Source organism: Cervus canadensis, chromosome 20 (assembly GCF_019320065.1).
Source record: "Cervus canadensis isolate Bull #8, Minnesota chromosome 20, ASM1932006v1, whole genome shotgun sequence".
NCBI classification, from domain to species: domain Eukaryota; kingdom Metazoa; phylum Chordata; class Mammalia; order Artiodactyla; family Cervidae; genus Cervus; species Cervus canadensis.
In genome coordinates this window covers 33,997,768-34,069,856 of record NC_057405.1, presented here as the reverse complement: position 1 = coordinate 34,069,856, position 72,089 = coordinate 33,997,768, and positions in this window count along the sequence as shown.

Below are 72,089 nucleotides of genomic sequence, written 5' to 3'. Positions count from 1 at the left end.
TTCTTTAAAAGCGTTGAAAAAAGAAATTATAGTCTAGTACTAAAATTATTTGCCATCCTAGTTTGATCAATTTATTTTTATATTTGAATTCTCTAAATCCCCAAATATAGTGTTATTTGGGCAATAAATATTTTATGTGTGTGATGACTTGGAGTACACGAAGCTTTCGGGAGGATAGAATCTAGTATGAAGTGAAGCATCCATTGTTCTGTACATTCAAATGATGGCTGATGATATTGATTCAAAAGAAAAAAAGAATAAGATAATCTTTCCTTTTTTTTTAAACATTGTGATTCAATCAAAGCTTCCTTATTGGGATGTGAAATTTGTATATTTAGCCAAGTCCACTAAGTTGGGTAGAGAAATAGGAACAACACCTCAAATTCCCTTATGTTCTCTGAGAGAGAGGGGGGGGGGAAACAGAGAGACAGAAGGACAAACAGACAGAGGAAGAGACCAGTGTTTTCTGCAGTGAATTTTTGTGCTTACAAAAGAAAACATTAACCAAAAGTATCAATGTCATAAAAAAAGACGTGGGTGGAAGTTACCAAAGGGCATTTGGATTCTCTGTAGAAGGCCTTGAAATTCAAAAGAACCAAGTTTAATAAAGGAAAAATAATCTCATATTGAACTTCATTAAATTGATTTGGCAGGACATTCACAGTGCAGCTCATGCACATGTGTAAGATGGTTTCCCAGCATCACAATGGATTGAAAAGGACATATACGTTGGTATTAAGATTTAAGACACAGCAAAAACTAATTGTGATAGAGGGAGAGGTTCTATTAGAAATGACATTGTTGGGATGGGGTGGAAGGTGGGAGGGAAGTTCAAGAGGGAGGCAGAAATCAACACGTAGGCATACCTATGGCCAAGTCATGTTGATATATGGCAGAAACCAACACAATATTGTAAAGCAATTATCTTCCAATCAAAAATAAACACATTTAAAATTTTTAAAAATGACATTGTTTATGAAATATGAGGGAATACCATGCACCTCTGACTAAAAACAAAGACTATCCTTATGCTGCTGTCTTGAAGAGACCAGGAATATGGGATTGCTGTGTATTATAAACATATTCATAAAATTATTTCCCAGGTTTACTTCTGAGTTGCTCACTTTGAGAAGTTGCTTATATATGATTAATAGGAAGATTATATATGAGTAATAGTAGTAATCATTACTGTACATGGTTAATACTAACCAGACTATTGAGAAGAAACATGAGTAAAAGTGTTGATCAAGTAGTTGGCTTTCTTGATCCTTTATACATTTTTAATTTCCTTACACTCACTCAATTAGTGCTTTTGAAACTCTTTAGACAAATGTTCTCTGATGCAAAATCACTTGCGCAAAAAGTTAGGAGTTCCCAGAGTTCTGAGCCTGATTGGTGGATGTCATGTCCATAGCCATTGTGCCTCCATCTATCACCAGCAAAGTCAGCAAGAGATCTAGCTGGCTTTGATTGAGAAGTTGTTAGGTAGATTGTCTCAGTTTTGAAAATCATCTCTTTTAATAACAGTAGCAAGTATTAAGACTTACATAGTGCTGTGATATGCCAGACATTATTTGAATACATTTAATCCTCACTTTGACCCTATCTGATGTGTGTCAATTAGCTTTCTATGTGTAAGAAACCACCCTAAAATATTGTGGCTTCAGTCATATCATTTAATATTACTAGTCTGTGTGTCATCTAGGTGGTTCTGATCTGGGCCAGACTATAATGTCAACAAAGGTCCATATAGTCAAAGCTATGGTTTTTCCAGTGGTCATGTATGGGTATGAGAGTTGGACCATAAAGAAGGCTGAGTGCTGAAGAACTGATGCTTTTGAACTGTGATGTTGGAGAAGGCTCTTGAGAGTCCCTTGGACTGCAAGGAGATCAAACCAGTCAATCCTAAAGGATGCCAATCCTGAATATTCGTTGGAAGGACTGATGCTGAAGCTGAAGCCCCAGTACTTTGGTCACCTGATATGAAGAACTGATTCATTAAAAAAGACCCTGATGCTGGGAAAGATTGAAGGCAGGAGGAGAAGGTAACTATAGAGGACCAGATGGTTGGATGGTATTACCAGCTCAATGGACATGAGTTTGAGCAAGCTCTGGGGAATGGTGAAGGACAGGGAATCCTGGTGTGCTGTAGTCCATGGGGTCACAAAGAATTGTATATGACTAAGTGACTGAACCCCACTAATAACAAGTATGTCTCTGGCAGCTGGGGGGTCAGGGAGGTTCTCAGCTGAGCTCTGTTCTGGAGTCTCTTTTGGGACCACTGGCCTGACCTACCAGGCCTAGTCCATGTAGCTGCTCATCACGCGGTAGCATCCTGTTCACAGGGTGGGTACAGGAGTCTGGGAGAGAGTGGAGGAGAGCAAGGTTCCCTGAGACCTTGTCTTGGAGCTGACCCAGTGTCACTTTCAGGGAATTCTGTTGGCCAAGAGAGTCAGAAGGCTAACATATAGTCAAAAGGAGAGGAAAGAGACTGCACTTTTTGATGGGAAGAGTCTCCCATGAGAAAGAGTAGATATTGGGATGAGTCAAGGACTCATTTCTCCCATATCCCACAAGTGGACACAGTTATTTCCATTTGACAGGTGAGAGAACTGAGATACACACACTTTCCATGACACAAGGTTATGTGGTATGTAAGTGTCCAAGTCAACATTCCAACATAGGGGGTCTGACTCCAGAATCCATCGTCTTAACGTACATGCTGCATATTTCCTTGTCCTTTCCTAGACGTCATTGCTGCATGTGTCATGGATCATGGGAAGTCATGCTTGTTGCCTTCTTTCATGGAGAGGACCTCTCAGTCCCATGGCACCATCCATTCTGCCTCATCCCCTTAATCCAGTGCTTGCAATAAACGACACTTCTCTCCCTTTTAGTATTTCCTCCTGGTTTTTACTCTTATCTCAAAGAGAAAAGTCACCAGATTTTTATAAATGGATTTTAGCAAAATATTCATGGTAGTGTGTCTTTGTCATTTAGAATACCAATAGACAAGGGTAGGCACTGTTATACACTTTTTTTTTTTTTTTGTTATACACTTTTGTTTAAGATTTTATTTTTAGCAAATTGCAAAATATTTTTAAAAAATTCTAAAATGAGCTCTTTCTTTGATTACTTTGCACATTCTGTAAGGTAGGGACCTTGACTCCATGCACAGTTATTTCATCAGCAGGTAGCAAATGGTGTTTGGTAAGAAGAATTAAATAAAAGAAGGAAGGAAGTCAAAATACAAATCATTATTTGTACTTGATTTTATCAAGTGTAGTATACTCTTTACTTTTCAAAATAATTTTCTGTGTTTTTGTTTGTTCAGGGCCAGTTTCTTTTCCTTATTATACTTTATGTATGTAAATATAAATAAATTTATAAATATAAATATATATTCATGTATATAAATATATATACTTAAATAAATATATACTTTAGGTATATAAATAAATTTATAAATCTATATATAAATATGAACCATAAATATATTATAAAGATATAAATATTTATACATTTTTATATGTTAAATTTATAAATATAAATATAGATTCATGTATATAAGTATATATACTTAAATAAATATATACTTTAGGTATATCAATACATTTATAAATCTACATATAAATATGAACCATAAATATTTATATTATAAAGACATAAATATTTGTACATTTTTATATGTTTATATGTAATATTTATATTTATAAATTCAAAATTAGCAAAGGATTTCTTTGAAATCTGTATATAGTACTATGGTATCACAAATATATATATTTATAAATTTACTTATATATCTAAAATATGTATTTAAATACATATATACTTATACAAGCATATATTTATAAATTTATTTATATTTACATACATAAAGTGTAACAGGGAAAAGAAAATGGCACTGAACAAACAAAATCACAGAAAGCTATTTTGAAAAGTAAAGAGTGTAACATATCTGATAAATTTATGGGGTTTCTCAGTTGGTTCAGTGGTATAGAATCCACCTACGAATGCAGAAGACACAAGAGACGTGTGTTCCAGTCCTGGAACACAGGGGTAAGAGCCCCTGGAGGAGGGACTGGCAGCCCACTCCAGTGTTCTTCCCTGGAAAATGCCATGGACAGAGGAGCCTGGTGGGCTATATAGTTCATGGGGTCGCAAAGAGTCGGACAAAACTGAGCATGCACGCATACATTTATAAATACATACATACATACATATATATATATATATATTTGTGTATGGTTCCATAATATTGTATCCAGATTTTAAAGAAATCCTTTGCTTGATTTTGAATTCTTTTTCTCTGTAATTTTATATTATGGCTTTCTTGATCTGAACGTATAGTTGCAACTCTAGTGCTTGCATTAAAGCTTTCACGACTAAGGAAACTTTCCACCCACATGGGCTTCTGCAAAGATGGATGTCACCACCCACTCCTCCTGCTGCTCTGCTGCTCTTTTGAAATCTAATCCTTAGGCTCGACCCAGGGCTATGCTTTCATTAGAACCCATGCAAATATGAGTGTTGAAAACTCCCTGAAGGTCTTTATTGGAAACTCTTCTCAGTTACTTGCTGAGTTGTTTGTGGTGCTTTTCTTGCTTTACCAATGGGAATTGAGACACAGATGAGGTAGGCAGCTTGTCAAATGTAAAATCAAGGCCAAGGGATTGGGTAGCCAAGATAAGAACCGAAGGAACCTCATTTTATAGGCCTTTGTTCAAGAGACTAAGAAATGTAGTTTGTAAGGAAAGAATAATTGGGAGAAGAAATACAGCCTCTCTTAACCATGAATTGTGTGTACGTGTGAAGATTTTTGATTAGAACACACTGAAAAGTTGGTGTGTTGTTAGTTTGCAGAATAGGAGAAACATTTTATGATTCATTTCATAAGCATGTATAATTGCTCTCCAGAAACAGAGCTTATGCCTACAAGGCAAAGAGCCAGATGAACTTAAATTGATTTCTTCCCCCAGAGATTAGAACGCAGGTCACCAGAATGTATGAGAAGGGTCCCATGTAAGAAAGTCACTAAACAATGAGTTCTTCCTTTGTGATAAACCCTATGTTAACCCCAGAGTCTGTCCATATCCAGCAACTGGTCTCAGAATGTTTGCTATGAATATATTTTATTATGATGACATGTCTTATTATGAGGATTCTGAGGTTTCATCAAACAAGAAGTGGGATTTACTTTTGACTATCACTGGCACAAAAGTTTGTGATCTTTCTGACATAACAAACCACTTTCTTTTTGGACCATTATTTTAATTATAGTTTTAAATAATTAAATCCCCTGGAGAAGGAAATGGCAACCCATCCAGTATTCTTGCCTAGGAAACCCCATGGACAGAGGAGTCTGGGAGGCTATATCCATAGGGTCCCAAGAGTTGGACACGACTTAGTAAACCAGCACCACCACCCACCATGTATTCATACCATTGGTTGTGTATTTTGCCAATTTCTTTATCTGTGTCCACAGTAAGGAAATAAACTGCTTCTGTGTGAGATCACAGACTTTTACTATGCTTTCTCTGGATGCTTCACCATTGTACTCAGGGCTGGGAGGGGAGGGCCTACCCTAGATGCACTCATGAGAGAAGATGCGGTGTGTATGCGGAGAAAGTGGCAAAAGGCACACTGGATGGAAAAGACTTCTGCGAAAGACTTAACTGATTTGCAATTATTTCTTTCTTTTCAATCAGAATTCTGAGAACCACAGTAGAAAAGACCTAATAAGAGGGAGTGAGGCCTGTGCCCAAGGAGCTAGCTGACTGCTGCTAACGTAGAAAATGAATTAAATTTAAACACAGTGGCGACACACACACATCTGTGACGGCCTATTGCACATAGCACTGTATGGGTGGCAGAGGCTTTCATCTTGATTAGCGGGGGAGAGGAATCTATAAATCAGCCATTCTCTTTTGTCATTTTCAATTTGTAATTATCAAACTGCCTGACCGAGAGGCAGAATAATTAGTGTAGTCTTTCCAAGATGTGTAAAAAGAACTGCCTGGAGCCGTTGTTAAAAACAGAGATTCCCACCTCTGCTGAGTGAGAGCCCCCAGGGCAGTGCCCTGAAAATATTTTAATAAGTTTGAAGGTGATGTGCATTAGCTAATAGGTAGAGTATTGGTATTAGTCGCTCAGTAGTATCCGACTCTTTGTGACCCCCAGGGACTGTAGCCACCAGGCTCCTCTGTCCATGGGATTCTCAAGGCAAGATTCCTGCAGTGGCTTGCCATTCCCTTCACCAGGGCATCTTCCCAACCCAGGGATTGAACCCAGCTGATGGGTAGGAGGACTTAAACAGAGTTCAACTCTGTGATTGGTTTATTATGTTGAAATGAAGAGCTGTTTACTTCATTTAAGTATCAGTTTCCTCCTCTGCAAAATCAGGACGATGGTAGTCTCTCCCTTTGGGTTTTATTGTGAACACCGAATGATGTCATGTGTGCAAAATATTGATCACAGCGCTTGGCACAAGTGATCAATGAGCTGCTTCCATTTTTGCTGGCATTATTGTCATTTTATTCAAGGAGTGTGACGTTTGTGACTCAGCCAAGTGGAGGAAATCATGCATAGAAATGATAAATGGAATGATTCTAGGGAAAAGGATGAAGGAAAAGAATCTCCGACAGGTTGGATGAGGACTGTGGCATTCTAGGTTAGAGTCAGTGGAGAAAATGGACTTGAGTAGAGTTCCCAGGGTGACCGAGGGCATGCAGTTTTATTCATATCCATGCTCCAAGTATTTGCCTGTCTTCCCTCTCTGGGAGGGAATCAGGTGCTTGGCTCATTTGCCTTGATAAGAAGCAGTTTTGGAAGACCTAGGACATGATACAAGTTTAATTGTTCCATTATATTATTTTAGGGACTTCCAGGGTGGTGCAGTGGTGAAGAATCTGCCTGCCAATGCAGGAGATTCAGGTTCAATCCCTAGGTCGGGAAGATCCCCTGGAGAAGGAAACAGCAGCCCACTGCAATATTCTTGTTGAGAAAATTCCATGGACAGAGAAGCCTGGAGGACCACATAGGGTCGCAAAGAGTCAGACGTGCTTGAGCACACAATATTATTTTACTTTGTTATATTTCTTTTGGCTCATGCTGATAAGAGGATATTATTACCTTGCATAACCAGGTATATCAGAGATACAAATTCATGGAGTTCTTATAACAACGAATTCATTTATTTATTCATTAATTCAATACCCATTTGTTAAGCACCTGCTGTGTGCCTTTTAAGCACAAGGGACACATCAGTGACTAGTGGAGGGAAAACACTCCTGCCCACGCAGAGTTTATGCTCTTGTGTATGACAGGGAGGGAGACACTAAAGAAAATAAATAAGAAAATTATGTGATGATAAAGAGAAATAAAAACCAGCAAGGAAGATAAGGAGTACAGGCAGGGTGTGTATGTGTGTGTCTATTGTGTGCACACGCTTGCATGCAGAGTGAGGCCACGTCACATGGAGCCTCAATAAAGAACTTTGGCCTTAAGCGCTATGGGAAGTTTCTAAAAGGTTTTGAACAAACAACATTTTAAAAGGATCTCTTTGGCTTCTGGACAGTACATTCCAGAGAGGCAATGGAACTCGGAAGTGTGCTATTAAAATAAACTAAGAGAGAGGTGGTAGCTGCCTGGGCCACGGTGGTGGCAGTGGAGATAGTGACGAGGGGTCAGATGCTGGATATATTAGGACGGTGGAGCCAAGAGCACTTCTCCTGGATTAAATATGAGGAAGGAGGAAAGGCGAGGAGTCAAGGAGGACTCAAATGAAATGTTGGAATTACTATCCCCTGGGATGACATAGTCAGAAAATCACCTAGAGGAGGGCATGGCAACCCATTACAGAATTCTTGCCTGGAGAATCCCATGGACAGAGGAACCTGGAAGGTTACAGTCCATGGGATCGCAAAGAGTCGGACACGACTGAAGTGAATTAGGATGCCCGGATGGGATGAGATACCTTCCCAGGTGGCACTAGTGGTAAAGATCCTGCCTCCCAATGCAGAAGATGTAATGGAGGCAGGTTCAATCCCTGGGTCAGGAAGATCCCCTGGAGGAGGAAATGGCAACCCACTCCAGTGTTCTTGCCTGGGAAACCCCATGGACAGAGGAGCCTGGTGGGCTACAGTACATGGGATCCCAGAGTTGGACATGACCATAGTGACTTAGCATACACCCAGGGGAAGAAATACACTGTAGGGGAGCAAGTTTTTACAGGTATATAGGAGTTAAATTTTAGGCACCTGAAGTCAGAGATACCTAGAAGCAGCCATCTGGATGAAAAAGATCTGGATCTCGAGGAAGGAATTTGGATCAGAAACATGGATTTGGAGTTACAAGCCTATACATGACATGTGAGGCCAAAACTAAATGGCATCACCAATGGAAGGTCCAGGAGACTGGCTCAAAGATGAGATCCAGGGATGTGCCAACTGTGAGCGGTCAGGGAGATGAAGAGAAGCTAGATCAGAAGACGGACAGAGCAGCCAGTGACTGACCGTGGCCGCAGACCAGGAGTATGTGTCCTGTAGGTCAAAGGAGACACAGTTTCAGGGGAGGGAGTGACCAATTATGTCAGATGTGACCAATGCAGAAGACGTAATGGATGCAGGTTCAATCCTTGGGTCAGAAAGATCCCCTGGAGGAGGACATGGCAACCCACTCTAGTATTCTTGCCTGGAAAATCCCATGGACAGAGGAGCTTGGCAGGCTACAATCCATGGGGTCGCAAAGAGTTGGACGTGACTGTAGCGACTTAGCATGCACCCTGGGAATGAGATACACTATATGGGAGACCAAGATGAGCTCATTAAGACCAAGATGAGCATTTGAATTCACCACTGGATTGAGCAGAGTAACAGTTATCTCTGATTCTGTGAGAGCAATTTAAGTGGAGTAGTGGTGTGGTAGCTGGACGAGAGTAGATTCAGGAAAGAATGAAAGGAATTAAATTAAAGAGAGAGAGAGAGAGAAAAGGTAAATTTCAGGGGAAGAGCTTGGCTAAAAACAGAAACTTAGCAATAGGCAGGAGCTGTGTAGGAAGTAAGAGTTGTAGCTTTAAGATGAAGAGAAACAACGGGGTGTTTGTAAGCTGCAGGGAGTGCTCCATGAGGGAGGGAAATTAATGGCGCAGAACACAGAGAGAGGTTCTCAAAAGCATTGTGCCACTTCCCTCCCACCTAATACGCTCAAACCACCGTCATATTCTTCTCCAGTTTCTGTTTCTGTGCCCCAGGTGACAAAGCAAGGCCTGAGGCCTTAGACAAACCAGGGCACTGATGACTTTCTTAAGCCGCTGGGATCCTCAGTACAGCTAGCCATGTACAGAGTTTCATTTTGACTTTTGCTTTTGAAAAAGAAGGAAGGAAGCAAGGAAAGCAGGGAAGGAAGGAGGGAGAGGGGAAGGAGGGAAGGGAGATAAATCATATTATATATATATATATTTGAAAAGTAGCTTTTTTAAAAAAAACCTGCTTCCTCCTTTAATCTCTTAAATTTTGTAACAACCCTTGGAGATGGGTATTATTTCCTTTTTCAGATGGTAAAGTGAGTTAATTGTAATTAAATAACATCTTTAAGATCTCAGAACTCATAATAGGCTCATTCAATTCAAACTCATATCTATTAGACCCTGAAATACCCGTTCCACAGACTTCTCTGGCGTAGGAAACTCATGGTAGGTTTGTGGTTTAACTCTACCTTGGAAACACAGATTGCGGCCCTCGCTCCTTTTGCTTACATGATTTCATCACTCTGTTAGCAGAGTCATCTTCAGCTGCGTGATTATTAAACATCTCATCTTCCCTCTAGTGAAAGCATTTTGCTTCAGAATCAAATTTATTTTGCTATAAAAATGACCATCTCAATTAATGAAAAAGAGGCACTCCTACATAGAACACCATCTACAGATATCCTGCATTTACTAGACATCTAGATATAAGCTTTTTTTCTAAGAAATGAAAGTGAAAGTTACTCAGTCGTGTCTGACTCTTCTGTGACCGCATGGATACAGTCCATGGAATTCTCCAGACCAGAATACTGGAGTGGGTAGCCTTTCCCTTCTCCAGGGGATCTTCCCAACCCAGGGATTGAACCCAGGTCTCCCGCATTGTAGGAGGATTCTTTACCAGCTGAGCCACAAGGGAAGCCCAAGAATACCAGAGACACAGAAGGACTTGTGTACTTTTACCCGTAAGAGGAGGTTAGCAGTAGCGTGTCAATCTGCCCAAACATTGTGGATATGATTGGAATAGAAATGGTAACCGACAGCTGCTGACAGTGGGCTCCTGGAACCAGCAAAACCTGAGTTATGTGTGTGTGTCCTCTTAGCCAGTTCAGCCCCAGGTCTCTTGGCTTCCTTCCTGTTGGGATATGTTGCTTCTCCTTACCAATCTGCAAACTCTCAGAAGAGAGAATTTCTCTATTGCCGTGTTTGGTGCCTTGAAACTCTTAAGTTTCTTAGAGAAGTGCCGATTCGCCTTTCTCAGGGAGTGCTCTGAGAAATACTGATGGGTCCACCAACTTCTTCCTGGAGGAGGAAGTCTTTTAGAGGATTCCTTGCAACAAAGCTGAGATGAGCCAAAATGGTTTGGCTGAGTAAGTTGCTAGGGACAGACAAGTCTTGACAGTCAGACAGGTGAGTCAGCTACCAATTCTTCACAAATGGTGCATGATAGAAAAGAATGGTTGGGAAGAATTAGGCAACTGGTGAGTGCTTTGGAACATACATGATTTTTTTACATTCAAATAGTCAGAGTCATGTTAGGGATGCTGTCTTTGGAAAATTAAAAAAAAAAAAAAAAAGGTACTCAACAAATGTTTCATGAATACCTACCAGCTATAGAATACAAAGTGGCTAGATGAGTTTTCTTTTAGACTGCCCAGACTAGGGACTTCCCTGGTGGTCCAATGGTTAAGACTTGCCTTCCCACAAAGGCTTGTAGTTTCAATCACTGGTTGGGGAGTTAAGATACCATATGCCTCATAGAAGCAATATTGTAAGAAATTCAGTAAAGACTTTAAAAATGGTCCACATTAAAAAAAAAAACACTTCAAAAGAAAAAAGACAAAAGGGATGATAGAATTAAAATATGTCATAAACGTTGTTAATCAACTATATTCTAGGATAAAAGTTAAAAAATAAAGTATTAGTGCAGACAAAAAAAGGGAAAATTTAAAAATGCCATAAATACTCAACCATTTTATTAAAAAATGAAAAGAATGCCCAGCCTAGGGGAGGAGATTGATAATTAGGTGAAAACATAAAAGAACATAAATTCCTACCATGAGAATTTACTAAATGATTATCTCCTCCAGTTCCACCCCCCAAATCAGGGATGTTCCTGCTTAACAGTTTCATAGCCAACATGATGAAATATGTTATCATGGAGAAAAGGGAAAATAAAATCATGTTTCTACTTTCTTTTGCCAAAATGGAAATCAGATTACGAATTCAGCAAAATGAAACACAAAGTTGAAAGTTATCATAGCTAATCCATAGCTCGGTGACCAAGAGAACAGTAGTAGAATAAGGAATAAGGGGAATAAGAATAAGGGGACTTATAAGAGGACTTATAATAATAAGAATAAGGAATATGGGGACTTCCATGGTGGGCCAGTGGTTTAGAGTTTGCCTTCCAGCGTAGGAGGTGTAGGTTCATTCTCTGGTCGGAGAGCTAAAATCCCACATACCTCATGGACAAAAAAAAACCCAAAACATAAAACAGAAGCAATATTGTAACAAATTCAATAAAGACTTTAAAAATTATCCACATCAAAAAAAAATCTTTAATAAACAAGGAATGTGAAAAGAATATGCAAAAGTTGAAATAAATCATCTTATTTATAAGGTATTTGTATAAAATCTGAATAAAAAGTGTTTACTGAAAGACAGAAAAAAGTCTTCACAATTGAAAATCAGCTCCATAACTCAATTTTTTAAAGTTTTTTTCTTTTCCTCAGTTTTTTTTTTCCTTCCATTCTCTCTCTGGGGTTTGGTAAAGAGGTCATCCAAAATATGTGGTTTTCTTCTCTGGTTTCTTTCCTTGTTTGGAGATGTTCATGACAAGGTATTTTGGGTAATAGTCACATATTAACAAACTACTAATCTTTCCTTTGTGATATCCTCTTCAAGGAATTCAATATATTTTTATAAGGGCTAAAAAACAATTGTTCCTAGATGTTTGAGAGATATATAGTAAAAAAAAAAAAACAAAACTGGAGTTATTAAGAAAATAATTAATGACTGTTTCATCTGAGTTTCCCTAGTATTTTAATAAAAAATGTATTCCATGTAGTTTATGGTTACACAACCATGGGCCTGGTTATTCTGTCTTACTTATCAACAAGTTCTTATTGTTTGAAGTGACATTTAATTTCTCTTGATACTTATTTTAAACTATAACTTCCTCTTTCATATTCGTAAGGAAGGATTATATAAATGTCACCTATTTAGCAACACTAATATTACCTTTTTATTTTTTAATGATGCTTTTGGATGCTTAGCTGCTAGTATTTTACAAGCTGAAGGCTGCTCTTGTGCAATTGTTTTTACCTGTTAAGTCACTATTTCCACATTAATAATAGGGTAAGATATCAGGCTTCAGTTTAGATTATGACAGTACCTAATGTCTTTTCCACACTTACTTCAAGCCAGGAGAAGACTTCCTGTCTTATTTTCTTGGGAATTTTATGAATTCGAATATGTATATTTTTCCAGCTGTAGTATTTTAATTGCAATTGGAAATTACCAGTTGAGATATCATTTTTCTTAAGAAAAATTTCCTAATACTAAATCCTAGCAGTTAAAGCTGACTTCAACTACTCAAGTGGCATGATTTCCTTATGCTTGCCTTAGAATTTTTTGATCTTTCCTTCAGTTATTTTCATTGATACTTCTAGGTCAGTGAGACGTTAAATTAAATTTTTCCCCTATAAGCCACCTTTTCATAAGCGGAATTTTCTTCTTTTGGTATGAGTGTGATGTATCCCCAGGACGTCTCTGATGGCTCAGCTGGTTAAGAATCTGCCTGCAATGCAGGAGACTCAGGTTTGATCCTTGAGTCAGGAAGATCTCCTGGAGGAAGAAATGGCAACCCACTCCAGTATTCTTGCCTGGAGAATCTCATGGACAGAGGAGCCTGGCGGGCTACAATCCATGAAGTCACAAAGAATTGGACACGACTGAGCATGCACATTGGCTATTGTCTGTGATATATCCCTTAAATAGGTGATTAAGATAAATATAAACTTTCTTGGTTAATATTGCTGAACTGAACCTATTTGATCTGAATCCTATTTTTGATTACAAGTGAGGCTTCTTGATTGCACATGTTTATGTGCCCAAAGAAAAGTTCATGGTGGTGATCTGTTATAGCAGCAGGTCTTAATCTTTGATTCCTTTCAGTTAAATTGTTTCCTATTATGTGTTTAATAGACTAGCTCAAACAGACATTCAGGGCTAAATGGAAGGTTGTGGAGCCCACCTGGCACCTTATAGAGTCATTACAAAAGAGTTTTTCCTGCAGAGCACCTCTTTGTTGTTGTTGAGGAATCTCCTGTTGCTTCCAAGAAAAGATGATGGTGTTTTTTTTGTTTGTTGGTTGTTTGTTTGTTTGTTTGTTTTTTAGCGGGGAGTCTGAGCAGGTGGGAGTTGGGATATTTGTGTCTGCTAATTGGTTCAGGGAATCACTCTATTACCTAAGTTCAGGCTCTTCACCTGTTAAGAGTGAGGTGGGATGAAAAGTGAGACAAGCTGGGACCTGTGACTCTGCTGCAAGTGCTTGTGCCTGGACAAAAGTCTCCTCAAGAAATAGAATGCAAAGAAACTATAAGAGAGCAAAAATAATTGCATGCATTGTGCATTGCATAGTTGGGGCAAATTATGAACAAGATGCGAAAAAAAACAAAAACCCAACTTCTTCTAAAGTGTCAGTAGCAGAAGCAGGGTACTGCTGCTCATGCTGTCTGCATATGGCACCACCAAGGGGGTGGGCAGACCATTCAAGCCACCTATCTGGCTCAGCTCCTGGACCTGCCCTTACCCTCACTCCGTTTAAGGGAATGGCTTGGCAACCCCCCAACCCAGGGAGCAAGTGAGCAAGGAAACCTGTTGCTTATCTTTGTTCCCTCGTGCTGCAGCAGGGACCCCAATAAAGTGTTGCCTGAATTTCTGGTCTGGCCTCTTATCAATTTTTACTGATTAAAGTGCCTATGAACCTAGGTTGGTATCAAAAGGATCCTGAAGTTCTTTCTAGCTATGGTTAGAAATTAACTTACTTTCTCTAATTTTGCCTACAGGTTATCCATTCCCCCCCCCCCCACCGCCCCGAATTTGTAGTTGATGAAATCCTTTCATCTAAAGCAGCCTTTAGAAACTAAGACAGATAAAGTATCTACTGCCCCAGAGAGCCAAATTTTGAAACCATCCTCATTCTGAGTATTTTCTGCTTTAAAAGAACATGCTGAGTAGGTCTGCAGGCAGCCATTAGATTGTAAGGCAAGCTGCAGGAATTAATGATGGTGTTCTCACCCAAGAGCCTAGAAAAGAGTTGCCTCCGTGAATATATGACAGTATTAATGTAATTGTACCACAAAGGAAGTTACATCTAGCATCTGTAAGCTAAAATCTTGGTATCTGATCTCATTGCTTCATGGCAAATAGGAACAGTGACAGATTTTATTTTCTTGGGCTCCAAAATCACTACAGATGGTAACTGCAGCCATGAAATTAAAAGACGCTTGCTCCTTGAAAGAAGAACTATGATAAACCTAGACAGTGTATTAAGAAGCAGAGACATCACTTTGCTGGCAAAGGTCTGTATAGTCAAAGCTATGGTTTTTCCAGTAATCATGTATGGATGTGAGAGTTGGACCATAAAGAAGGCTGAGTGCCAAAGAATTGATGCTTTTGACTTGTGGTACTGGAGAAGATTCTTGAGAGTCCCTTGACAGAAAGAAGATCAAGCCAGTCAATCCTAAAGGAGATCAACCTTGTATATTCTTTGGACAGACTGATGCTGAAGCTGAAGCTCAAATACTTTGGCCACCTGATGTGAAGGGCCAACTCATTGAAAAAGGTCCTGATGCTGGGAAAGATTGAAGGCAAAAAGAGAAGAGGGTGGCAGAGGATGAGATGGTTGGATGGCATCACCAACTCAGTGAACATGAGTTTGAGCAAAGTTTAGGAAATAGTGAAGGACAGGGAAGTCTGGCATGCTGCAGTCTGTGGGGTTGCAAAGAGTTGGACATGACTTAGCAACTGGACAACAACAACATATTACGATAAAAAGCTGACTGGAAATTGAATTTTATTGTCTCATCACTTTAAAATATTGTTTTCCCCATCATGTCTGCTTACTTCAGATTTCAAAGTCAGGTTGATAGACTGTTCTGTGAGCAGTTTTCAATTATGTTGCCCAGACCATTCACTTTTATTTAACAGAGCAAACAGTTAATAGTATCACACATAGAATGGGTCGCTATTAACCATGCTTTTTTCATTTAAATGAAGAGCCACTGATGATGATGGTCCTAAAGGGAAACAGCCAGAAACACAGAAAGAAAAGCCACCCAAGTGTCAGTTCTGGGAGATATAGATGTCACTGTTCATTCTAAAGTAGAATTTCTCTGTCTTCTGCAGGAGACATAAGATGCATTTCCTTGTATGTCATGGAAACTGAACTTTTTTCTTATCCATATTTCTTGGTACATGGGCCACTTTTAATGATGATGAAATTTGCTTACTGATCCATAGTGCTTGTAAAATACTATTTTTCTTAATGGAGCCATCTAAGGATATGAGGGAGAAACATGGAAAACATTTAAGTGCTGAGAAATACCAGTACCTAATTCTAAAATCTGACTTTAGGCAAATAGCACAGTGAATGGAGATAATCTTTGTTTCACAAAATACATTTTAAATACAAAATGAAAACTAAAGTAATATGAAACTAAGAGCAGTCGTAAGAGAAAATTACGTGATTCAGTTATATAATATGTGTTTGTATTTGATCATTTTGTGCTTCTGCCTACATATCTGAGATTAATGAAATTAATGAACTGGCTTCTCTATTATGACAATTAGAAGAAAGGCACTAACTTTGTGTTTAGAAGTATTATTCTCATTATATTCTTGAAATAGTTTCAGAAATATTTTACCATGAAGCTATTAGTGTATGGAAAGTTACCAAGATGACTTTAAGTAAGGGAAAATCTACTCTCCTACAATTTAAATTTTATCTTTGACTTTCTGTTATCTATATATCCATCTCTTCTCCTTCAGATGAATCTGAAACATTGGATATAAAAAGAATATGTTATTTAAGCTCATCTCGTAGAATTTTGGAAAAGAATGAAAGGCTGCTTTACCTTCCAATGTTAATTATTAATAACAGTGGTATCTGATTATTAATCATCTCATGTACTAATAGTGAGGTTATTTTTAAATGGCATCTTGTGGGAAATCCAGTCCAAAATGAAAGTAAGAGTTTTAAGTTCAATGGTAAGTATACACTATATTACTGGTTTAGTTGGAGAGTTTAGACCTTCCCTTTATGCTGCCCTTGGGTTTACATCTCCTGTTAATGCATCTTCTGAGAATCTGCTTGTATCATTTCTGCTTCAGACATTATCATTAAGGATAAAACATTTCGAGTCTGAAATTGCAGGTGATTATGTTCATACAGTTGGAAGAATAGTAGATTAATCTAAAAAACAGCACATTTTATATGTATGCATTGACTCCCATTTCCATAGTGAATGGATTTTTATGCTCCTAGGATGTCGTGTTACTGTCATCAGACTCTAGTTCACCCATTGTTAATGACAATTGCATTGATTGCTTCAGCATCAGCTGACCTTCTGTGAATAAATAGCTTCACATCGCAGACTTCATTCAAAAAATCAGACCTAGATTTACTGATACTTCTCATTCAGTCCCCAAAGTCTCTATACATTTTTAAACTGAAATGTTGTCTTGAGATAGAGATTTTCTTGAGATTGAAAAATGGGGGTTTGCTCTTTATGTTTAAATAGTTTTTTTAGATTTCATAATTCTTTATGTAGACATTTATTGTTATTTTTATGTGTTACTTAAGCAGCTTACAATTGAGAGTATTGCTTCTCCTAGTCCAATTTTAAGACCTGTCTTCTCCCCAGGACTTTACCTGTTTCTCTCTCTCCAGCCCACTCCTCTGCTACATTTAGGTATTTCTCATTTTAGGAAGTTAATCATGAAATCTATTAATTTAAATTTAACTAAGCCATACGATCTCCACAATGATATGAAAAAGTAATAAAAGGTTAGGCATCACAGCACCTAGTCAATAAAAGGGTGAAAGAGTGACCTTCCCAACAAGTGAGGCTATGGAATAAGGCCAATGTGGATTTGATTGTGTTGCAGATTTGTCACTTTCTAGTTATGTGATTTCAGTCAAGGTATTTCATTTCTTCAAGTCCATTTCTCACTGAAAGGTGTTGATAATGCCTCCTTGGTAGCAGTTTTATGATGAACAAATAAGATATTTTAAAAAGGAACTTATTATAGTATATTATCATTTTTTTTATCATTATGCTGAGTCAGTGAAAAGTGACTCAAACTAGAGATTACTAGACTTCATTTATGCACATGATGACCTAAGAGAAAGAAAACTTATTTTCCTGACATAAACAGTAAGAGACAAAGTAAAATATATGAAACCACTGTCATCAAATATTGAGCCATAAGCAGTGTAAGACTATGATTCCTGAGAGGAGACAAATGAAATGAATTCAAACACATAACCACTCTGGCTTTCTGACTCAAAGCATATTTTGGAATGTGGTATACTCTTGCCTGGCAAATCCCATGGATGGAGGAGCTTGGTAGGCTGCAGTCCATGGGGTCGTGAAGAGCTGGACACCACTGAGTGATTTCACTTTCAGTTTTCACTTTCATGCATTGGAGAAGGAAATGGCAACCCACTCCAGTGTTCTTGCCTGGAGAACCCCAGGGATGGGGGAGCCTGGTGGGCTGCCGTCTATGGGTTTGCACAGAGTTGGACGTGACTGAAGTGACTTAGCAGCAGCAGCAGCATAGGGAGGACTATCTTCTATCTTTAGCAAAGCAGGGTATTCTTAATGAGTTGAAGAGACTAAAATCAGAATTCAGCAAGGCCATATTACCTGGAAATTGTAAAGTGGAGTTCTGGAAAGGAGTGAGGTAAGCAAAACAAAAAATCTGCATAGGGGTTCATTTGAGCCTTTGCTGAATCTTATTATGTGTGTATATGTGGTGAAACTCTAAAAGGCAGGGCAGAGAACAAGAAAGATGTAAGCTGAACACAGAACAGGGACCTTTTTGAGTACTGGTCAGTTGAAGTGGAGAGTCTTTGTTGATCACACACATCATAGACAACTTAGAAAGGTCATGTCTTTATAGTAGGACTAAACTACATCTAGAATAAAGATTATTCTTAACCTACTCTAGCAAAGAATAAAAATAAGTCTTAAATGATCAAGTAATCAAAAAATAACTAAGTTACTTGCTAAGACAAATTTCAATACTGTTTAAAAAAGACAGCTAAATCCAGATACTCATTGTCATTACTTACAATATCCAGCATCCAATCAAAAGCTACTCTCTGTGGCAAGAACTAGAATAGAGTAATTGATAACCAGGAAACAGAACGAGAAATCATAGACACGATAGAATTAATATACAAGGACTTCTAAATGGGTCCTGTTAATAGTTCAGAAATTTAATGAAAAACATGACTGTAATGGCAATAGATGTAGAAAAGATAAACAAGACAAAAATGGAATGAAAGACTTGACAGTGAAAAATATACAGTACTTGAAATGAGAAATATATGAGAAATTATTGTTAGAAATTATGGAAGAAAGCATCTTAGATGAAAGACAAAGGGGAAAAGAATTCAATGAAAGATAGAGGGGGAAAAGACTGAATAAAGTAGCAAAGGATATTTAGATCCCAGGAGGTGATATCTGAAAAAAAAAAAGGAAGAATTTTGAAGCCAGATGAGCATGAAGAAAAACTTGCCAAACGACATCATAGTCAAATTGCTAAAAATAAATGATAAAGAGAAGAAATTAGAAGCTATCAGAGAAAAATAATACAGGAGGAAAAAGGATGATCTCAGACTTTATTTTCAGAAGATGATGGAGAAACAACTCTATCAGGAAAACAAAAATCCAATAAAGATATCATTTAAACATGGAGATGAAATTTTTCATACACACTGAAGCTAGTAGATTTCATTGCCAGCACACCACTACAACAAATGTGACAGGAAGTTCTTCAAAAAATTTATAGCAGTGTATTGTGAGATTTTTAACACACATAGAAGTAAACTGTAGATTAATAATAGCACAAAGGACAGAAGTTAAAGTGGAAGCATTGTTGTGGTTCAGTTGCTCAGTCATGTCTGACTCTGTGAACCCCATGGACTGCAGCACACCAGGCTTCCCTGTCCTTCACCATCTTCCAGAGCTTGCTCAAACTCATGTCCATCGAGTCAGTGATGCCATCCAACCATCTCATCCTCTGTCATCCCCTTCTCCTCCCACTTTCAACCTTTCCCAGCATCAGGGGCTTTTTCAATGAGTCAGCTCTTCACATCACATGGTAAAAGTATTGGAGTTCCAGCTTTAGCATCAGTCCTTCCAATGAAGATTCAGGATTGGTATCCTTTAGGATTGACTGGTTTGATCTCCTTGCAGTCCAAGGGGCTCTCAAGAGTCTTCTCTAGCACCGCAGTTCAAAACCATCAATTCTTTGGTGCTCAGCCTTCTTTGTGGTCCAAGTATCATATCCATACATGACTATTGGAAAAACCATAGCTTTGACTAGATGGACCTTTGTTGACAAAGTGATGTCTCTGCTTTTTAATATGTTGCCTAGGTTGGTCGTAGCTTTTCTTCCAAGGAACAAGCATCTTTTAATTTCATGGCTGCAGTCACCATCTGCAGTGATTTTGGAGCTCAAGTAAATAAAGTCTGTCACTGTTATCATTGTTTCTGCATCTATTTGCCATAAAGTGATGGGACCAAATGCCGTGATCTTAGTTTTCTGAATGTTGAGCTTTAAGCCAACTTTTTCACTCTGCTCTTTCAATTTCATCAAGAGGCTCTTTAATTCCTCTTCATTTTCTGCCATAAGGGTGGTGTCATCTGTGTCTTTGAGGTTATTGATATTTCTCCTAGAAATCTTGATTTCAGGTTGTGCTTCATCCAGTAAGGCATTTCGCATGATATACTCTGCATGTAAGTTAAATAAGCAGGGTGACAATATACAACCTTGATGTACTCCTTTCCCATTTGGAACCAGTCTGTTGTTCCATGTCCAGTTCTAACTGTTGCTTCTTGACCTGCATACAGATTTCTCAGGAGGTAGGTTAGGTGGTCTGGTATTCCCATCTCTGAAGAATTTTCCACAGTTTGTTGTGATCTACACAGTCAAAAGCTTTGGTGTAGTCAATAAAGCAGCAGTAGATGTTTTTTCTGGAACTCTCTTGCTTTTTTGATGATCCGACAGGGTTTTGGCAATTTGATCTCTGGTTCCTCTGCCTTTTCTAAAACCAGCTTGAACACCTGGAAGTTCATGGTTCATGTACTATTGAGGCCTGGCTTGGAGAATTTTGATCATTATGTTGCTTGCATGTGAGATGAGTATAATTGTGTGGTAGCTTGAACATTCTTTGGCATTGCCTTTCTTTGGGATTGGAATGAAAATGTAGTCACAGGTATAAAGGTATAACACTTCATAGAGGAAAATGCTTACAAAACTAGGACAGGGAAAGGTTTCATGCATCAAACATTTAAAAGGATGAGCCATAAAAATAATTGGTAAATTGGACTTCGTCAACATTATAAACTTGTGTTCTTTCTAAATAAAATAAGGCAAGTCACAGACTAGATGAAAATATTAAAAAAAAACCATATATTTGATAAAATTTGTACCTGTGATTATATAAAGAATTACTACAGCTCAGTAGTAAGAAAACTATATCTCAATTAAAAGTGACAAAAGATTTAGACAAACACGTTAGGGAAGAAGGAATAATCAACTGGCACTGGAAAAGTCATTGTGAAAATACAAATGAAAAGTCACAGTGAGAGGAATTGGAGGAATCAACCTTCCTGACTTCAGACTATATTACAAACCTAGAGTAATCAAGACAGTATGGTACTGGCACAAAAACAAATGTAAATCAATGGAGTAAGATTGAAAGCCCAGAGATAAATCCACACTTCTATAGGTACCTTATCTTTGACAACAAAGGCAAGAATATACAATGAAGGAAAGACAATCTCCTTAGTAAGTGGTGCTGGGAAAACTGGACAGCTATGTATAAGAGAATGACATTAGAACACTTCCTAATACTATTCACAAAAATGATCTCAAAATGGATGAAAGACGTAAATGTAAGGCCAGAGACTATAAAACTCTTAAAGGAAAACATCAGCAGTATACTCTTTGACATAAATCCCAGCAAGATCCTCTTTGACCCACCTCCTAGAGTAATGGAAATAAAAACAAAAATAAACAAGTGGGACCTAATTAAACTTAGAAGTTTTTGCACAGCAAAGGAGACTACAAATAAGATGAAAAGACCACCCTCAGAATGGGAGAAAATAATTTTAGTTAAAGCAACTGACAAAGAATTAATCTCCAAAATAAACAAGCAGCTCACACAGCTCAATATCAGAAAAACAAACAACCCAATCAAAATATGGGTGGAAGACCTAAATAGACATTTCTCCAAAGAAGACATACAGATGGCCAATAAACACATGAAATGATGCTCAACATTGCTCATTATTATGGAAACGCAAGTCAAAAGTATGATGAGATATCACCTCACACTGGTCAGAATGGCCATCATCAAAATATCTATAAACAATGAGTGCTGGAGAGAATGTGGAGAAAAGCTAACTCTCTGGCACTGTTAGTGGAAATGATTCAGCCACTATGGTGAACAGTATGGAGGGTCCTTTAAGAAACTAGGAGTAAAACTACTATATGACTCAGAATCCCACTCTGGGTATATACCCTGAGAAAACCATAATTCAAAAGATACCTGCACTCCAGTGTTTGTTGCAGCTATTTACAGTAGCCAGCACATGGAAGAAACCCATATGTACATTGACAGATGAATGGATAAAGAAGTTATGATACATATATACAATGGAATATTCAGTTCAGTTCAGTTCAGTTCAATCGCTCAATCATGTCCGACTCTTTGTGACCCATGAATCGCAGCATGCCAGGCCTCCCTGTCCACCACAAGCTCCCGGCGTTTACTCAAACTTATGTCCATCGAGTCAGTAATGCCATCCAGCCATCTCATCCTCTGTCGTCCCCTTCTCCTCCTGCCCCCAACCCCTCCCAGCATCAGGGTCCTTTCCAATGAGTCAACTCTTCACATGAGGTGGCCAAAGTATTGGAGTTTCAGCTTCAGCATCAGAGTTTCCAATGAACACCCAGGACTGATCTCCTTTAAGATGGACTGGTTGGATCTCCTTGCAGTCCAAGGGACTCTCAAGAGTCTTCTCCAACACCGCAGTTCAAAAGCATCAGTTTTTCGGCGCTCAGCTTTCTTCACAGTCCAACTCTCACATCCATACATGGCCACTGGACAAACCATAGCCTTGACTAGACGGACCTTTGTTGGCAAAGTAATGTCTCTGCTTTTTAATATTACTCAGCCATGAAAAGGAACAAAATTGAGTTTGTTGTACTGAGTTGGATCAACCTAGCTAGAGTCTCTTATACAGAGTGAAGTAAGTTAGAAAGAGAAAAATAAAAATTTTATATTAATGCACATATATAGTATCTGTGAAAATGGTACTGATGAACCTATTTGCAGGGCAGGAATAGAGATGCAGACATAGAGGATGGTCTTGTGGATACAGCAGGAGAAGGGGAGAGTGGGATGAATTGAGAGAGTACCATTGCCATATATACAGTCCCAGGTGTAAAACAGACAGCTAGTGGGAAGCTGTTGAGTAACACAGGGACATCAGCTCAGGGCTCTGTGATGACCTAGAGGGTGGGATGGTGAGGAGGTGGGAGGGAAGCTCAAGAGGGAAGGGATAGATGTATACTTATGGCTGAGTTACACTGTTGTACAGCAGAAGCTAACACAACGTTGTAAAGCAATTATCCTTTGATGCAAAATAAAAAATAAAAGTTACAATTAAAACATCACAATAAGATACCACTTCATACCCACTAGAATAATTACAATTAAAAAGACCAACACCACCAAGTGTTGATGAGGAGATGGAGCAGCTAGAAGTCTCATGCACTGCTGGTGGGGATACAAAAATGTAATAGCCACTTTGGAAAATAGTTATTTCCTATATCATTGAACATATATTCAGCATGCAATTCAGCAAGTCTACTCAATATTTACCCTTCAGGAATTGAAATTATGTGTCCACACACATGCCTTTAAGTGTTAATAGTATCTTTATTCATAATAGCTCCATATTGGGAACTATGTCTCAGAAACTGGTGAAAGAATAAATGAATAGTTTTATATCTTATGATGGAAGATTATTCATCAATAGAGAAAAAGAAGCTACTGATGGATGCGATATCCTTGGTGAATCTCAAAGGCATAATACTAAGCAAAATAAGCCAAGCACAAAACAGCATTTACTTATTTGTGTGAAAATACAGAAGAAATTCATCTAATCTAGAGAGACAGAAGCAGAGCAGTGGTGGCCTGGTGCTGGGAGCAGTGAGGCTGATTGCGATGAGGCACCAGCACAACTTCTGGGGGTGTGTGGAAATGTTCTGTATCTTGATTATAGCCTAATATTTGTTTTACAAGTGTATACATTTATCAAAACTCATAAGACTATCATGTATTTCTGTCTCTCTGCATATTTTTTTGCTGTATATAAGTTATACCTCAATAAAATTGATTATGAAAATGGGCTTATGAGTGATTGACTAACTTTAATCTGTAAGCTAAGTTTTTTGCATTAATAAAAGCAATGTGTGTCTGGAATCTTAAAAGCTTTTTGCATATGCTTTCATTTAATCCTTGTAATAAGCCAGAAATGTATATTTTATTTTCTTTATTAATAAATACTTGCTTAGGATAAATGGATTACCCAAGTTCTTTTTTTTTTTCTTCTAAATTCTCATATATATTAAGGTTTGAAACTTCCATCTTTTCTGTTTTTTCTACTCCTGTAAGTGGCAGCCCTCTGAAAGAAAGAGCATAGGACACTATGATCTAACATTACAGCTCATTCCCATCCCTCCTGGAGAGGAGCCTGTAAGCTTTGAAGACTTTGCTACCTCTGATTTTAGACAAGCAGACTAAGAGAGAGGTATGACAGGATAGGACTATGAATCAGTAACAGTAGGGAAAGAACTCAAAGGAAGGCCTTTGAGATGGCTCCTTAAATCGAGATGCTGTGATTTAAGAAATCACTGATTAATAATATTCATGCTTAGAACTGAACTTAATTAAGATCTCAAGTAACTTTTACTTGGGAAGACAAACAGAGAAGAAGAATTTCAGAAATGCATTTTTTTAATTCAAGACAAAGTGACATTAATCCTCTAAGTTTTTTTAGCTATGAACTTAGTCGGTACTTGATTTATTTTCCTGCTTAAATAAACTTGGATAAGCAGTTGGATCAAAAGACAAAGTATGGCATTATAGCTTATTTGTAAAAATCCCAGAAATTATTATAAACTAACTGTTCCTAACTTTTACCAGATTAGCAGTGGTGAGACTCTGGGCTTTCTCTCTGTCTACCACCTATACCTATCTATCTTATTTAATCCCAAGAACTCAGTAGTACACATATGATTATCCTGAATTTAAAAATGAGAAAAACGAAGTTTAATATAAATGCACTTACTAATTATTTGTATTTCCTGGTTTTCTGTAGTAAACACCTGCTGACTATATAATAGAAAGAAATGTGCTTCTTTACCGTGCATGTGCTTTGTTGCTCAGCCATGTCTGACTCTCTGCGACCCCATGGACTGTAGCCTGCCAGACTCCTCTGTCTATGCAATTCTCCAGGCAAGAGTACTGGAGTGGGTGGCCATGCCCTTCTCAAGGGGATCTTTCTGACCCAGGGAAGTATGTACTATAAATTGAATTAAATTTGTTTATAAAATTTTTATGGAAATTTTAAGGAGTAGTTTCTAATACTTGGAAAAAATTTAATGTTTCCTATTTCACTTTGGAGGAGGGAATAATTTCAATCAAGTTGATTGCAAAACAAGTTTCTAGAAATAGAATTCTATTTGTCCCTTCACGTTTTAATATTAAATTAGAATATGTTTTGCAAAATGTTTTAGGTTATGAAAAAGCAACAATAGTATTCTGAAATTCTAACTTTGGAGACCTTATGTTTTAAAAATGGAAAATGATAGAATAATATACTGTTAGTAGATAAGGGAGGGTTCAGTATTGTGAAGAACAGTGCTAGGATTTTACAAAAAGGTTAAATTTTGCAAAGTCTCACAACAGAGGTAAAACGTTTCCATTCCGTCATACCACCTGCATAATATTAATAAAATAAGTATTTTCAGAGTGGAGATGTGATGTACCTAGTTTGTTTATTTGCCCACAGTAGCATAAATATCTAAAAGTACAACAAATGGTGATCAGGAAACAAGATGCACAGCATCTAAATAGCTAGTCTGCTTGTTACTATCTGCCCCCATCCTGTCCTTCCTCCAGTAAACTGTGACAAAGAAGTCTACAAATCTGGTCATATGGATCTGTTCTTATCACTCAGGGCTCTGCCATCTCACAGCAATAAATAGCTTGACCTCCACTGAAGTAAGGAGCAATACATTTTCTGATTATTTGTACTTTGGAGTTTGCTGTAATGAACACCCCCTGATTTATATAATAAAAAGTTAAATATAGTTATTTATTTTCTACTGTGAATGGAGTTTGATTTATTTAAACAAATTTAAATTTTAAAAAGGAATGGCATCAACAATTCAAGCTGCTACAGTAAATGAACAGATTGAAGGTGTCCTTGGCACAATCAGAACCTTAAATTATATCCTGGGCAGGTAGGATGGTTGTGGGGAGCTTACTGACTAAAATTCTTCCTGAGTGTCTCAGAAAAATTGGATCCCTTTTCTTCAAAAGTGGTTAAATCTGTTCCACAGTACATTCAGTAACTATTAATACCTACCTCACCCACCTGTGTTAGTGAGATAAATATTGACTTTGAAACACAATAGGTTAGATGATTTCCAGTTTACTTTTTGAAGTTTGTAAAATATTCTTCATTCGAACAAGTTCCTGAAAAAATGTTGAACACATTTCCTCCACTGAAAAACATTGCTTAGCACTAGCTTTAGAAGTTAGCTTCCCTGCTTGCCCCAGCTCAGTCACATCATCTTCAGGAACATAGATTTCTGAATACTAATTTGATGAACAGCATTTTAGAAATGTAGAGTCAAATAAAGGTTTTTTCCAAACATCTGGTTCTGCCACGTTATGGGAGTGTTTCTCAAGCAATTTTATAGGCATTTGAGTCGGCAGATATTTGGGTTGGAATGCCGTTTTCACCAGGGTTTTCAACATTCTTGAAGGTTAAATAAATCTCAGGAAATTTGTGCTTGACGCACCCAATCTCCTTGCTGTAGTTTACAATGACCAGGGCCAATGTCTATCTTTTCCGACAGACCAGGGGGAGCTTAGCAATGATTAGACAGATGCATAGAATGTAAAATTTAATGCTGGACTTAGTCCTCACAAGCTTAGGAGTTACATAATTACTTGAGGTAAAGAAGAGATAATAGCTTTCTGGAAGTTTCTCTACCTCCAAAGGAAGCCTCAGGCAGCAAATCCTGTAATTTTATAATTAAATTATTCATCTGATCTTCACACCAAAAGACTAGGGTTTCTTCAATGTGGAGGAAATTAAATTAACTAAACCATAATTCAAATAAATATAACCTGTTTATTTCTTTCTTTTGCTCTCTTCCCCCCTCCTTCCCTTCCTGCCTTCTTGCCTTCCGTTCTTTCTTTTTTTTCTTATGAAATACTTGAGTAAAGAGAAAGAACAGACTGATAATATCAAGGACTTAAATGTAAAAATAATGATAATAATTTCCATTCAACATCCTGAGGTTAGTCGATTCTCTGCCAAAGCCTGTTTACCTGGGCTGTCTTCAATACTGTCCCAGGAAAAAGCAATTTTAAAATGAAAGCTACAGGTCTGGTGGGGTCTAGGATCACACAAGATTTTTTGATCATCACAAGGTATTCAAGTGACAGACCAGAATTTCATTACTGGAGCTTTTAAAAAAATACATTTTAAACTGTTATTCACATCAGATTGCCTCTTATGTTGATCTTTATAGAGAAAAACATATCTTCTTGGAAAAAGAAAGCCCACTGGTTAAGGGAAAAATGCTGTTTTTTAGAGTGCAAATGACATTTTCTTCTGGTCGGAGGGAGAATTATGCTTTATATTTATCTGATTTTTAGCTTATATTTAATGTTCCCTAAGTCAAGCTGTTTCAACAGTTTTGTCAAGAACATGATGGATTTAATTACTATTACTATTTGATTTGTTGGGGGGCCGTATACAGAATAGTGACTCAAGAGGAGCTGGAAGTGTGGCATTGGGATGTTGGTGACGCTGGGGCTGGGCGTTGAGGGGCTACTAGATTAGGAATCCTTCAGATGAGAATGCTGTTAGACCTCAGGAGAGCTTACTGCCAAAGGAAATCAGGCAAACACAAAGTGGATGGTTGAACATGGCGCTTTGCGGAGGAGGTCATCCTCTTTTAAGGGGGCTGCCAAAGAAGCCAGCCTTGCTATCTAGTGAGAGTGCAGTCACTCAGTTTGTGTCTGACTCTTGGGACCCCGTGGACTGTAGCCCTCCAGGCTCCTCTGTCCATCGAATTTTCCAGACAAGAATACTCGAGTGGGTTGCTATTTCCTACTCCATTTCTATCTTTAAAGGAGTCAGAATGATAAACTTCTGATGACTGCAGAGTGACTGAAAAAAATGTCTGAGGTTTTCAATGCTTCTTTGCAGTCTCAATTCACCTGCTGCTGCTGCTGCTGTAAGCCGCCTCAGTCGTGTCCGACTCTGTGCGACCCCACAGACAGCAGCCCACCAGGCTCCTCCGCCCATGGGATTCTCCAGGCAAGAGTACTGGAGTGGGGTGCCATTGCCTTCTCCGCAATTCACCTGCAGCCTATGCTTAATAGCTAAGGTGCCCACCATGGTGACAATGCTTGGCAGGATGGAGAGCTTCAAGAATCAGAATCTTGGGACAGTCTCATTTGGATCCAGATATGTCCTCATTTGGGGATTGGATGGCTGTCATTAAAGCTTTGCTTGAATCATATGAACCACGTCCTCTTTCTGCTCAGGAAGGGTACGACACATGACTTTGGTTAGGCTGCTTGGCTGAGGCGAGCAACGCCTGGTTGCTAAACTAATCTTAAAGCACATAGATTGTTGTTCGCCAGAGAGAGTCAGTCCTGTGTGCAAGTGTAGGGGCAAGAGCAATTGCTCTGTGAAGTAGAGGGTGATTTAGGTGCCCTGTGTGAGTGAAAGAGGAGACTCAGGACTGGTATCAGGGGAGAGAAAAACTGGGGAGAACTAAGGTTAACAGGGAGTGATTTTTGAAGTGATTTTGAATAGTTTACTGAGTTTCCCCTACAAAATCTTTAGAATCAGTTTTCACTGCTCGCTAGTAATTTGGGAGCAAATGGGAAAATGCTGGGGGAAGGTGACAACTGCTTAATCTCTCTGGACCTGTTTTCTCATTTGTAAAGTAAGGATGTCATGATTCTAATCACCCTCTGGAGATAATTCAACTTTAATTTCTCTCCAAAGAAAAATTGATCAATTCTTGGAGTATGCTATAGAGATGTATGTTTGTGCTTGCTCAGATGCTCAGTCACGTCTGACTCTTTGAAACCCCATGGCTCCTTTGTCCATGGAACTTTCCAGGCAAGAATACTGGAGTGGGTTGACATTTCCTCCAGGGGATCTTCCTGACCTAGGAATTGAGCCGGCATCTCCTGCACTGGCAGGCGGATTCTTTACCACTGGGAAGCACATATAGAGATGTATAGTATCAGGGAAAAATACTACAATGGCTTAAACTGAGGGAAGTAATTGGGAGAAAGAAATTCTTAATTTCTGTATAAAACTACTTTTATGGCGTTAAAAATCCTCTGTCCTATTACAACCATTGTTATTATTTTCCCAGTGTAGTATATGTTTGCATTTTACATAAATGATATTGTGTCTTCTGTTTTAATTTTACATGTGAAATACCTATGATAGTATCTATATTTATATATCTCTGTCAGTGTATTTATCATGTTTACTCAGCTGATTATCAATCTATCAATAATTTTCTATTATTTATCAATAATCTCTGAGCTTAGCTTTCTAGCACCCTAGAAATTATTTACTTGAGTTTCAGTTCCTAGTTCTTGTTTAATGACTTCTTAGTTTCTTTTGCTGTGATAGAGTTTGATCTAAAGACTGGAATAGTAAATGTATTTGTTCATACATGGTCTTTATATAAATCCTATATAAATCCTTTATATAAATCTGAAAGGATCCTCCCAAAATGTACTTCCCTATTCTTCTATTATTGAATGTAAAGTTATATGTAAATATTCACTATTTTAACTAACTCTGTAATATACAACTTTATAACTTTCTTTATAATTTGGATTATTTCTTTGGGAGAGATTCATAAAGGTGAAATGAATTGCTATAAAAAAATTTAAGAATCTTTATAATACATAATGCCAGATTAAGAAAGACAACAAATGTATTTTTGTATTTATTGAACTAAATCAAAGACACTGCTTATCTGTGCTCCAATCTTCACATCCAAAAATTTCTCAGTGTATATATATGCTGCAGCTGAAGGCACTTCACAACCATATATGTAGTGATAAAGAATGGTTTCTTCTACTGCCACTCAGAAATGCATAGACTGTGAAGGCTTATTCCAAATTAAGTAGTCAAAATTGTATTTGATTAATTAAGATATAAAGATAAAGACAGTACCCAAAAAATTACAGTCAACATCCCTAATAAACACAGATGCAAAAACTTCAAAAAAATAGTAGCAAATCAGTTAAACAATATATTAATAGGATCCATACACCATGATCAGGTGGTATTTATCCCAAGATGCAAGGTTGGTTTGATACATACATGTCAATTTACACACCACATTAATGAGACAAAAGATAAAAATCATATGATCATCTCAATAGATAGGCTTCTGTTAGTGGTAAAGAACCTGCCTGCCAATGCAGGAGATGTAACAGATGCAGGTTCAATCCTTGGGTCAAAAAGGTCCCCTGGAGGAGGGCATGGCAACCCACTCCAGTATTCTTGCCTGGAGAATCCCATGGGCAGAGGAGCCTGGTGGGCTACCGTCCATAGGGTTGCAAAGAGTCAGACACAACTGAGGCAATTTAACACACATATACCTCTCAATAGATGCAGAGAAAGAATTTGACAAAATCCAATTCCATTTATGATAAAAGCTCTCGGAGTAGGTATTGAGGGAATACATACCTCATCATATTAATAATAACTATGCTGTACACCTGAAACTAATATAATATTGTGCATCAACTAAACTTCAGTAAAAAAAATAAAAATCTGTTGGAAACAAGCTCCTCTTTGGAAAACACCAGGACTTTATTTTGCTAAACAAAGCAGTATAAAATGAAACAAATACCTCCCTTCCCCCATTTCTGTTCCTAAATAGATTATACTTATATATGTATATATAAAATAGTTTTCTTTGTGACAAGAAATATCCATGTTGTAAATCTGGGCTCATTAAATTATTTTGAAACTGAATATTAGAACTTAAAATTTATTTAAATTCTGTCATGTATAAGGCACAAAAAGCAATTTAAAATTAGTTGCATTAATGAAAATAGATTGTAATTTCAAGAGTAAATCTTAGGATGATATTAAATTATAATTATAAAAGGAAGTAGATTATATATATCAATATGAACATATTAAATTATCTTAAAGGTATAAAGTATATTTAAAGCACATTTAAATTTGCTATACTAAAGTATATTTACAAAACTTTAATTGGGTGTTTTAATAGTTCATCAACTTGTGATACAGAATAAACTTTTGTATGCTTTGGAATTGCAGGTAGTGATTTCTTCAAGAGATTTTTGATTAACATTCCTAAAAAAGTAAGCTTGGTCTCTCTCCTAGAACTTGGATAAAGGTGGTATTTGATTTGTAGTCTATGGAATGTGTGGTAGGAATCTTGCCAAGTATCTTGCAAACTTAGCTCTAGGTTATATATAGAGAAAACAGTAATTGGTAATAAGAAGTTATACTGCCTTCCAATCTGGCACTGAACTTTTTACATCCTGGGCAAAAATATTCAGGTTTGTGTGTGTGTGTGTGTGTGTGTGTGTGTCCAGAACTATAATCCTTACTCATTCTATCTTTAGGCTGGAGATGGTTGCTTAGTTGCACAAATTCCCATGTAATTAATCATTTGCAAGATTAGTGCTGCCTTGTTCCATCTTACCATGGGTATAATTCCTTGAAAATTTCACATTTTTGAGATTAGTTATACCTGCACAGTGCTGTCTAATTCAGTAGCCACTAGCTACACATAGCTATTTATATTTAAATCTGAATGAATTAAAATAAAATGAAATTGAAAATTCAGTTGCTTGGTCTCACTAGACACATTTGTTGATAGATGCATGTGGTTACAGCTACTATACTGGACAATGCAGTGCAGGTCTGGGGCTGTGGGACATTTTCATCATAGCAGTGAGCTCTGTTGGACAGTGCTACGCAAGACAAAATATTTTATAAAATAGCCCCTTTATCAATAGGATCCTATATCTTGTTTGGTTTCTTAAATAACAAAGTAATGAGTAGTAGTAAACCATCAAAACTGTAAATAATCAATTTAAATGTATGTTACCCTAAAGCATGAAATTACATTTATTTAATGTGGCATATGTGGGTTTCATATTACAATAAATTTTCTATGGATTTTCTATTTTCATATTACAATCCATTTTCTATGGATTGGAAAAGCAATCCCCAAAGGAAAGTTTAAAAAACATTATTTTTCTATTTATTTATTTTTGGCTGCACTGGGTCTTAGTTGTATCATATGGGATTTTCACGGCTCATGGGTGTCAGAGTGCATGGATGCTATAGTTACACCATCCAGGCTTAGTTGCCCCGTGGCATGTGGGATCTTAGTTCCCAGACCCGGAATCCAACCCACATCCCCTGCATTGGCAGGTGGATTCTTAACCACTGGGCCACCAGGGAAGTCCCCTGAAAGGAAACTTGATGATGTTTCCAAGTTGCATTTATGCAGCTGCAGCTAATGCTCATCTGCTGAGGACAGAGCAACTTCAAATTATCTGTCCAGTGCATTTTTTTTTCTGTCATCTTAAAATTGTAGTTTTTTTTTTTCCTTCTTCATTTGTTCAAAAGATATTGCAGAAAATACAGTTTTCTACTTTAATAATAATACTATTTTTGTTTTCCTTTACCCAGATTTTTGGGACTAGCTGTTAATTAGATGTTAGTTTTTATATTACAGAGAGATATTTTCCCAGGTAAGAGACTGTTCAAACTATGACCTATTGAGACTTTACCTGGATGATCCCTCTTAAATTTCAGAAGGTGTACAGAAAATTCTTAAAGAGATAGGGATACCAGACCACCTCTGCTGCCTCCTGAGAAACCTGTATGCAGGTCAAGAAGCAACAGTTAGAACTGGTCGTGGAATAATGGACTAGTTCAAAATTAGGAAAGGAGTACGTCAAGGCTGCATATTGTCACCCTGCTTATTTAGCTTATATGCAGAGTACATGATGTGAAATGCCAGGCTGGATGAAGCACAAACTGGAATCAAGATTGCCAGGAGAAGTATCAATAACCTCAGATACACAGATGACACTACCTTTATGGTAGAAAACAAAGAGAAACTAAAGCGCCTCTTGATGAAGTTGAAAGAGGAGAGTGAAAAAGATGGCTGAAAGCTCAACACTCAAAAAACAAAGATCATGGCATCCGGTCCTATCACTTCATGACAAATAGATGGGGAAACAATGGAAACAGTGACAGACTTTATTTTTAGGGGCTTCAAAATAATTGCAGATGGTGACTGCAGCCACGAAATTAAAAGATGCTTGCTCCTTGAAAGAAAATAAATGACCAACCTAGACAGCATATTAAAAAGCAGAGACATTACTTTGCCAACAAAGGTCCATCTAGTCAAAACTATCATTTTTCCAGTACATGTATGGATATGAGAGTTGGACTATAGAAAGCTGAGTGCCGAAGAAGTGATGCTTTTGAACTGTGGTGTTGGAGAAGACTCTTGAGAGTCCCTTGCACTGTAAGGAAATCAAACCAGTCAATCCTAAAGGAAATCAGTCATGAATATTCATTTGAAGGATTGATGCTGAAGCTGAAGCTCCAGTAATTTGGCCACAAGATCTGACTCATGAGAAAAGACCCTGATGTTGGGGAAGATTGAAAGCAGGAGGAAAAGGGGACGACAGAGGATGAGATGGTTGGATGGCATCACTGTCTCAATGGATGTGAGTTTGAGCAAGCTTCGTGAGATGGTGAAGCAAAGAGTTGGACATGACTGAGTGACTGAACAACAATATAGAAAAAAAAGAATGTCAACTCAGTTAAGAATAACATGTTTTTGATATATCTTGAATATTACCTCATAACACTAAAAAGTGGATATAAACATGAAAGATGTAATATTTTGGAAGACAACATGCAAGAATATCTTTGTGACATTTGGGATAGGGAGATATTTCTAGCTATAAGGAAAAATCTTGGTAAATTGTATTATATTGAACTTAAGGACTATTTTTATAAAAACACAATGAAGAGGGTGAGAAGGCATGCAGAATGGGAAAGATAAAGACACAGCATGGGAAAAGGTGTTTGTAATACGTATAATGGACAAAGGATTTGTACCTGGAGTATAGAACTCCCCCAAGTCAGTAAGAAAAAGTCAGAAACCCTGATAGAAAACAGGCAAAAGTTACCAATATAAACTTCAAAAAGAGGCTGCCCAGTACATACTAATATCTAGGAAAAGTTTGTCAGCTTTATTAATCATCAGGGAAATGCAAATTATAATATTATCTTATGACATGCCTGTCAAAATGGCCATGATGAAAAACTGAAAATACCAGGACTCAAATTCTGCTGTTTGGTGTGTAAATTTGATCAAACCTGTTGGAAAACTATTTGGCATTAAAACTGAGCATATCTGTATCCTGACTCCAGTAGATCCACTCCTAGGTTTATATCCAACAGAAATATATACAAATGTGCACCAAAAGGTGTATACCAAAGGACATACACAAGAATGTTCATAGCAACATTATTCACAGGCACACCAGACTGACAGTCTAAGTGCTCCGCAAGGGTAAAAAGAATTCCTCTTGTTCTGTTTCCACAGAGGAATACTAAACAGAAATGAGAATTAATGAACTCCAAAATACGCAACAACATAGGGTACATCTCATAAATATAATACTAAGTAAAAGAAACAAGACACATTAGGGAACATCATTTATGAATCTGCTTATATAAAATTCAAAAATCCTGTAAACTAATCAATGGTATTGGCTAAATCAGGATGGTGGTTTCTCTTGAAGGAATGGGGTGGGGGTGGTGATTACATGGTATGTTCACTTTGTATATATTATGGTTCCAACGAGCACTTCTCTGTGTGTATGTAATTTTTCAACAAATTCAATTCAATACAATGTTGAGAAAACGAGTAACGGGTCATCAATTTATGACTTTGCCACAGAGGAGATATGCACCTGGGCCTTTGGCAAAGATCCTGTGTTGCTAAGTGCGTCAAAGAAGATTTGAATAGAAAGCCTGGTTATTAATATGCACTTTTCTCTTGTGAAAAGAGACTCACAGAAAATAAGAGCATCTCCCATAAATCTGCATTAAAAACTTCCTGGGATCGAAGAAAACACTAAGGAAAACCTAATTGGTTCTATCTGTGACCCCCTCAGCAGGGTTTTTGTTTTCTGAGCCCTGTTACAAGCTCATAGAAAATCTTCTGATTGTCTCAAACCCAGAATAAGGCACTGTGATGCCACTGAAATAAACAGCAGGAGTGGAACAGGAAAGATGGACCTGACTTATGTGAGAAATGCTTTCTGTTATCACATAGTGACCTCAGTGACCTCTGAGGGCTGCCAGAATGGTGGCCTGAGAAAGCCCCAGTGCATCGGCTTGCTCGTGATACACCAGTGTCAGTTCAGAGAACGTGCTCAGATCACCATGGGCCTCTTTCCAGTGAAATGTCAGGCTGCATGTGCCTCGGTATTTTGTACTTATACACACGTATACATTATTTGTTAGTTTATTCAACAGATGCGGGGGTCTACATTGTGCAAGTCATTTATCGAGAAAGCAAAATGGAACCTACTGCCACTGTTGGAAATGAACTCTATTTTCAGTTCTCTTGGGATACATGTCATGCTACCAATATTCTTCTTCTCCAGTGCCAAAAATCTGCAAGTGAAAAATTGTATGCTCAATTAAGCCCAGAAAACCAGACTAGAGCTCCCAGACTGTACTGCTCACAGTCTGTATACTTTGTGCCAAGACAAGTTAAGTTCATTACCTTCTAGGACATTTCTAAGTATTAATATACACAAGTGAAAACAAACACTGCTTAATATTCTCTGAAATTAGCTGCAGGGCATTTACCATAGGAAATCTTCCTCCTGAAAGATATTAGGAAGGAGAAAAAGTGCTTTTCAAGGAGAATTTTATTTTGAAGAAGCAAGTTGCAAAAGAGTTTAAGAAGGATCACTAAGGTGAATGAGAAAAGTATTTGAAATAATTCCAAATATAGGAACAGAGTGCTTTTTATTACTTGCCAAAAGAAAGATTATTTTGTTGTTTGATGGACTTGACTCATTAATATCTACTTACATAGGTGATGAAGTTGTTGGGTGAGAAGCTCCCAGCTTTTGGAGAGAGAAATGTAATAATTCATTGAATACATCTGTCCATGAGGTGGGGGTCCATGAAAAAGAAATTCCAGCCTTTAACCACATTTCATCTATGAATATCAAGCAGGAGCCCTACATTTAATCCACATTCGCTGAAAACACTTGTACCTTTTACACTCTGCTTATTCATGCCACTGGATTAACTAAGTACATAAGCTGCTGCTTTCAGCTCTGGTTCTCCTGTTTTCTGCTGGTAAAGGTCACACTGACTCATACACGCAACCTTTTGTTTATATCTCAGAGGTAGCTGACCCCATTGCACCTGCTTTTGAATACCTGGCAAGAGACAGACTTGCAAATGAATATAGCTCTTTCAAGAAGTTGCTTATTTTCAAATGAAATTAGCATTTCCATAGGTGCCAAACCAGTGGCGGAGGAGAATGGGGACCTCTGTGTGAATGAAGACGGGTATACAGTGGAATTGTGGCAGCATCTGCATATTCACCTCAACCTATGAATGTGCCTCTAAATGATTGCTGAATGAATGAATGAAGAAATGAACCAAATAGTTTCCTTTACCCCATCTTACCTAGTTACTAATGTTTTATTCTCTGTATAGAGACTATGTCAGGGAGTAAATATGATTTCAGCACTTCTTTCTTCTCCATATTCCCTGTCTTTCCCCAAGTATCAACCATACCCGTTACCTGGACTGAAATCCTTATCATCACAGTGACTGTATTCAACCATTAGACTTCTCTTCCTTTTAGATAAACCAGTGCTTACAGCTTTCAGAGGACCTGAAAGGAATCAAAAGGATAAACTGGGAGGGTATTGAGAATTAATTGGGGTTGGGAGAGGTCACTGCAGGCAATATCAAGAAGTTGGATTTCATTCTGGAATCTAGTGGAGAACCAGTGGAAGTCTGGGGCAAGAGAATGCCATGGACAAATGTGTTAGAAGAATGTTTTGGTGGTTGTGTATAGAACTGATGAGAGACTAGAGATGGGATGTTTAATTCAGAGACCAAGCCTAATAGTACAGGCAAAATGTAGTCATTAGTCAATAGTCATCATAATGGCTATTGGCCATTAGGATGGTGGTTTCCCCTCTGGTGTTAGTGACTGGGAGAGAGCATGAGAGGTGTTCCAGGGTATCAGTGAGATTTTGCTTCTGAACTTGGTGCTAGATATTGTAGAAATGCATCAAACTGTTCATTTTGTACATCTTTCTGTATTATTGTTACAGGTATATGTGTATTTCCTATATTTATGCTATATATATGTACATATATATATTTTCCTATATATATGTTACAGGTCAATAAAAAGTATAAAAGAAAGAAAATGATGTGTGAATCAAGGTAGTGGGAGTAAGTCAGAGGAAGTAATTTCTAGAGATAGGCACAAAAATATGCACAATGACCAAAAGAGGAATAAAGGGAAGGAGAGAATAAAAGATGACTTTGGGATATTTATTGTTAGAAAGTATGAAAAAAAGTGTCACTCAGTTTTGTCTGACTCTTTGTGACCCCATGGACTGTAGCCAACCAGGCTCTTCTGTCTATGGAATTCTCCAGGCAAGAATACTGGAGTGGGTAGCCATTCCCTTCTCCAGGGGAATCTTCCCAACCCAGGGATAGAACCCAAGTCTCTCGCATTGCAGGCAGACTCTACCGACTGAGCCACCAGAGAAGCCCTATTGTTAGAAAATGGAAGATAGTTAGTCCTTTTAAAGAGTTAGGAACCTCGCTAGGAAGAACTCCTATTTTTTGGAGAGTAAGTGATGAATTAGTTCAGTATCGGATATTTGAGATGTTAATGAGCTATTTGGGAATGACTGTGCAATAAGCAAATATGAATACTATTTGGAGCCAGATGAGAGTTAAAAATAGGAGTTTATTAGAAGTTATACAGACAAGAAATCGCAACCCACTCCAGAATTCTTGCTTGGGAAATCCCATGGACAGAGGAGCCTCGCAGGCTACAGTTCATGGGGTCACAAAGAGTCAGACACAACTGAGTGACTGACTACACACATACAGACAGAAGGAAAAAAAAAAAGCATGTGGTTGAAACAGTAGAGATATAGGAGTCCCTAAAACAGTAAAGGAAAATGACAATTGCATCCTGAATTTTAGAAAATTCTATCTATTTCAAAATTTTGCCTATGCCAGCCTAGTCTATGACATAGTAATTTTGGTATGAAATGCGTTTTTCAAATTGTCTTCAATTAAAAAAATATTTTTGTAATAATGTAAGAAATTCATGCAATGAAATAAACATTTTACATGAGATGACAGAAGACTGAAGTAGCAGAGTTTCTATAATATCTAAAAACAATTTGCCCCTCTGGTTTTATGAGTATATATTTTTTGCTTATAGACATATATATGTTTAAACATTTATTTAAAAAAAATTTAAAAAACCAAACCAAATGAGGTTAGTAATCTCTGGACTTGCCAGATGAACCTCATCATTTGTACCACCTTATGTTCATTTTATCAACATGTACACTTTTAAGTAAGGTAAAATATAGGCATATCCTCAATGCATGTTTTATAAAGAGTATAAATATTGGGAACATGATTGCTGTCAAATAATTCAATTGGAAAGTATATTATATTAAAAACAGCCTCAGAGAGGCTACCAAAAAAAAGTTCAGGTGGTAAGCTTTTACTTTTGGATTTAGCCCCATTTGAAATGGTTTAATCAGTTTGTTAATTGAAAGAGGCCTTAGAAAAAATTAATAGAAAAGTTATAAAGAGAAAATACATTCTTAAAAGAAATTCTAAATAACCCTAAACTGTTCTAAAAGGTTTCTGTTATCAGTATGAATTTTCTGGAAATGTTTGCTATTGTGCAATATACATGAATTTTCTCTCTGAACACTGTAAATTTAGTCTTTCAGTCATGAGTTCTTTTGGACTGATGAATGTGCTGGGATGGCCCCATTTAAAACCATGTGACGCTTAGGCTGACACTTAGGAGTTTGCTCTAGCTGTCACATGCTAGAGACCAGTGACAAGCACCTACACTGGCAGAGTGTCATTGAGACAGTAAATCTTCTATCCCCATCTAAATAGCTCAGGTGGGAAGGCTGTTTTCCTGTGGCAATTCTGCCCTATTCCAGAAGGCTGGTTCATTGGATTTTGTGTGTTTGAAGTATGGAGAATATTTTGAGTGCAAGGTAACTTCTGAGATTTGTAACAAAAAGATGTGTTTGGATTATAGAATCTTGGACAGCAAGATTTCTTTTAAATTCCTTAATGCCACCTAATACAATATTCTATATGTTCCATGAAAAACATGCTCATTGCTTATTGTAAAAAGGAAGAAAAGAAAAGAAAGAAAAAGGAAAGGTGACTGCTATTTTCCGTATTTCACTAATATTTAAGAAAGATACACTTATATCTTTAATTCATCCAACACATACAGTTTTACCTTTGAAACTAGGTAACTAGAAAATTTTATCAGATGCACTAAGGTATAGTAATCATCAATCTAGGATCAATATATATGATGACTATAGAAGGCAAATTGAGACTTCCCTGTTTCTTAGGTAAAATGATTTTAATGTTAGATAAGATGATGATATGCATTTCTTTTATGGTCCATCTCTTTCAATAACTAACAGTCAGCTAAGGTGCTTAAATATATCACCAATACGAAATGTCCAGGGTAGAATTCCCACATATGACAAGAATATCCTAATTTCTTTCCCCATCCATCCTGGGCTTGTCCCCATTTTTCTAAAACCCTCAATACAATGAACACATTCATTACTGTCCCCCTTTGTTCCTGAGGCAATTGATGGACTCTACTCCAGGCAATGATGATTCAAGATGTTGGAGGGAGCAAGGCCAGGGCTGTCACTAGCCTTGCCTTTCAAAATGTTCCAATCACATATTAATTCTTTTCCAAATAGATGCCGGACAAATCCATTTTGACCCAGAACCAGAAGGATGAAGCCAAATCTAGAATCATCCATGTTGGCTAAGGTCGCATCCCTGGCAAATACATTTTTCAAAATTTCGATGTGTAAGGAATTAAGCCCAATTCCTTTCCACATGGGGAAAAGCCAACAACAAAAGCTGATGATTGTAAAAGTGAGACCAAAGAGCCACAGGACATATTTATTTTGGAAAGAAACTTGAAAGACTAAGAAGTTAAACCATAAAACATTTTACACTGGTTTAGATTAAACCAACAGTTTAAAAGATAAATATTTTGCATTTTTAAATGCAGATGTCCAAGATAAAAATAGCTGTTGTGCTAAGAAAGCTCACGATTAATGTGGACAAGCTTCCCTTTAGGTTCCTGAGGTATATGCAAAATGGGAAGCAGTGTCATTTTATAGATTTTTTAAAAAGTGTTTTTCAAAAGAAATTAATTTTCAAAATTACATATATATATATATATATATATATATATATATATGTAGCTTGAGGGGAGCTTGCAGAGTAGGGAACAAGGAAATTAGTAGCCCGACCTTGACTGAGTTTCCCTCTGATGTGCTGAGGCTGCAACCTTGACTGAGCTGAAATCTAACTTGGAAGCAGCATGGGGCTGGAGGTGTAGTGAGGGGATGGGAGTGGTGGGGTGTTGATGTCCTTCCCTGCAGAGCATTCGCCCAGGCAGTGAGCAGGTGGAGAAGGTTAGGGAGTGACCTTGAGGGGAAAATTGAAGACACCTGGGCCTGACCACTAGCCAGTGATTAGATGAAACAAAAGTTCCTGCTCTCCATCCTCAGGGATCCACAAACCAGCTCACAGGCTAAGACATTTTTCTTTTTTCCCTTGTGCCCTAAATAAGCAGGCTTATTTCTAGTTATTCTGTCCTGATTTCATTCATAAAGTAACCCTGTATGGATTTGAAGGTAATCGTGATTTTTCCTTTCTTTTTTTTTTTTTTGCAATTTGAGCTAAAGTTATACTTAGGGCGATTCTTATCTTTGCCCTCTGGACCCTCATTAAAAAAATTCTTTATTTCTTAAGGACACTGTTTGGTATTGCCACATACTTTAATTGTTATTGTGTTTGCACACACACATCTCTGTATGTGTGTATGTGTGTGTGTATATATATTATCTGAATTCTAACACATGTCCACAATATATGTATATATCTTTGCAAGAAAGTTTTTCTTATCAAGGCCATTTGGTTTTTTTCTTACTACTTTATTTTTTATCAAAGCATAGTTGATTTACAATGTTTTGTTAGTTTTAGTTGTATAGCAGTGATTCAGGTATACTCTCTCTCTCTCTCTGTATATATATATATATATACACACACACATATATATATGTGTATATATATAGTCTTTTTCAGTCTTTTCCCCATAGGTTATTATAATATTGTAGAACTATAATCAATATAATAATAATTAGTGCTATACTCAATATAAAATATAATTGTTATTATTGATTATTATCATTATATTGAGCATAGTTCCCTGTGCTACATGGAGGGTGCTTGCAGGTTATCTGTGTTATGTATAGTACTGTGTAATATTAATACCAAAGACCTAATCTTTCCCTTCCCCATGCTTTCTACTTTGGTAGCCATAGTTCGCTTTCTATATATGTAGATTTATTTTTGTTTTGTAAATAAGTTCATTTGTGTCATTTTTTTTAAGATTCCACATATAAGTGATATCATATGATCAAAGCCATTTTGAATTGTGATTTGAGTATCAACAGGCTGACTAGTTTAGTAATGCTTGTAAATTTGAAAGCATATGCCTCATTCATTCTCTGGGTTATCAAATAGATGTATTAAAAAACAACAGTCTCAGGGACGACTGATGAGCCTTTAGGTGATACTGTAAAATGCCTAACTCTTTCTTAGATATAGTATTGAAGCTGTATAAAAATTAGAATGGTCAAGAGTATCTCATCCTAACTGGCTGAGACATTTATTCCTGATTCATTCTTGGCTACCTGCTTCATGACTACCATGAAAAAGCACAACATGCTTTTCTCTTCACAGTGTTTTAGTGTTAAGAGAATTCTCTAGGAGGGACCCACTCTTAAGACCACGTTTGTCAACGCTTTGGCTAAAGTACAGACTCAACTCTTATCAGTTCTCACATGACTCAGAAGTTGTGTAACAGACACTTGGATCCCTTTGACCAGCTCTTGTCTCCTAGCTTTTGTGTGCATTGCTGTTGTGTGCTTGCACCTGTGATCTTCAGAGGTTTGCTTTTGGATGTTGGCGTCTTCTTGCCCATAAGGAGAGCCAGAAGCCTGGGGATTTTAGTAGAATATTAGTAAAACAGGATTACCACGTAACTCAAACATGTGTAATAAGTCGATGTGATATTTTCTGTGTGAAACAGGTGAAGAGCCTGGGACCTAGCACATAACATTATCGTTATATTTAGTACTTATGACATATAGGGTTTTGTGCATTAAACAAAAACATATTATGCATTTTAAGCAGATTTAAATAGAGTGAATTTTAATAATGGGAGTTGTTGGAAAGGCTGGAAATCAGATGCTAGACTGGCCCCCCAGGAATGGTTCACATAATACTGTGAGATTCACAGGCCAGGAGGAAGCTGGGGAATCAGAAGGTTGACATTGAAAAAAGTGAGCTTGAGATTAGACCGCAGCTGCAATCTTAGGAGCAGGAAGGAAGGATTGAGCAACTGCCTGAATACTATATGGGAAACACAGCTGCCTCAGTGGCTAAAGTCTCTCAATACCCATCAGATTGGTGATTGTATGCTGGAATCTCTATAAATATTCCTGGCAGCAGGAAACAGCCAAAAACAGTATGGAGAGAAGATGGCCTCTACCTCATTTGTGCACTTCAGCTATCTTATAACTGCTTCTAACTGGGAGACCAAAGTCCTAGTGGCAAGAAAGTCTGAGAAGTAGAGTTTTAAGCTTTCCAGTTATTGCCGCACTAAACAACATACTTAAAGGAGGTGGGAATAACTGCTGAGTGCTAATCTGGGCCATTATGTTCCCAGATCATACTCCCAGGGAGTATGATTCACCGTGACGATGGTGGCTGGGCACTGCCAATTGACTGTATTGCTCACAATACCAATTAAAGATCACTTAGAATCAAGTGTTCAAGTGTCACATTTTAAAATACATGTTGAAAAAATAGTGTGTGCTCCTGGGTAGCCATTAAAATTGTAAGAGGTCTTAAAACCACATCAAAACAAGAAAGGGCCAGAAAGGGGAATGAAAATAGCAATCTGCAAACCTCGGAGGAGGCAGGTATAGACTTGCTGTGAGTTTCACTGTGTGGCAGAAGGAAGATAAATAAAGACACGTTAACAAAGAAGCAGCTTTCAGGTTGGGTTTTTTATTTTAACTTTCACTTAGTTTCTTTCAGATCTAAGATTCTATGGGTCTAGATAGTTGGAGATAGGTTGAGGGTCCCTTAGTACTTTTTGAAGGTCAAAAATAAGTATGACTTTCACAGCTCTTTCATTTTGATTATTATTTTTTTAACATTCTACTATCTCTCTTAAAAGGGGTGTGTAACATTTTCATCTCTTTTATTACCTCTGCTCTTTTTATTTTATTTAAAAATTTAGTTCTCATTACATGTACTTAAATAATAGCTTTGTATCATATAAAATTTCAAGAGAAATATGCTCTGAAATTACAAGGGATTATTCACTAATATTTTAGTGGTTTTTGAAAATGCTTCATTGTTAAGAAACGAATATTCCAGGCAATGTTGGAAAAAAAGAAGTGAAGACATAGATGGGTAGTTTGGGCAACAGAGAATCAGAATGAATTCTAACAGGAAAAAATTCAAAGTATATTAATAATTTGAAAAATAATAGTCCACAACTCAAGTATTTTATGGGCAGAAGAAATCTAGACTCCTGAATTGCCAAAAGAGACACAGATGAAACCAGAGAGCAAATGATTTTGCCATATGTGTTGTCAATAAATTAAGACTGATGTAACTTTGGCCTGTTAAGGAAGAATCCTCACGGACCAGGGTGGAGGTAGTTTTACAGTTTTAGCAGTGCAGTAGTCAGCTTTGGGCAACTGAATTCTAGAATTAAATGACAGAGAAGTGCAGAAATTCAAGGAAACCATTAGATAAAGATAATGAAGAGACCTGAATATGGAAACACATGAATGATAAAGAAATTGTGCACTCAGTGTAAGAAAATAATATTTTAAAGATGTCGACAAATATCATAAATAACATCCCTTAAATTAAAATTCATTTCATGTAACTTATCAATCTGGGAAACTGTAGTAGAGCATGTGTAAAAGAACACTCTGATATGAAAACTCTTGGGTTGAGCAGTAACTGAAAAATACTCCTCATCCTTTAAGGGAGAAATAGGAAAATATAGCTTCATCCCAAGCCAATAATTGCCTAAATCAGCAATATATTCCCAATCGCATACTTTCCAATGTACTTTATAAAAGCAATACCAAAAATAGCTTGAGACTGTGTATGCAAAATCAAACAAAATATAAATAAAATGATTAGCACATAGACAAAGACATATTTAAAAATAGCAGTTCTAATTTGGGTTATCTATGGGAGGGGTTAGGGGCAGGAGGAGAAGGGGACGACAGAGGATGAGATGGCTGGATGGCATCACAGACTCGATGGACATGAGTTTGAGTAAACTCCGGGAGTTGGTGATGGACAGGGAGGCCTAGCGTGCTGCGATTCATGGGGTCACAGAGTCAGGCACGACTGAGCAACTGAACTGAACTAAACTGATGTGATATAAATTAAAGCAAAACATTTTTTTCATGAAAACTCAGGGTACTTTTCACAGTACACTTTAGCTCCATTTCTTTAATTGACAGAGTTCATCAGTTGTGCAATGTTTTTCCCAAGTAGCCTTTTTTTATACGTAAAGCTGAGCCTGCTTGTGTGATCCTGAAAGTAATTAGCTCAACTACTTACCCTTAGGCTGTGTCTCTTCTTGATGGCAAAACATTAGAAAAACAGTTGAATGTTATGATCAGTCAACCAATTTGTTTTCCTACACAATAGTTGCTCAAATAGACATTGATGGGGACAGGTGGAAAAAAAGGTCTCCATTAATCCAGAGGTTATCAGCTTGTTGCTGTGACTTTGGAATATGATGTTTTCCTTGTGGGGGAAGCAGAGGAAACCTGCAGTCACTGACGCTGGCTAGTGTAGTGATCAATAACTGTGCAAACACTTCCCTCTGCACCCATTCCTTACTATGTGTCAGGTACTATGTGTATATACATATATCTATATATGTGTATATATATATGCTATACATACCTCATCAATTTTCTCAGCCTTCTGATGTAGTCGATTTTATCATCTCTATTACACAGTTAGTGAACTTGGCTGTGTGCTAAACATAGTATTCAAACCCAGCCTCTTAACCATCAGCTAAGCTCTACTGCTTCTATTACTTGGTATGAGAAAGAGATCAAGTAGAACCATCACCTTATTATTCTGAACAGAAACATTTGCTTATGTTTAACATGGAAAAGGGAATTAATGTCTTTGGGCTTTGTTTAGGGTTTTGGGGAGGGGGACTAAGGAAGCAGATCTGGATGGAATGCTGTCAGAGAGAGGGGCAATTGTTTAGATGATCTTACTCGCAAAACAGAAATAGAGACACAGACAGAGAACAGGCGTGTAGACACCAAAGGGGAAAGGGGAGGTAGGACATATTGGGAAATTGGGATTGACATATATACACTGTTGATACTACGGATAAAACAGAGAATTAGTGAGAGTCTACTGTATAGCCCAGGGAATTCTACTCAGTGCTACGGAGTGACCTAAGTGGGGAGGAAATCCAAAAAGCAGGGGGTGTGTATACATAGAGCTGGTTCACTTTGCCGCGCAGCAGAAACTAACACTGTTAAAGCAACCATACTCCAGTAAAAAATGATTTAAAAAAGAGAAAGAGGGGGAATTGCATGATTGGACATTCCAATAAATCTTGCCTGTGTCAAGAGAAAACTGAGACAGAGATAAAGTTAGAATTTCTAGAGAATTAAGAGTCACTCATTTGGGCCAAGAGAAGAGGTATTTGTATTTTGTGGATGCCACAGTGAACTTGTTATATTTTCCTAGATAAAATGTTGAATTAGCCTTTTTTCTTCTCATTTTATCATGGTCTCAAAGTAATCTTGTCTGAAGTTGGTATTCTGCTTATGTCCAATAGGACACAATAACATGGCCTAGCTGTGAGTGCCAGGCCAACTTCTTTCTGAATGTCAGAGGTTGTTTTATTATTCCATCTTGATTTCTTCAATAACTGCACACACCTGGTACCCCTTCTCTCTCTACCTGCTGGAGGAGCCAAGCAGCCCATGCTTGGGAGACAAATTCATGCAGAATTGAGCTCAGGCATTTCATCAAAGTCCATTGCTTTTTCCTATTTGGAGGGAAGAACAATCATATTTTATAAAATGATAGTAATTTATAGTTTAAATTGAATTTCTTTGCATTTTAAAAATCATTTACATTGAATTTATTTTGTTTTCCTAGGAATAAGTCCCTCTATGGGATTTTGGTTTTCTGATTGTGTTTGTATTGTCCTTTAGTAAAATTTGTTTTTTAGTACCTAATGCGTGCATGCGTTCTAAGTTGCTTCAGTTGTGTCCGACTCTTTGTGACTCTATAGACTCTATGAATCCTCTTCATGGAATTCTTCAGGCAAGAATACTGGATTGGGTTCCCATGCCCTTCTCCAGGGGAATCTTCCCAACCCAGGGATCGAACCTTCCTCTCTGAAGTCTCCTGAATTGGCAGGCAGATTCTTTACCACTAGCCCCACCTGGGAAGCCCTGCTGTCTAATGTCTTGTCTGTCTGTCTGTCTGTCTTGAATGGTATTTGTCTAGGAGAGAATAGGCCTATAAATTTGTTCTCGGGTCAACTTGGGGTTGACACGTTCAGATTTCTTTACAGCATCCTTTGGACAAACTTGGTTCAGGTCACCACTTCAAAACCTTAAAAGGACTTCTTCCTCAATCTTGTTTTTGTGTTCCTGAATAACTTTTGTTATTGAGAATAAGTTTTATTTTAGTTTCACCTGCCCAGAATCAGGAGGTTTTATCTGGTCCCTGATAGGTGATGGTTGATTATTGACCAAGTTCCATTCAAACACCTGTCTCCTATATACTTTGTGAGCTCATGACATCTTTTCAATCTAAAACTATTCCTCTTCCAGGCCATATACCTGCTTCCTTTATGTTTTCTCACTACAGTGCTCACTTTTGTGCGTACTTTCTTCTCAGAATTTCACCAAAGACAATTTGGAATTTCACCAAAGACAGTGCTCACTCTGGGGATTTTTTGATCTAGACAAAATTGTTCATTTGAGAGGCAACTTAAACTTTCTTTCTTTTCAAGAAACAAAAATTTGACTCTCCAGTGGTCTATTTTAATTAGTTTGTATGAAGAGATTTCTAAATACAATTTGGACTAAAAAAATGCCCCCTTAGAGATTCATTAACAAAAACTGATGCAAAATGTGAGCATGGTAACTCTTCTTGTGAACCCATTCCACTGCTTCCCTCTATATCTCACTCTTCCCCTTACATCCTTTGCCTTGACCCCCAGACTCTTGTTCAAGATTTTCAGAGTGATGACCGCAAATTTCATGTCAGAACAGTTGGATGAAAGAGATTGCACTGTTCTGGAAAATATTCTTCCATTTAGACATTGAGGTCTTTTTTGATTTCCTCTTCATGGGCATACAGTGTTAGTCTCTCAACCATGTCCAACTCTTTGAGACCCCCACAGACTGTAGCCCGCCAGGCTTCTCTGTCTATGGAATTCTCCGGGCAAGAATGCTGGAGTGGGCTGACATTTCTTTCTTCAGGGGGTCTTCCCAACTTAGGGATCAGACACATTGCAGGCAGATTCTTAGCACCTGAGCCACCAGAGAAGACCCTCTTCATGGGCATACAGGAAAGCTACATATTCCAGCTTCTTGGGAAGTTGTGTTAGACTTGTATGGCTGTTTTGGCCAGAGGAGTGCCACTTCCAGGCACTTCCAGGCATGGCTATAAAACCCCTGCATAATTATTCCACACTCACATTTTCTTTGGCAACCTTGATAGCTACCTTTTTAAGATGGCTATGTCACAAAATGGAAGAAGCTTAGATCCTGAGTCATCTGCTTGGCAGAAATCCACCCAGAGAGTCATCAGACCATAATGTAGGTGAGAAACACATTGTTATTGTGTTAAGGCACGAAGGCTTGAGGGTTGTTTGTTTAAGCAGCTAATGTTATTCTTCCTAATTGATGCAGTGGTCACATAATAACTCTCTGGCCCCATTGTTTTTTTTTGGACAGAATAGTTAGTGAATATGAGATATAAAAAGACATTTGAGAAAATAGAACATAATTTATTTAGAGAAATAAAACAGATTATCTAGAAATCTAATTAGTTCACTTCATATTTTTTAAACTTAAAGTTTGATACACTGATTACATTTTTTAAAGCAGATGAAAATGATCAATTGATACTTTAGGATGAATAAAGGAAATTGTTTGAAAGAAGGCTAATTGGCTTTCATAGATATTTCAAGTGGCCTCATTCATTTAACAGACATCAATTTGACACCTGCTATGTGACATGAACTTTCCTGGGAACTGGGAAGACAGCAGCATAAGAAAGAGATCAGAGATTATATTCTAACGGAGAAGGAAAAACCAACATATGAATGAACGATTATGGAATTTACATTTTAGAAGGTGATAAGATTTGGGGTGATAAATAAACCAGAGAAGGTGCTGGGGGCTCAGGGGAGAACTGTGCTTTTAGATAGGGTGGCCAGGGAAACACTCAGAGGAGGCAATTTATGAGCAGAGACTGCATCGAGGTGGGGGAGAAAGCCCGAAGAGAGCCTGATTCCAGATGCCAGACTTGGGAGGACGCCACGCGTGCTAGAGGAATAGCAGGAGATGACTGTAGCTGGAAAAGAGCAAAGATGGGGGGACTCTAGGAAATGAGGTCAGATAAATGATGCAATTCAGATCCTGACCAGCCTTATAGACTGCTGGGTGACCTTTGGTTTTAGCTTTGATGGGTCAAAAAGTCACTGGAGTGTTTTTAGCATGAGGCATTCTCTGATGTGAATTTTAACACAACCACTCTGGCTCCTAGGTTGAGTTTAAACTATAGCGGGCAAGAAGGAAGGGGAGACACTGGTGAGGAGACTATAACTGGAATCTGGATGAGAAATTGCAGGTGCTTGGGCCAGGGAGGTAGCAGTGAGGGAAATCAGAAGATCCTGTGCATGTTTATCAGTAGATTCAGAAGATTTGCTTTTGATTAAATGTGATGTGTGAAATAAAGAAAGAGGAATCAAGAACAATTGCAAATGGAAGGATGGATTTGCCTTTAACTTAGAAAGCTAAGACTGTGGGAGAGGAGGTTTTGGGGGGAGGTAACAACAAAATTTCAGCTTTTGTCTTGTTTACTGTCTGAGATGCCTCTTAGACTCCCCGTATTCAAGACATCACCCACAATGTAACTTCACTAATGTCATATCTCAAACAGTTTGCTGTTTGCTTACTGTGTTTTTCTTTCAAAGAGATTCTGATCTCCTTGAAAAACGGGGATGATATTTTAGATTCGCTCTTTATCTTCCAGTGTCAATTACAATTTTGAAACCCATAATGTCTCTGTAAGTCAGCTGATTTATTATGTTAAGAATCAGATGAATGTATAATAAATCAGACATGTGAATTGTCTCATGTAGGCTCTCTTTAAAAATTCAGTTTAGTATTGTTTATGTGTTAGCAGACTCATGTGCCTCAGTATTCAAAGAACACAAGGGGAAAAAAAAAGCTTTGGCAGAGAGAAGAGAAAAGCTCTCTAGCAATTAAATCCTACATGGAAAATGTTACCAGAAGTGATTCCTTTATGATACACACATTTACAGGAAGAATCTCATTTGTATTTAGTCTGTGTTTCAGCTCATTCACAATGAGAACACATGTCTTAGGAGCTGTAGCCAGGAAATATGCCAGAGACTGAGCCCAGTTAGGTGGACCCTGGCAGGCAGGCAAGTAAGAGCAATCTTCCTTGCATCTTGCAAAATTGATGATAGGATTTTATTATCATACCAAGAGTTCAAAACCAAATTATGATGAATCTAAATGACTTAAGTAAATGGCTATTTCTTTTTAAAAAAATCTCTCATATGTTTGGAAAGAGAGTTTATTTTATTATTTGCTTATTACCTTTGAATAGAGTATTCAGCAAATTAACTTGATTCAGTAATAACATAATCTGTGACCTTGTGAACCTAAATGTAAACACTCCCAGTGGAGGTCAAATTAAACTGCTTTCAATTTGCCTCAATTACTACTCTCTGGTAGTAATTCCTGGACAAAATAGGTACTTGTACATGTATTGGTTGACTTGAATTAGTTTGGTATAAAATGAAAAAAAAAAAATATAGGGCAGTGAGGTTGTGAGTTTCACCTTTCCATGAGTCAGGATAACTCAGAACACTCAGATAAATTTGAAAAAAGTGACACAAAAGGAAGATTTCATAAGATCTTCTTATGGAAGATTGGAAAAAAGTACATGTGGTATCGCTAAGTAAAAATATATCAAATGTTAGCTAGAAGACACCAATTATGTTGAAGTGGTTGTTGCTGTTCATCGTTATTTAGTCACTAAGATGTGTCTGACCCTGCATATCCCAGGGACTGCAGTCCACTCAGCTGCAGCTCCTCTGTACATGGGATTTCCCAGGCAAGAATATGGAGTAAGTTTGCCATTTCCTTCTCCAGGGGATCTTCCCAACCCAGGGATCAAACCTGTGTTTCTTGCATTGGCAGGCAGATTCTTTACCACTGAGGTGCCTGGAAAGTCCATGTTCAAATGGTGCATTTTCTCATTAGTCTGTTAATTCAATTTCAGGTATTTCAGTTCATGCTGAGATCAGAGTTGAATCCAAGGCTATGATCTGGTCTTAGATACACCGGGAGATTCCTCTTGTTGCTGTATATCTCCCCAAACAGAATATACGACTAAGCACTGATATAAAGGCGTGTGTTCATTCTTTCCTGCATTAATGATGTTATGCAAAGTTCTCATGCATTTGGAAAGGGTAAATTTTTTCCTTACATCTGTAATTATTCCCTTAGTTGTACAGTTTGATTTGTTTTAAAATTAGCTGGCTTTGCCAGTTTAAGATTAATTATAAAAAATGGTAATTAAGCAAGCTTTTGTTGTGGCTTGACTTTTTATTTCTTGGGAGGAATGATTATTGTTTGGTATGACTGTTTTACAACAGAATGAAGAATTCATTCAGGGTCCTGGGTTTGAGGATAGGGATAGAGTGGGAGGTGGGGCCTGTCTTCTGATGCTTTGTAGTCTAGAGTCAGTTCTAAGAAAGAATCTCTCTGAGAAGTTAATATTCACAGAGCTACCTTTCTCTACTAGATTCAGCTGAATTTTGTGGTCTTTGTGCTAATAAAACAAAGGTTGGGGAAAGGATAAAAGTCCTGTAAAAGCAATTACAATCAAAATGAGTCATAGTGCTAAAAGACGAATTTGCTTGTCTACACTTACAGTACATACGTCATTCCAATGATTCTTAATTAATTAACACTATCACCATGGTTTTCTGTTACCATCACAAAGCTGTTATACTTATGTAAGAGAATATTTTTATTTTAAAAAAAAAATTGTACTTTTGAGTTGATAAAAGGAGACTAAAACTTAATCATTTTTTTTTATGTAACTTAAATAGTCTCTAAAATGTGATTGTAAAGAATTGTGTCCAACTGCATATTACAATCTCTACAGGTGCAGAACTGTGCCTAGCTGCTTGGCTGAGGACAAAAATATTCACTTTCTGTGTCTACATTTTGGTTATTAAATCCAACTTAATCTCCTAATATAGAAGACTTTTTTTAGGAGACAAATGTCCAAGTACCTAATAAATGTTATACCTTTCCATATTGGCTTAGCAATAAACAGACAGGGAATAAACAGGATTTCAATATAAATCCTTCACTGAAGCGATTATTATTTTGAGCTAATCATATCAGAAATGCAGCTGTTAAACTCCAAAAGAGCAGATCAGCATTAGGAATGCAAAATAAACAACAGTACATCACTCCTGACATCTGTAATTATTTATAATTCTCCTAAATCCAGCCCCCCCCCCCCAATTATTAGCCAAGCTTAGGTTAAAACCCTTAAGCATTTATTTGACATTAGTTGAGATCATGTTAAGAGTTATTTGCCAGAGAACAAAGTGTCTCCCTTTCCATTGGAACTCTGGTGAGGTCTTGACCCAGATGACTTTTGGGATAGTTGAACCCAGTGGGTCTACTCTTTCATTTGCATAAGGAAGATAACCTAGCCTTTTGACTACACCTCCCATTTGTCTCTAGAATTTAAAGGCACGGGTCCCTAGATCACAATTTCTGTGGAAGGAAATTATACTAGTTCAGGTGCCCATTTCCAGCAAAAACAATATGGAAAGAATGTGTACTACTACAAAATAATACTTCTTGGGGGAAAGTCTGTTGGGTTTGTAACAACTATTTTGATAAGCTGAATGAGGAGAATGGAACCATACCAAGGAGATGCCTAAATGAAATTGGTGGTGTTTTCTTAGGAGTCTTTACATACTCACATTTCTCTGTTACTTTCTGATGAATGCTATCTTGATGCAAGAATTGCCATTATTTCTTCAGCTTTTTTCTTTTTGCCCTGTGTGAGATGAGTGGAATATAAGGGTGTGGAGGGCAGAATTGAATTGTTTGGCAAAGTTGCAGACAGAGCAGATGGAGAGGTTGAGTTTCACTGCTATTAAAGCAGCAGAGTCTGGAGAAGAACAGGAATTTAGGGTGGTTTGCTGTGAAATGTGCTATATGTAAATCCCCTCTTTCATTTCTGCTCTGACATCTTTACCAAACTTAAAGCTTCCCAGTAATACTACATGTGATTGGGCTTCTCCAGACAGAAGTTGAGAGTGCAAGTGAACTGACTTAAGCATTACACCAGGGAGGAAAATCTTTTGGCAAAATTAAATGAGGAATAAAGCAGACTGACCAGTAACTAGTCTATTTTTATTGGTCATGCAGTTACAGTTGGAGACCCAAGTCAAAATATATTGCTTCCGTAGTTCCTCTGGAAGAATGACTCCCAGCAGTGAATATGGAGTGCCATTTTAGGAAATGATATGACAGACTCTGTCTGGATATATCCAGAAAATTCTGCTCCATTCTTTTAGTATGAGCATTTTCCTGGGACTGATGAGGCATAGTGATGGCAGGAGACACATGTGGACAGTTTCTAAGATGAAGGAAGCAAATCTAGACCTGTTGTCTGAGAAAAACTCTTGAACTAGGAACACTTCAAGCTAGTTTGGGGGAAAAAGGGTCACGTACAGCACTTGTAAAGTTCTTCCCCTAGAATGGACCTGAAGAATCAATGTGGATTCTTGACCAAGACCATGTATTTGCACATTTAAACCCAAAGTGATACATGTGAAATGGTACTCAATTTTGAAATCCTAATTATCTGAACCAATCCCAGGCCATCAGAATAAACTGCTGGCCACTTTAGTTTCTCAAATGCTTTGTTCACAACCACATGTCGGCTTCATCTTGCCTTCTGTTAGAATTTAACCCTGACATGGTTTTCCTAGTTTCTCATATTTTTGTGTGGATGGTTCAATGATGCTATGACTAATGCTTTAGTGACTCTTCAGTTTTTTCCTTTCAATGGAAATATAAGTGTCTATCCACTTGTCGATGCAGGAGATGCAGGAGATGTGGGTTTGATCCCTGAGTTGGGAAGATCCCCTGGGGTAGTAAATGGCAACCCAGTCCAGTATTCTTGCTTGGAAAATTCCATGTATAGAGCCTGGCACACAGCAGTCCATGGCATCACAAAGAGTCGGACGTGACTGAGTGACTGAGAGCACGTGCATCCCACATCTTCTTTATCCAGTTACCTGTCGGTGGACGTTTAGGTTGCTTCCTTGTCTTGGCCATTGTGAGTAGTGCTTCTATAAATATTGGGGTGCATGTGACACAAGATATTTTAAGTGGTAAAGCCTCCCAAGAGGGAGCATTTCCTTTCAGAAATGCTGCTTTCTATGTGCATAATCCTATTGGAAGAACAGTGATTTCAGTGTAACTCAGCCTGCACAGGACTGGTTTGTCAGAATTTCATTACCAATGTTCTGTTGACCTCTATGGCAAGAGCTTTCCACTTGCAAATTATGGCAGCCTTTCCACTAGAGATTTCTTTTTTTTTTTTTGACTCCCATTGTACGTATATCAATACAATCCTACTGACTAGGTAACTTTCATTAGCTACTTAATGGTGAAATGTTAAAAATGACCTCAATCAAGAATTGACCTTTATTCAATCAAGAATACCTTTAAAAGACTTCACTGAGAATTCTCCATAGAAATAAATTCCATATTATATTGTCCAAGAAATTTCCAAAGTGGTAGGTATTCGTTGCCTTCACTAGACTTATAATTTAAGCCATTCAATTCTCTAAAATGTCCAATGGTACTAGTAAGAATTTTTAAAAAATACTGTCATGAACTTATCAAAAGTATGCATTCTAGAGGGGCTTCCCAGCTGGCACTAGTGGTAAAGAATCTGCCTACCAATGTAGGAGATGCAAGAGACGCAGGTTGGATCCCTGACTTGGGAAGATCCCTTGGAGTGAGAAATGGCAATCGACTCCAGTATTCTTGCCTGAAAAATTCCACAGACAGAGGAGCCTAGTAGGCTATAGTCCATGGAGTCGCAAAGGGTTGGACACGACTGAATACTCACACATGGTGCATTCTATAAGAGATCATATAATGAAATATCTTGAAGGCATACTGATTAGGTTTCTCTTGATTGCTTTCAACATGGAATAGTGATTTTGGTGTATGAGTTCTGGGGATTCATCTCATGCTATATTCTTTGCTCTCGACCAGAGAATTTATTTTCAGCAGAGTCAGCCTAAGTTTCACATAGAAACTCCAAGTCTGCTTACCAGGGTGCACCTGTTTATCAGTTTAGGTTGAACTTGTAATTATACTTGTGTGCATGCTCAGTTACTAAGTCATGTCCAACTCTTTGCAACCCCATGAACTGTAGCCCGCCAGGCTCCTCTGTCCATGGGATTCTCCAGGTAAGAATACTGGAGTCAGTTTTTATTTTCTTCTCAAGGGGATCTTCTTGACCTAGGGATCAAACCCACATCTCCTGCTTTGTCAGGCAGGTTCTTTACCAGTGTGCCACCTGCAAAGCCCAACTTGTAACTTACTATCTCCCTCTATTTTTTTCAATAGGCTGCTGTATCTGGTCATCAGAAGATGTTGAGATAATAGAAAATTGGCAGGGGATAAGCAAAAGTCCAACAATATTTATTAACTGAGATGAAGACTAGTCTGAAGCAATTCTCTTTTCATCCTTTTATCCCATTATTTATAATTATGAACTTGAATATAACAACACAAATAATATAAGATATTCATATTGAACTATGTTAACTCTAGTTATCAATAGCTTGAGTTCATCTGATAGAAACATATTTCTTGTGTGAGGCATTGGCATAGAGAGGAAATATTGAAGAACTAGAATATGATTCTTTCTCTCATATGGCTGAGGCTATAAGATCTCATTTGATAATAATGTATTTAATGAGAGGACACAAGTCAAATAATGTAAATCATTTTATTTAGTCACTAAGTCATGTATGACTCTTTTGCAACTCCATGGACCTGTAGCCTGCCAGGCTCCTTTGTCCATGGGACTTCCTAGGCAAGAATACTGGAGTTGGTTGCCATTTCCTTTTCCAGAGGATCTTCTCAACCCGGGGATCAAACCCTCATATCCTGCCTTGGCAGCCAGAACTTTACCACTGAGCCACCAGAGAAGCCCACATAATATACATTATTAGGTGCCAATTTATCAGAGTAACTCCTGGATGTATAAGAAAAACTTTATATTATTACTATATGGATGGAAGAAACACAGTTCAGAAACATTAAGAATTAATTGATTATATGTAGATGCTTGCAATGCAGCATCCTATACTACAGCGATCTTGTTCAAAGCACTCACGCCTGTGTGGGGAAATTGATCTCACCCTGACTGGGAAGGTGAGACAGCCTTAGCCATCCATTTCTTCAACTCCCTGGAATAAAATCTGGCATTGCAACCCTTAAAAAAAAATACCTATGATCATATTTTCTTTTTGGAGTTGGTTAGAAAAACATATAAATCAGACACCTGAAGTATGCACACAGAATTCTTGAGGCCATAAAAACAGGGATTTTCCTTAGTTTGCATCTAATAAAATAGAAAAGTTACCCACTTGACAGAAAATGGGCTTCCTGGAGGCTCTCAGAAAGCCAAGCTCTGCCGTACACAGTGCTGTACATTCAGAGAACAGTGCTATGTTGACACGTTGCAATAAATGGGGCTCTGCTGTTGCTGCTATTGCCACTATCCACTAAAGGAAGCATTTCAAAGATCCATTTTCCAGGGCTAAGATTTTAATGACTTTTCTTAGTTCTGGTGGTTCACTCTAGCGAAGAACAGATAGCTCTTGGCAGCACATCTGGAAGGATCATCCATGGACATCTGAGTACCATTGTGGGGCTTCCAAGGAAGAGTGCAAAGTGTTCTTTATTCAGTCTCAAAGCTGCCACATTGGTTGCAAGGAGGAGATTGTTAATTCTTTTTCATGATGAAGATCGTCCTCTATCTTTGTGCTTTTTTTTTTTTTTTTTTGCTTTGTCCTAGTTCATACTCTTTAAGGAAGGCTCTCTTGGTACTCAAGAACTCTATATTGATAATAATAGAGCATTTTTGCCTCAAGGTAGGTGTGAAGAGAGATAAAGATAAGGAGCACATCTAAGCCATTTTAGTTTTAACCTATTTCATGAAGTCTTCCACCACCCCCAACTCCACACACACACTCAATTTTTTTTCCACAGGGGTTTAGCTGTGCTTCTGCTTTATTGATAGAGCACAACTTGCTGAGAAAATGGAAAGAACATCAGAGAAAGACAGGACAGATTTAGTCCTCAAACAAATAAGCAGAAAATGTGTGAAGCACTTTGACAATAATGTAACAAAAATTATGAATACATGCATGTTTCTAGCATTTCATTCCCCCCACCCACCATCTGGTTCTATTTAACCTCTGAGGGTATGTGCTGGGGGAGTGTTTTATGCTCTCATGATGTATAATCGGGAAGAAATAGGAGGAAAGAATGGGATTGGAGTAGAAGCGCTAGGGAATCTTTAAGGACAAACACTGGGAAGCTCTTTGTGAGGAAAGCAAATTGAAAGGAGAAGGACTTCGTGTGACATTATTGTGGTCTACAGAATCAGAATATCTGTTTGAGGTAGAGAGTTGCACATGAAAACCTGGAGTAACTTTGGACGAGATTTTTGTCTTCCGGACTGGATTTTCTCAACAATGGTGTCATGTCAAGAAGCTGCATCATGTGAATAACCACTTGCTAAGTCATCTATTCAAAGATGACTTTACTTAGTTTAGTATCTTTTCTGTGTATTTCACCTCATAAAGTTTTACTTATGTTTTTGTGGCATGTCTTCAATGGACCCCTTAGAAACAGAGCCTGTCCAAGAGTTGAGTCCACTTGGTTCATGGAGGGAGTGAGCTTCAGAAAAAAACTCCCTAGAAGGGAGTGAAGGAGTAAGGAAGGAGAAAGAGGCAAGTGAAGATGTGGTTGCAGGTCAAGTCCAGCCTTTGTCTGAGGCCTGGGGGGGCAGTATTAGACTGCCTAGACTCCTAGACTGCACTCGGGAGTAGATCTGTGTACCATAATCACTCAGTAATGGGAGAGCTAAAGACAGAATTATCCAAGACACTTAGTAAAGAGATGATAATAGTGTGTGCTCAGCTGTGTCTGACTCTTTGCAACCCCAGGGACATATAGCCCACCAGGCTCCTCTCTCCATGGATTTTCCAGGCAAGAATACTGGAGTGGGTTGCCATTTCCTTCTCCAGCGGATCTTTCTGATCCAGGGATTGAACTCAAGTCTCCTGCATTGCAGGCAGATTCTTTACCACTAGCACCACCTGGTAAAGATGATAAGGCAGACTTTGTTCATGGAAGATTAACACAATGGGGTTTTGTAGTAGGGAAAAGAGATAGGACTCAATTCTGACTCCACCAAGGACAAGTGGAAAATTATAACCCATGGAGCAGGGTCTGTGAGTGAAAACTTACTAAGGAATGAGTTTTATTTATTTATTTTTTGATAGATGTACTCAACACAATTCTTGCTGAAGGCAGGCCAGGCTGCTAAGATAATATCAAGGGTAGAGGATGAGAAATGTCATCAGATAGGGGGGTGGTCAGTTACCAAGGTTGGAGGATTATCACCAAACAGCCTAGGCTGGATTCTTGCTCCTACAGCCAGACTGGGAGGCCCAGAGTCCAGCTAGTAGAGCAGAGAAGCCTGAGGAAACCTCACTCAAGGGAGAGAGCGTTGTCAGGTGGTTCATATCGCTTCTGAGTGAGGTGGCTTCCACTAATTTGGGGCAGTTTTCTGAAGGAGGACAACATCTCTGAGCCATTAGCATTCACAGCAGCGAGGGGATAGGTAGAAGCAGAGGTTGGTACAGGTGATCTGGTGCTCTACAGCACACAGGATTTGCATTTATAAGAGCTGGCGCAGAGTTGGATCTGTGCAAGGCAGATGAAGTTGGCATCTATACTGGGCAACTTAAAGAAGTATAATTTTTTCTTGTCAGTCAGACCACATGACATCTGGACTCCTTAGCAGGGATCTTCAAGCGTTGTGCCAAGGTCTACAGCCTCGTTTAAGGACACTGTATTCCTCACATTCCGTCTTTATCATATACCACTCTTCTCTGATTCCCTAAACCCACCATCCCTTCTCTCATCCATACCCTACTCTCTCCTTCCTCATTGGTACCTTCATTTGACTGTTTCCTTCCATGCTTCTTGGGCTTCCCTTGTGGCTCAGCTGGTAAAGAATCCACCTGCAATGCGGAATATCTGGGTTTGATCCCTGGGTTGGGAAGACCCCCTGGAGAAGGGAAAGGCTACCCACTCCAGTATTCTGGCCTGGAGAATTCCATGGACTATACAGTCCATGGGGTCGCAAAGAGTCGGACACGACTGAGCGATTTTCACTTTCATCATGCTTCTTGCCATAACTTAGACATCACTCCCTCCTGGAGGCTTTTCTTAGCACCCAGACTTAGACCTCCCCTTCCAGCCACCTAAGTCACCTAGTAGTGCCTTTTATAGTATTTTCTAGAATACATTTTTTAAATTGGAGTATAATTGTATTGGTTTTCTGCTGTACAACAACACAAATCATCCATAAGTGTGTGTATATATATACACTCCCCCGTCTTGAGCCTCCCTCTCACCCCCTGACCCATCTCCTCCCTCTAGGTCATCACAGAACACTGGGCTGGGCTCCCTATGTTATATAACAGTTTCCCATTAGCTCTCTGTTTTACACATGGTAGTGTATATATGTCAATGCTACTCTCTCAATTCATCCCACTCTCCCCTTCCCCTGCTATGTTCGAAAGACCACCCCCTATGTCTGCATCTCTATTTCTGCCCTGTAAATAGGTTCAGCAGTACCATTATTCTAGATTGCATATATATGCATTAGCATACGGCATTTGTTTTTCTCTTTCTGACTTACTTCACTCTGTGTAACAGGCTCTATGTTTATTCACCTCATTAGAACTGACTAAAATTCATTCCTTTTTATGGCTGAGCAATATTCCATTGTATACATGTACCACACCTTCTTTATACATTCATCAGTTGATAGACATCTAGGTTGCTTCCATGTCCTGGCGATTGTAAATGCTGCTGCAATGAATGTTTGGGTACATGTGTCTTTTTCGATTATGGTTTTCTCAGGGTTTATGCTCTGTAATGGGATTACTGAATCATATGATAGTTTTATTCCTAGTTTTTAAAGGAATCTCCATACCATCCTGCATAGTGGCTGTATCAATTTACATTCCCAGAATGCATTTTAATTTCTGGTTGACTTCCTTATCCATGCATCCTTATAGACTATACAGTCTATGAGGGCAGACAATAAAATTATACTCATTATTATATTCTAGCACGTGGCAAATAATAAGTACATGCATTATGAATGTATCTATGAATATGCTGTACAGAATAAATATAAGAATATCTAAACTTTTCAATTTTAGGAGAATGAAAGTGTTATCTTTCTGTTCATATGTACAATACTACAAAACATAGATTAACCCACACATCTAAAAGAATACCTTCTAAGTCAAATGTAAGTTTTGACAGGATTAAGAAAGAGCTAGACAATGAATCCTGGCGATTAGACTGCAAATTTAGGGAAACAGTGTATCTCCCACACAACAGTAAATCTATTTTTCTAATGTGTATGGCTACTGTCATGCCTAATAACATGCACATTTGTATGAGAGCAAATCTGCCATCAAGGTGGTGTTTGTGCATTTTACAAAAGGAAATTAAAAGTCCACACTATCACTGGGGAGGGATATAACTGAGGCCCACATAGTCTTTACCTTCAAAGAGAAGCGATTCAAGATAAGGCTGGGAACTGCTTGGTTAGAGCAAAATGACTCCATCAGGATGGGTCTGGATATGAGTACTGGTGCTATGTGATGAAGGGCATGAGTTTTAGAGTCAGAAAGGCTTTTGTTTTGGTGCCAGCTCTGATGCCAGGGTGACCTTACATGACACCATCACCATACTCATTCTACAGGTTCATCATCTGTTAACATCTGTTCTGGGAGGTCAGTGAGGTCATGCCTGCGATATGCTGAGCACCATGCTTAACGCACAGTCAGAGCTCAACAGCTTTTGCTAGTTCACCAGAACACACTATGGTGGGGGGCATGGGTGGGGTGTCATTGCTTAACCTGATGAATGTGAGATTCCTGGCCAGCTGCATGAGTGAAGGTGTTCTTAGGTAGAATGGTTAGGGGAGAACAACAGACCACAGAATCCAGCCATCATTCCATTGTGCTTAGTTCAGACGTGCATTCAGTGTAAGAGTGTAATAACCAATGCCACCTTTGTTGCACATTTTCTACGTGTCAGTCACTTGAATTTACACCATCTCTTGTTTTTACATTATGTGGAAAACATATACTATCATTTCAATTTTACAGACACAAGAAATAGACTAAGAGACAGCATATTTGCCCAAGTTACTATAACCGTGAAATGACAGAGCCAGGATTGGACCGAGATTTATTTAGCTGAAGGCAAATGCTAAGGTTAATTTTAGAAAAAAATATATTTGAGGGAAAAATGAAACCCAGGATCCCAGCAGTGCATTTTCTTTTCCTCCTGCCGGGTTAGCAAGCCATTAACCAGCTCTCCAAACAAGTGCTTGACCTCTGTGACATAAAGATGGAATAGAGGCTGATTAGAATGTAACTAAGAAGTAATTTTGTTATGGTTTCCCTTGACCCTGGTCTCCAAGGTGACTCAAAGCCATATCTCATTCCAGCTTCTCTAAGTGCAGGGGAATGATATGCTTTGGGTTCCTTTTGATTTGTTCTCTTTTCTCTGTCGTTTACTCTGCACCATCCACCCATTTACTAGGCATACATTATCCTTACAACCATGTGCATGTGTGCTAAGTCGCTTCAGTCTTGTCTGACTCTTTGTGATACCATGGACTGTAGCCTGCCAGGCTCCTTTTTCCATGGGGATTCTCCAAGAGTACTAGAGTGGGATGCTATGCCCTCCTCCAGGGGATCTTTCTGACCCAGGGATTGAACCCACGTCTCTTATGTCTCCTGCATTGGCAGGTGGATTGTTTACCACTAGTGCCACCTGGAATCCCCCTTACAACCACATAAATATGAAGTATTAGTCACTCAGTCATGTCCAACTCTTTTGCAACCCCTTGGACTGTAGCCTGCCAGGCTCCTCTGTCCATGGGATTGCCTAGGCAAGAACACTAGAGTAGGGTGCCATTTCCTTCCCCAAGGGATCTTCCTGACCCAGGGATCGTTGAACCCAGGTCTCCTGCATTGCAGGCAGTTTCTTTATCATCTGAGCTACCACAGGTGTCTATAATTGGAAGCACCAATTTAAAAATATTTTTTCTGACTCTTCATTTAATGCATTTTGCAAATGATAAAGATGTTCTCTGCACAAGTCACTGCTGTAATGACTTCTTATTTGGAATATCAAAGTAGTAATCTTTAATGCTTAATAATCTTATATTCATTCCATTTTCCCCTTGATGTATATTGCTGTTTGACCACTCTTTGTGATGTGGAATGTCAGAAAATGAGGGTATTTGGCATTAATCATTTTCAGTAGGAATCTGTATTAGTTTTAAATTTTTCACCATATTATAAATTTTCTGATAAAACTCATATTGTAAAGTGTTCTGACATAATTGTCTTATAATCATGACAGCTCTTACTACTTTTTTAGAGACCAACATAGCATCAAAAAATCATTGTGCTAGGGGGGATGCTAATAATTATAAAATCTAGTTTCTGAAAGTGTGTTCCATTGTTCAAGGTTCTCACTATCTCACCTTCTCTGTAAAATAGTGACATAATGTTTGCATGCTTAAGTGGGCTATGGAAATAGTGATTTAAGAGGAATTACAAAAGTTTCTTGTAAGTATCTGCTTGGCTAATCCACCTGGCCTCTGTAACAAGGATCACAGGGTTCAGGATTTCTCCAGTTCATCGTGTTAACCATCCCCTCATCCCACTGCACTCCCACTCATCGTTCATGGAGCATCTCCTGTGGCCTGTGTGCCTCAGGATACACCAATCTATTCAAATATTTGTCTGCAGATTAGGAAACTAAGCCCCAGGGAAGTTAATTATCACCCACTGTGAAACCGTGGGTGTTTCCACGTATTCTTTACTTTTGTTGTTGAAATCTATTCAACTGTCATTTTGGCCTGGTCATAGCAGTCAGACTAGAGAGGGCTTACCCTGCAGGCAACAGAAACTTTGGTGAAATCAAGTAATACCCTGTAAGATCAAGGTAGAATTGTTTCTGAAGAAAGACATGCATTACAGAAACTAAATCAAAACAGGAGCTTTAAATTTCTAATTTTAAATGAATGATGGTTTTTGATAATGGGATTTGACCCAGCTTCTTAGTTCAGAAAAGTTTTTTTTTTTTCCTAATAAAAGTATTTTTTAATCACTGAAAGAACTAGTGGGCTTTTGGTGTCCAGCATAAATCTGATATTTGAGATAATTGAAATAGTTGAACACATTGAAATGTGCTAAGTGATCTAATTGAGATTACTTTTTTTTTCATTTATTTTTATTAGTTGAAGGCTAATTACTTTACAATATTATAGTGGTTTTTGCCATACATTGACATGAATCAGCCATAGATTTACATGTGTTCCCCATCCCGATCCCCTCTCCCTCCTCCCTCCCCATCCCATCCCTCTGGGTCTTTCCAGTGCACCAGCCCTGAGCACTTGTCTCATGCATCCAGCCTGGGCTGGTGATCTGTTTCACCCTTGATAGTATACTTGTTTCAATGCTATTCTCTCAGAACATCCCACCCTCGCCTTCTCCCACAGAGTCCCAAAGTCTGTTCTGTACTTCTGTGTCTCTTTTTCTGTTTTGCATATAGGGTTATCGTTACCATCTTTTTAAATTCCATATATATGCCTTAGTATACTGTATTGGTCTTTATCTTTCTGGCTTACTTCACTCTGTATAATGGGCTCCAGTTTCATCCATCTCACTAGAACTGATTCAAATGAATTCTTTTTAATGGCTGAGTAATATTCCATGGTGTATATGTACCACAGCTTCCTTATCCATTCGTCTGCTGATGGGCATCTAGGTTGCTTCCATGTCCTGGCTATTATAAACAGTGCTGCGATGAACATTGGGGTGCACGTGTCTCTTTCAGATCTGGTTTCCTCAGTGTGTATGCCCAGAAGTGGGATTGCTGGGTCATATGGCAGTTCTATTTCCAGTTTTTTAAGAAATCTCCACACTGTTCTCCATAGCGGCTGTACTAGTTTGCATTCCCACCAACAGTGTAAGAGGGTTCCCTTTTCTCCACACCCTCTCCAGCATTTATTGCTTGTAGACTTTTGGATAGCAGCCATCCTGACTGGCGTGTAATGGTACCTCATTGTGGTTTGATTTGCATTTCTCTGATAATGAGTGATGTTGAGCATCTTTTCATGTGTTTGTTAGCCATCTGTATGTCTTCTTTGGAGAAATGTCTGTTTAGTTCTTTGGCCCATTTTTTGATTGGGTCATTTATTTTTCTGGAATTGAGCTGCGGGAGTTGCTTGTATATTTTTGAGATTAATCCTTTGTCTGTTTCTTCATTTGCTATTATTTTCTCCCAATCTGAGGGCTGTCTTTTCACCTTACTTATAGTTTCCTTTGTAGTGCAAAAGCTTTTAAGTTTCATTAGGTCCCATTTGTTTAGTTTTGCTTTTATTTCCAATATTCTGGGAGGTGGGTCATAGAGGATCTTGCTGTGATTTATGTCGAAGAGTGTTTTGCCTATGTTCTCCTCTAGGAGTTTTATAGTTTCTGGTCTTACATTTAGATCTTTAATCCATTTTGAGTTTATTTTTGTGTATGGTGTTAGAAGGTTTTCTAGTTTCATTCTTTTACAAGTGGTTGACCAGTTTTCCCAGCACCACTTGTTAAAGAGGTTGTCTTTTTTCCATTGTATATTTTTGCCTCCTTTGTTGAAGATAAGGTGCCCGTAGGTACGTGGATTTATCTCTGGGCTTTCTATTTTGTTCCATTGATCTATATTTCTGTCTTTGTGCCAGTACCATAGTGTCTTGATGACTGTGGCTTTGTAGTAGAGCCTGAAGTCAGGCAGGTTGATTCCTCCAGTTCCATTCTTCTTTCTCAAGATTACTTTGGCTATTTGAGGTTTTTTGTATTTCCATACAAATTGTGAAATTATTTGTTCTAGTTCTGTGAAGAATACCGTTGGTAGCTTAATAGGGATTGCATTGAATCTATAGATTGCTTTGAGTAATATCACCATTTTCACAATATTGATTCTTCCAATCCATGAACACGGTATATTTCTCCGTCTATTTGTGTCCTCTTTGATTTTTTTGATTACTTTATGAAAAAAAGCAATTCACATTTCCAGACTGTATTAATGTAACACTAATTCTTGTAAGTTTTCTTTTTATTTGTGGATGGAGAATCAAGTGATTTTTACTACTTAGTTTATTTTGAAATAGAATGGATTACACTATTAACAGCATGTAACCAGTTTTGGTAAAGTACTTGTTTTGGTGTAGTATAATGAGGCAATATAGGAGAGAAGAGTAAGGTTAAATTGAGAAACTAATTAACAGTTGTCTTTTTTCATTATGTAATCAGGTAGGAGGAATAGCTGGCAGTCTAGGGTACTCTTCACACCTGATCATAATGTCCTTAGAGTTGTATGAAACAACAGTGAAGGAATTTCACTTTTGGCTTTGGTGATAATTATGAAAAGTCTATAGCTGTTTTTTTTTTTTTAAATCTCTGCAGGTCTTCCTCCCCCACTCCATCTCCATTATTTTTTCCTTTCTTCTTTGCTTCCTTAAGTGTAGCTTGCTAAATTCTACTTGGGTAGATGCTAAGGAGTGGAAGAAAATGTTATCATTCTTTTCTTTATTTAGCCGTCTAATCAAATCATTGGTCATAATGATATTTTATATTTGTACTGAATTTTGTGATTATATAGCACTTACACAAGCATCTTTATTTAATTCTTGCAAAAATGCATCAAGCAGCCAGAGTAGATGTTGCTGATTGTCTTTATAGATGATGAAAATGTGGATTAGGGAGATCAGATGGTTTGTCCAGTTCATAGCTAAAGAGCAACAGACTGGAGTCAAAGCCAGGTATGCTTTTTACTTTAATAAAATTTTTCTCCACTGCAAAATAAATTAATATGTATTACAAGATAAATATATATATATGAAAAAGAATATAAGAAAAAAATTACCTATTTATCCCACATCAAGAAATAGTTATTATTATATTTCAGTATTTGTCTGTTCAGTTTTTAAAATACTTGGGTTTTTAAGAAGTAATTTTGGTCAAATTGCATATATGCCTACATTTAAATGTTCTTCTGATACCTGGAGTAACAGGCAAGTTTCACCTTGGAGTGCAAAATGAAGCAGGGCAAAGGCTAGCAGAGTTTTGCAAACAGAATTCACTGGTCATAGCAAACACCCTCTTACAACAACACAAAAGACGACTCTACACATGAACATCACCAGATGGTCAATACCGAAATCAGATTGATTATATGCTTTGCAGCCAAAGATGGAGAAACTCTACACAGTCAGCAAAAACAAGACTGGGCTCAGATCAGATCATGAACTCCTTATTTCAAAATTCATACTTATACTGAAGAATGTAGGGAAAACCACTAGACTGTTCAGGTATGACCAAAATCAAATCCCTTATAATTATACAGTAGAAATGACAAATAGATTCAAGGGATTAGATCTGATAGACAGAGTGCCTGAAGAACTATGAATGGAGGTTCATAACATTGTATAGGAGGTAGTGATCAAAACCATCCCCAAGAAAAAGAAAGGCAAAAAAGGCAAAATGGTTGTCTGAGGAGGCCTTACAAATAGCTGAAAAAAGAAGAGAGGCAAAAGAGAAAAGGAAAGATATACCCATCTGAATGCAGAGTTCCAACGAATAGCAGGAGAGATAAGAAAGCCTTCCTCAGTGATCAGTGCAAAGAAATAGAGGAAAACAATGGAAAGGGAAAGACTAGAGATCTCTTCAAGAGAATTAGAGATACCAAGGGAACATTTCATGCAAAGATGGGCACATAAAGGACAGAAATGGTATGGACCTAATAGAAGCAGAAAATATTAAGAAGAGGTGCCAAGAATACACAGAACTGTACAAAAAAGATCTTCATGACCCAAATAACCACAACAGTGTGATCACTCACCTAGAGTCAGACATCTTGGAGTACAAAATCAAGTGGGCCTTAGAAAGCATCACTACAAACAAAGCTAGTGGAGGTGAAGGAATTTCAGCTGAGCTATTTCAAATCCTAACAGATGATGTTGTTAAAATGCTGCACTCAATATGCCAGCAAATTTGGAAAACTCAGCAGTGGCCATAATACTGGAAAAGGTCAGTTTTCATTCTAATCCCAAAAAAAGGCAATGCCAAAGAACGTTCAAACTACCTCACAATTGTGCTCATTTCACATGCTAGCAAAGTAATGCTCAAAATTCTCTAAGCTGGGCTTCAAAAGTACATGAACCTAGAACTTCCAGATGTTCAAACTAGATTTAGAAAAGGTGGAGAAACCAGAGATCAAATTTCCAGCATCCATTTGATCATAGAAAAAGCTAGAGAATTCCAGAAGAACATCTACTTCTGCTTCATGGACTATGCTAAAGCCTTTGACTGTGTGGATGACAACACACTGTGGAAAATTCTTAAAGAGATGGGAATACCAGACCACCTTACCTCCCTCCTGAGAAACCTGTATGGAAGTCAAGAAGCAACAGTTGGAGCAGGACATGGGACAATGGACTGGTTCAAAATTGGCAAAGGAGTATGTCAAGGCTGTATATCGTAACCTGGTTTATTTAACTTATATGCAGAGCCAGTTCAGTTCAATCGCTCAGTTGTGTCCACCTCTTTTGCAACCCCATGGACAGCAGCACTATATGCAGAATACATCATGCAAAATGCTGAACTGGATGAAGCACAAGCTGGAATCACGAATACCAGGAGAAATATCAACAACCTCAGCTATGCAGATGACACCACACTAATGACAGAGAGTGAAGAGGACCTAAGAGCCTCTTGATGAAGGTGAAAGAGGACAGTGAAATCTGGCTTAAAACTCAGAATTCAAGAAATGAAAATCATGGCATCTGGTTCCATTACTTCATGGCAAAAGATGGGGAAACAATGGTAACAGTGACAGACCTTATTGTCTTGAGCTCCAAAATCACTGCAGATGGTGACTGCAGCCATGAAATTAAAAGACATTTGCTCCTTGGAAGAAAAGCTATGACAAATCTAGACAGCATATTAAAAAGGAGAGACAATGCCGACAAGGTTCATACAGTCAAAGGTATGGTTTTTCCAGGAGTCATGTATGGGTGTGAGAGCTGGACCATAAAGAAGACTGACAGCTGAAGAATTGATGCTTTTGAACTGTGGTGTTGGAGAAGACTCTTGAGAGTCCTTTGAACTGCTAGGAGATCCAACCAGTCCATCCTAAAGGAAATCAGTCCTGAATATTCATTGGAAGGACTGATGCTTGAGCTGAATCTCCAATAATTTGGCCACCTGATGCGAAGAACTGACTAATTGGAAAAGAGTCTTATGCTGGGAAAGATTGCAGGCAGGAGGAGAAGGGGATGACAGAGGATGAGATGGTTGGATGGCATCACTGACACAGTACATGAGTTTGAGTAAGCTCTGAGAGATGGTGAAAGACAGGGAGGCCTGGCATTCTGAAGTTCATGGGGTCACAAAGAGTTAGACATGATTGAGTGACTGAACAGCAGCAAGTTTTTTTCTAGTTGACCTTTCTATATACATATTTTAAATGTTATTATAAAATATTTTTACTTGACCCTTTTCAAAATACAAAAATTAAACTTACTAATTTTAACAAGCTAATCTACCTAAGAATCAATCATCTCCCACTCCTGACACTTCTAGGAGCCTAATTGGTTATAGATTGATACCCTTATATATCAGCATATGTAAACTATTTATTTCTAATTTTATATATATATATATATTATAAGCTTATAAACCTATATATATAAACATAATGTGTCTTACAATATATAAATGAAATCTTAATGTGCATATCATATATGTAATATATGGGATTGTTTCTCATGTAATATTTTTTCTTAGAGTTGCTGTCTCTGACCCCTTCTTTTATCATCTTTCCTCACTGCAAAAATAGCAATATGGGATTCATGTATAGTAACAAAATTTGTTAAAGACATGAATGTTCGAAAGTAGAGAAATGTAAAAACAAGTATGATACCTTCAACATGTCAAACAAGTTTTATAGCTTTTTTAAAAAATTGGACGGCTAATTGCTTTATAATGTGTTGTTTTCTGCCATGCAATAATGTGAGTCAGTCATAATTATATATATAAATATGTGTATCCCTTCTCTCTTGTGCCTCCCTCTCCTCTCCCATCCCACCACCAAAGGTCATCACAGAGCACCAGGCTGGTCTCCCTGTGTTACACAGCAGCTTCCCACCAGTTATCTATTTTATACATGATAATGTACATATGTCAGTGATACTTTCTCAATTTGTCCTGCCCTCTCCTTCCCCCACAGTATCCACAAGTCACTTGCCATGTCTGTGTCTTGGGGAGGAATTGGAGTTTTAAAGCTTTCAAAGGTGTTTATGATGAGTATGCTCTACTATTAAGCAACACTTATAAAGTATGTAAAACATTCGTCAAAATAAATTGGAAAAGAAATACACCAAAATATTGATGGCACTTTTCTCTAGGTGACATTTTAAAATCCAATGCAAAATTTTTATTGTTTTAAATAACCCAAATGATGAATAATAAAGAGATGCATTGGGGGGTAGAGTGGGATTCTTATCTGCCTTTTTGCCCTTGATCTTTTCCTTGACTTTCCTGATCAGTGAAGTTTCTTGTCTTTTGAACAACCCTTTCCTGGTCAGTGGTGATAGTTCTGATGTGAATTATGAGCCAATTTACTCTTTCTCTTTTAGAATCCTCAAAGTTTATTTAGTGAGCTGTTTAACAACATGTTAAGATGACCACATTTTGGTCGATTGGTTTTCTAAACCCAGTTTTGATTAAATGGACTCATAAAATATAAAAGAAAAGGTAAAGAACAAACTTTTGGACTCTGTGGGAGAAGGTGAGGGTGGGATGATGTGAGAGAATAGCATTGAAACATGTATATTATCATATGTGAAATAGATCACCAGTCCAGGTTCGATGCATGAGACAGGGTGCTCAGGGCTGGTGCACTGGGATGACCCTGAGGGATGGGATGGGGAGGGAGGTAGGAGGGGGGTTCAGGATGGGGGACACATGTACACCCATAGCTGATTCATGTGAATGTATGGGAAAAACCACCACAATATTGTGAAGTAATTAGCCTCCAATTAAAATAAATAAATTAAAAAAATGAAAAGAAATATCACCCCCTCTAAGAGAAGTACTTTTCTTTAAAAATGTTGATGTATTAAAAGTCATTTACTTTCTTCATATTCTAGGTTACCATATAACAGACACACTGATAATATTTAGCTAGATTCTTATCAGTGAGTCATTTGGTCAATTAGGAATACAGCTGTGGGGGCATTGAATTAAGAAAACACACATACAGAAAATCACTCAAATTTTTAGACTTTCCTTAAAACTTTTGTGGTTGGTGGTAAATTGCATGACACTTTAGGAGGGCTTTTAGGAGCTTGAGAAATATGAGGTAGCATAAGGGATCTTTTCCTCAAACCAGGACATATCTCTTAATGGTACAAAAATGAATGCCTGGTCCAGTTTATTTTTAAATTTCTCAATTTCTCTATAATGCATAAGAGTATATTGAAAGCATTTTGTATCTCTTTTTTTGTGAGATGTGCATCTTCTTGACCACAATTTGTCACCAAGGCAACCAAACCTGTGCTTAATGTCCTGTACTTTAGTAAAATAAAATGCATGTCACTTTAAATACAGTTTTTTGAAAAGTAGAAGTGGTTTGACATTTTACTTGTAATGAAAACGAAACTGTTTATTATTCTATTTCCCACCAAATCACATCTTTCTAAGTATTGAGAGGGATCCTTCTCAGAAACATGATTGTTTCAGGTCCAAGGAGTCATTCTTTTGCCTCCAAATCTTGACACATTAACAATTATTGTCAGATTTTGCTTTTGGTCTCCATCCATCTATGTGATTTGAACTTCTTTAATCCTATTGGAAACACAAGTGAGTTTAAATAAAATATTCAATATGAATAGAAAAGTGAAGCTATCAAAAAGAAAAAAAAAGATCCTGTAGAGACAATCAGATGGACGATCCAGGCTGAGTACAAAGTTTTGATTCTTTCCCAGTGGTTTCAGTGTCCCTCTGGATTATCAAAATTAATATTGATATTTGCTTCAGATTTGAAGACCGTGTTAGATATGTGTAATTTCTCAACATTCAACTTCTCCGTGGTTCCATTACCTGCTTTTTTTTTTTAGGTAAACTGTTTGCTTTTTGCCTCTTTTTGTCCATGGAGGACATTTGTGATTGAGAATAACTATTCTGACTTATTCAAAGCCTCCAGTATGAGTCTACTTTCATTTCAGACCAAGTTAGTTTGTTCTGTTTTCAACTAACAACAGTACAGTGTGTTTTCTGGTTGGTTCATTCATTCAAAGGAATCTTTAGGTCTAGGAAAATGAGGAAGAAAGAAGTCGGGTCAGTCAGTCAGTCAGTTCCGTTGCTGTCATTTCCAGCTCTGTGACCCCATGGACTGCAGCACAAAAGGCCTCCCTGTCCATCACCAGCTCCCTCAGTTTACTCAAACTCATGTCCATTGAGTCAAAAGTTGGGAGCAGAGATCAACTATCTTCTGTGGATCTAAAGCAGAGAATCAAACACACAGACTTCCTTATTAATTTCTTGAAAGGAAGTGAACAACTCAGTCAGGAAGCATGAGTGTAAGAACTTTGTAAGACTGTTATTTGTTAGTTCCTGTTATCCCAAACTGAGTGACATTTAAGAGCTTAAAGACATAGGATGGATGAGCTGGTTCCCAGAACCTGCGAGGATGGGGGAGATTTGGGAAACAATGGTAAAGGGGAGAAATCATCCAACTTCTCAGCAGTTTAAGGGAGATGGAAACAATTTTCCAAAAACTGGATGAGTGAATGGCAGCATTGAAGGAGAGCTCTTTGGATTCCTGAAGTCTGTACTGTGAAAGAAAGGATGACGATGGAGATGAACCTGAGCTTGGGATGGGCCAGCACTAACAATGGCAATGCCTGAATGATCTTGGCATTCAACC